The 71,364-nt window shown below is 33.1% G+C and overlaps 8 protein-coding genes and 1 long non-coding RNA gene across 13 annotated transcripts in view; 3 read left to right on the plus strand and 6 right to left on the minus strand.

Moving 5' to 3' along the window:
- Positions 1-5,937: 5,937 nt before the first annotated feature.
- Positions 5,938-8,099, minus strand: LOC112292581 (uncharacterized). 2 transcript variants are annotated; one of them, XM_024541199.3, is made up of 2 exons: positions 7,465-8,099; positions 5,938-7,267 (listed from the first exon to the last, which is right to left on the minus strand). In XM_024541199.3, the coding sequence occupies exon 2, from the start codon at positions 7,262-7,264 to the stop codon at positions 6,518-6,520; it is 747 nt and encodes a 248-aa protein (XP_024396967.1). In that variant the 5' UTR covers positions 7,265-7,267; positions 7,465-8,099; the 3' UTR covers positions 5,938-6,517. The 2 variants fall into 2 exon arrangements, with proteins under 2 accessions (XP_024396967.1, XP_024396968.1); XM_024541200.3 differs by having other exon boundaries at positions 7,469-8,049.
- An 832-nt stretch (positions 8,100-8,931) lies between these two features.
- On the minus strand, positions 8,932-10,702 carry LOC112292583 (uncharacterized). Its single transcript, XM_024541201.3, has 4 exons — positions 10,281-10,702; positions 9,828-9,908; positions 9,552-9,609; positions 8,932-9,312 (listed from the first exon to the last, which is right to left on the minus strand). Exons 1-4 carry the CDS (start codon positions 10,418-10,420, stop codon positions 9,274-9,276), a joined length of 318 nt encoding a protein of 105 aa, XP_024396969.1. The 5' UTR covers positions 10,421-10,702; the 3' UTR covers positions 8,932-9,273.
- Positions 9,387-9,901, plus strand: LOC149987712 (uncharacterized). Its single transcript, XR_016506582.1, has 2 exons — positions 9,387-9,526; positions 9,797-9,901. It is a non-coding gene; the product is annotated as an uncharacterized LOC149987712 (long non-coding RNA).
- A 2,938-nt stretch (positions 10,703-13,640) lies between the features above and the next one.
- Positions 13,641-19,110, minus strand: LOC112292756 (uncharacterized). Its single transcript, XM_024541559.2, has 13 exons — positions 18,919-19,110; positions 17,931-18,048; positions 16,622-16,700; positions 16,172-16,247; positions 15,973-16,053; positions 15,665-15,769; positions 15,416-15,496; positions 15,247-15,311; positions 14,896-14,965; positions 14,656-14,733; positions 14,439-14,536; positions 14,189-14,324; positions 13,641-14,024 (listed from the first exon to the last, which is right to left on the minus strand). The coding sequence occupies exons 1-13, from the start codon at positions 19,009-19,011 to the stop codon at positions 13,878-13,880; spliced, it is 1,227 nt and encodes a 408-aa protein (XP_024397327.1). The 5' UTR covers positions 19,012-19,110; the 3' UTR covers positions 13,641-13,877.
- Positions 19,111-21,648: 2,538 nt separating this feature from the next.
- On the minus strand, positions 21,649-23,077 carry LOC112292928 (DNA repair RAD52-like protein 1, mitochondrial). The gene has a single exon (XM_024541936.3). The coding sequence runs from the start codon at positions 22,857-22,859 to the stop codon at positions 22,266-22,268; it is 594 nt and encodes a 197-aa protein (XP_024397704.1). The 5' UTR covers positions 22,860-23,077; the 3' UTR covers positions 21,649-22,265.
- Positions 23,078-24,906: 1,829 nt separating this feature from the next.
- On the minus strand, positions 24,907-32,260 carry LOC112292927 (uncharacterized). Of its 3 annotated transcripts, none has more exons than XM_024541933.3 (10): positions 32,107-32,260; positions 31,535-31,731; positions 31,101-31,216; positions 30,768-30,981; positions 29,938-30,547; positions 29,400-29,651; positions 29,052-29,249; positions 28,395-28,469; positions 25,670-28,042; positions 24,907-25,458 (listed from the first exon to the last, which is right to left on the minus strand). In XM_024541933.3, the coding sequence occupies exons 2-10, from the start codon at positions 31,705-31,707 to the stop codon at positions 25,105-25,107; spliced, it is 4,365 nt and encodes a 1,454-aa protein (XP_024397701.1). In that variant the 5' UTR covers positions 31,708-31,731; positions 32,107-32,260; the 3' UTR covers positions 24,907-25,104. The 3 variants fall into 3 exon arrangements, with proteins under 3 accessions (XP_024397701.1, XP_024397702.1, XP_024397703.1); XM_024541934.2 differs by having other exon boundaries at positions 32,098-32,237; XM_024541935.2 differs by lacking the exon at positions 32,107-32,260 and adding an exon at positions 31,868-32,008.
- A 13,343-nt stretch (positions 32,261-45,603) lies between these two features.
- LOC112292627 (uncharacterized) lies at positions 45,604-47,719 on the plus strand. Its single transcript, XM_024541291.1, has 4 exons — positions 45,604-45,802; positions 46,009-46,490; positions 46,608-47,225; positions 47,396-47,719. Exons 1-4 carry the CDS (start codon positions 45,604-45,606, stop codon positions 47,717-47,719), a joined length of 1,623 nt encoding a protein of 540 aa, XP_024397059.1.
- A 348-nt stretch (positions 47,720-48,067) lies between these two features.
- Positions 48,068-57,338, minus strand: LOC112292438 (protein ALTERED SEED GERMINATION 2). 2 transcript variants are annotated; one of them, XM_090256275.1, is made up of 20 exons: positions 57,139-57,338; positions 56,436-56,888; positions 55,172-55,264; positions 54,727-54,804; positions 54,466-54,600; positions 53,992-54,090; positions 53,623-53,751; positions 53,194-53,309; positions 52,767-52,884; positions 52,531-52,636; positions 52,152-52,291; positions 51,425-51,595; positions 51,084-51,194; positions 50,681-50,792; positions 50,167-50,525; positions 49,472-49,562; positions 49,171-49,266; positions 48,782-48,852; positions 48,494-48,621; positions 48,068-48,369 (listed from the first exon to the last, which is right to left on the minus strand). In XM_090256275.1, exons 2-20 carry the CDS (start codon positions 56,505-56,507, stop codon positions 48,288-48,290), a joined length of 2,307 nt encoding a protein of 768 aa, XP_090112401.1. In that variant the 5' UTR covers positions 56,508-56,888; positions 57,139-57,338; the 3' UTR covers positions 48,068-48,287. The 2 variants fall into 2 exon arrangements, with proteins under 2 accessions (XP_090112401.1, XP_024396693.1); XM_024540925.3 differs by having other exon boundaries at positions 56,436-57,336.
- A 13,822-nt stretch (positions 57,339-71,160) lies between these two features.
- LOC112292750 (tubulin-folding cofactor A) overlaps positions 71,161-71,364 on the plus strand; it is a 978-nt gene continuing 774 nt past the window's right edge. The window contains exon 1 of the mRNA XM_024541549.3: positions 71,161-71,364. This exon is cut by the window's right edge and continues 51 nt beyond it. Within this exon, the coding sequence (XP_024397317.2) occupies positions 71,263-71,364 (102 nt within the window). The 5' untranslated portion in view covers positions 71,161-71,262.

Consider the following 71,364-nt stretch of genomic DNA (forward strand, 5'->3'; position numbering starts at 1 on the left):
GCAATAAAATCAACATTGACTATTGATTTGATCTTTGTCAAACAAATTCAATCAAATATATCCTTTGATCCTCTTATTCATGATATCAAGAATCTTTCTTCTAAGTCTTATGATGTTTCAAAGTTTGAATTCAAGAAAAACTTACTCTACTTCAAAAGATACTTACATGTATTAGAACAAGAAGCATGTTTACGTGTTCTTCAAGCATGTGACCACTTTCCAACACTAGGATATTTTCGATACGATAAGAATTTAAAGCTTATATTTAAAGATTTTTGGTGGCTACAAATGTGGAAGGCGATAAAAGACTTTGTTCAATCACATGACATTTATTCAAGATCAAAAACTCCTTGTCATTGATCCTATAGACCTCTCCAACCATTACCTATACCCAAAAAATTATGGTCTTTTATTTCTATAGATTTTATTATAGATCTTCTAAGTTCAAGTTCATATGACTTTGTATTTGTGATTGTAGATAGCTTCACCAAAATGGCATATTTTGTATCATGTTCAAAATCTATTTCAAATAAAAAAATATCTAAATTTTTCATTGATAATATCTATTGCTATTATAGATTTTTAAAAGATATTGTATTAGATAGGGGGATTCAATATGTATCAAGATTTTGGAAAATCCTATTTAAGATTCTAAAGGTGGATATAAAGCTTTCTTCCACTTTTCATCCTCAAACTGATGGGTAAACAGCATGGATGAATCAAGTTTTGAAGTAATATTTGAGGTGTACCATCAACTAACATCAAGATAATTGGATAATTTTTTACTATTAATAGAATTTACATACAATAATTTAATATATTCTTCTACTCAATAAATATCTTTTTTTGCCAATTATGATTATTATGTATGACTTGATACTTTTGACTTTTCAAAAGTTGATAATCTTGTAGAGAAAGATTTAGCAAATTATTTTTCAAAGCTACATGTAACAGTAAAGATACAATCAAAGGAAGCTCAAGAACAAAAAAAGACCAACGCCGATGTCTATTGCAAGGAGTAACCATAATTTAATGTGAATGACAAGGTATGATTACTTCATCATAATATCAAGAGTATTTGTTCTTGTGATAAGTTGAACTATCGTAGACTGAGACCTTTTTCTATTTGTGAAAAAATCAATCATGTTGCTTATTGATTACATCTATCGGAGTCTATGAAGATCCACCTTGTATTTTATGTGTTTCTTCTTGAGTCATATAAGACAATGAATATTTTGAGAAGAAGATAAATACCACCTCTTCCTATAAAAGTAAATAATAATTAAGACTTTGAAATGGAAGAAATCTTATATTCAAGGTGGCACCAAAATACATTAAAATATCTTGTTCATTGGCACAAATATGATATTAGTAAATGCACATGGGAGCCAGTAAAGAATCTTACAAATGCAACAAAGAAGGTTGAAGCCTTTCATCGACGACATCCATCAAAACAAAGATGAAGAATTGTAAGATCCATAAAAGATGATGATCGCTACTCGTGGAACTCATTCCTAGAAGGAAAGGTAATATCATGGACATATACATTTATCCAAATAATTACTTATATGATTAGGTAAGACTAGGTAAATATAAATTAATTTCATAAAGTCTTCTAAAGAAGCTTCATAGATGCGATTTTGACTTAAGATGTGTTTGTAGCTTAAAAACTTGCCTAATAAGTTAACCTTGTGTTGGTAGCTTGTGGAACAAATTAACTCCATTTAGTAGCTTATGGAACAAATTAACTCCATGTAGTAGCTTGTGGAACAAGCTAACTATGTGGCGCATACATAAATAACTTGCCTTGCAAGTTAAGACATGTGGCTAGTAAAATCAATACATGTTGGAAGTCTTGTAGAATATCACCATGTAGTTCCTAATTAGAGAGTATATATGGATGCAAGAGTGAAGCATTCTTCACTCTTCTCAATGCCTTTCTATTCGTTAGTCTTGTTTTAAGACTTTCTAATCTTTTTTTATGGAAATAGTAATTCTAGTTTAATATTATATCATCTTTGAGTGACTTTCTGGTTACTTTTAGTAACACAAGAGTGTATTGAGGATTTTCTTTCTTTAAAATTCATGTCCTTAATACTTGTTTAACTTGGTTTGCAATAGAGTCAAAGGATGTATTTGTTGAGAGCCAACTTCTTAAGATTTTCTTATCTAAGATTGAAAAGAAATTTTTGGATTTAGATGTACCAAGAATTATTTTCAACTATGATGATAAGATAACATTGGCACAAGCATTTGCTAAAGTTAAAAATGCAATAAGAAACTTTATCAATATGATACTACTGACATAGTAGCTTCGATGATTGATGTGTCTAAGCCCAAAAATATAGCAATTGCTACAAGTAGCTTCATAGAAAGTCAACCTAAAAAGACTATGCATTGTTTGATGTGTGATGAATCTGATCATACAAAGAATAATCTCGATTGTCCTACAAAAAAATAACATTACACATAGAGAAGTCTAAGCCAAAAGTTGAAATTGCTAAAGTAGGAGATAAATCTATAAAAGAGTAATTAAAAATATATTCATTGTAATAAGCTAAACTACAATGAAGATAATTGCTTCATATTACATCTATACAAACGACCTACTTTGGATAAGAAAAAGACCTTGGAAGCTAAAAATTTTAAGTTGGAGAAGAGATTTAATAATGTGGCTACATTAAGCCAAGTCACTAGATTTCATGTGACTTTTAGAAGTGAAAAAAATTCTTCTTTTCCAAAAAATTATATATTCAATGCATCAAGACAAATAGTGGTTGTAATTACCATACATGCCCAAACAACAGCTAGGAATATGGCACCTACAACAAATGAGGTACTAGAACCTTTATCTAACCATTTTAATAATCATAGACATTTTAATATTCATGTGCAATTGTCTTTATCTTTTCGGCTTAGAAGTGTTAATTTTGTAGCAAAGCCTTCTTCATCAAATTCAATACAAGATGAAGATATTAGAGTTAAAAATATAGTATATATTTTAGTTTATAAAGTATTAAAAATACTTTTTTTTTCTAGTGTTGACTTTTTGGCTTCAAAATTTAAACCAATAGGGATCTTTTAATTTTTTGGTAAAATATTCAATGGCAAAGTGCCTATGCCATTGTTACATGGAGCAGAAGCAATCATAAAGCCTTCAATAGAAGAAGATTTAGCTAACTTACAAGCAAAATTTACAACAAAAATTATTGCCATATTTGATGAAGGTCACTCAAAGGTAATAAACATAAATCCTTCAAGTGAGGTGCCATTGGCTAAAGAAGTAGCATTTTTATCTAATGTAGTAGCTAGACCTACTCAAGAACATCAAAATTTGTACCTATGAGTTATACGGATAGTTAAAAATAATAATCTATTAGTTGTTAGTTGTACTAGTAGCAATATCATTCATGCTTATATTTGCATGTTATATTAGATTCTAGAGCTCAAACAGTTATGATTTGTTAATAGCTTGCTCAAGAATTAGGTTTCACTCCTACAGACTTAGAATCCTATCTTTTCATCATTGTCACTTCAGTAGGAAGCATAGAGCAAGCTACCACCTACATTAGGCAACCTTTGTAATTAATATTTTGTACTAGACTTAGTCTACTTTATTCACTCTTGTCTCTAAAGTGTTTAGTGATTAATGCCACGAACTATGATATTTTAGTAGGTCAACAGGCATTTTATCCATTTGATTTTGGCCTAAGTAATTGGAGTGAAGAAGCATGGATTCGACTAGAATGGTATACTAGAGATGGAAGGAAAGAACTAGAGAAGGCACTTGAGAGTATATTAAGTGTGTATTTGTATTTGGTTTAAATTACATATTTTATGATTGATTTGTAGTACTCAATGTGTTGTGAGTAACAAATTCTTTGTTTACATGATGTTATTCTAAAAGATGCATATTTTTTAGTGGTTGAATAATATGAATATTTTTGTAGAATATTTTAGAGCTAAAAAAATCATGACTATAGTTATAATAGAATTTTTGTATTTTATTATGATATTTTTGTTTATAGCTCAAAATATTTAAAATGCATCCAAAAAAATATGTAATTATTATAAATAATGATTTTAAAGAATAGATCTTTTAAGATTGTAGAAATATTAATCTATAGAGATTAAGATGCAAAAATTATAGCAATTTTAATGTTCTCAAATTATTTTATTTTAGAAAAATTTATCTTATTTTATTTTTTTGGCTTACACAATGATTTTATATTGTTAAATTATTTTTTTGAAGAAAATATCCTTGTAGCTAAAAAAATATTAAATAATATATTTTACATCTTTATACATAAAATATTAATTTAGTTATAAAAATATAGTCTATTTTCTTATATAGAAATATAAATTCCATTGTCTTTTATTTAATTATTAGATAACTATTTACACTATCAATTTTTATATTTTCTTTAAAGTCACACCAATATTTGTGATTTATATATCAAAGTTTTATTGACTTACTAACTCTACTAGCCAAGTGCCATTCTAAATTTTCTTACTATTAACTATTTGAACAATAGAAGAAAAATATATATATATATATATATATATATATATTAATAATAATAATAATAAATCAATACTATAATTAACTAAAATTAATCTTATTATCTATAAAAAATATTGAAATTTTATTAAATAAAACTACCACATTTTTTTTGGTTTTATATTTAATATTTTATATAAATTTATTATGACAAGCTATGTGTTTTTTAAATAAAAAATAAGATAATTTATCACATTTTAATTAATGACAAAATCACTTATACAACCATTGAAAAAATATATTCTAATCTAATTATGTATTGTAGCCTATCCACAAATTTTCTATACATTTAACTAACTAGTATCTTAAATGCTTAATAATAAACCAACTCTAAAAATTGAAAATTAAGCATACAAATCTCAATTTAATGTATAAAATTTATGACTAAATTCAAAAAAAAATCCAACCTTAATTTAGATATCTAAATCTTTTTCAAATCCTATATCCACTAAATATTACAAACTTTTATTTTTAAAATCATAATTATAACTATTAGATCACAATCCCAAATAAATCTTAAATCAAAAACTTCAACTATCTATAGAATTGTAGCTAACAACCTTAATGTCAAACCACAATCACCATAAATCACAAAAAAATTCAAATCATTATAAGAATCTAAATGAAATTGTGTTAATTTTATTACAAATCTTATCTTCAATCTTCCCACCACTATTATTTGTGCAACTTCTGGTGAAGCATCGCCAAGTCCATCATTCTCATTCGACTACTATTTGTATGGACGAGAGTTAGACAGGTCCAGAGCTACTTGTTGGATTTTTCCATAAATAGCAACATCGGCACATTCCAAACAGTTTCGGGATTGCATGCAAGGCTTCCATGTGCAACATGTGATTATTTTTTCTTTGTTTCTTTTGGTACCATTCTGAGAAAGGTGCGGCAACCTGCAATGTGGAATAGTTCACCTGACCTGATTGTAGAAATGAGCCAAAAGATGGGTTGTCCCAGGAGCTAAACAATCCATGACATGAATGCAAACTGTGCCAACTCTGTAATCCAGACTATGATAAGCAGCTACAGCAAGTTCTGAACAGATTAGCAGTCAAGCTTTTGCAATATTAAACCAGTAGTTCGGAGGGAACCACTAGAGATGCAATTCACAGTTTCTATCTACAAGTAGCAGTTTGTCCTAAGTGAAATCTGACGGAGGCACAATGCACTGAAGACAAACACGGCAACGGTTAAAACATGGAGAGTGATAGCAAGAACAGACAGACAGACCAGACCAGACCAGACCTCAGGGATTTAGCAATAGGACACAACATGGAGTGGTTCTAGAGATGAGAAATCAAGTCTGATAATGGCGAATGAAATCAGGATTGCAAAAAGCACAGCAGATGAGTTAGGGTTCAATATTGACAAGAAAATTCAAAAGATTTCTTCACTCCACTGCTGCGAGTACATTTGTCTCCCTTGTTGATTGAGACTTGAGACAGAGTTCCTGAAAGGCCTCTCTCACAGGAGAATCACATCGCGAGTGATAGATGCTTTCATAAAATAGATGTCGAATGCATTTACTAAGAATTTTCTTTGATGAATTTCGTTGGATGGGGAATAGAAGAGTACTACAGCACCCACCTTCCGAGTATAATTATCCCATGGGATGGCTATCAATCAAAGGGTTGCCTAATGCTTAGCTTATTATCATACAATTCCGAAATAAGGATCTGCTTACATCACTTGAGAGAGGGCATCGAGCAGAATGGCTCGACGGCTCCGAAGTGTAAAACACGTCTTCAAGAGCCCCCAGAATGTGTCGAAGTCATCTCAAATCCTACGTCATGAGATGACTCTGCAAATGCTGCAGACCCACATTTGGAAACTCTAACGTGTGTCCCACGGTGAATAGGCTCGGTTACAACGGAGCAGTTAACACACTACCATATCTTAGTATCAATGTACATTTGTCTTAGTATCGATGTCGATGATCTTTGCTCACCCGGCTGCAAAAAAATCCCTCACCTTCTGCACCTTCATTCTCCCATCTGCAGCACCCACGTCCTTATGCCTCTTGCTTGCTAAATGGCCTCTTTCAAAATTCCCCAGACTGTATCCAGGCTTAGGGATTCCATAATGTCTATTGCAGCCTCCACAGTAAACCCTATAACCATTGACATCGTCGTGCACTATGGAGAATTTGCCATGAATGTCTTCTGGATGCCCCGCCTGTATGAGCTTCAGTTTTGAACACAATTTGGTGTAGAGGGACGTCTCTGTGTACAATGGAGCGCTACTGTTGACTCTAATCTCGTCTCTTCCAGGCTTGATTAACACTGGCTGCAAAAACACTGGTGGCTGCCCTTCCGATTTCCTTGACCTAAAGACTCTTAGCAAATCTTCTGGACACGGTCCACTATTGACCTCCAAGTCTGGATTGGAGTCTATGTTGTCTCCCACAGACTCTGCAGGGGAGGCATCCAAGCTCATCTTGCATCTTTTCAAACCTGGCTCCAAATCTAACAGCTCATGATTCTCTAAATCATGGCTTGATCCACCGAGATTGAGCTTCACATGAAAGCTCATGTGACAGCCGCATGCGCCGCAGAGCATGCTGCTCGAATTCTCTCCGTCGAAAAGCTGGCATCCATCGACTCCGGGTCCCAAGTGCGCGTGCAACTTGGTGCACTTGCCCCGGTTTCTTGAGTATATCATGACTCGATCCAAGTTGTACCCAGTGACCATTATCTACAAACATCAACCCAAGTTTCAAATGAAGCCCAAAGAGGTGGAATCACTACGGCTTCAGGATCGGTTTTATGATTCCTTTACCAGGTGGGGTTGGAAGAGTACCTAGCAACTTAATCTTAAAAATGAGATTCAAGAAAAGAAAAATACGCTTAGAAAACTACAACCACGGGTTCATTCCTTCGTAGAAAACAGACCTACAATTTCAAGTGGCTAATGTCACCAGCAGTCGGATGTAGGTCTCTCCCTCAAAGCACCAGAGAAGAACAGGGTCTCAGCCACCTCCTCCATTTACACTCATTCGATCCTTTCTCACACATTAGCTAATAGAAGTCACCAATGGACAGTCACGACAGAACCCCATCAGAAACTTCGAATAAGATCCGCTTCGAGTAGCGACAGTATACAATCCGCCGGCGACGCTTGAGATGACTCTTAAGGTGATGCTTCACATCCAGCCGCAACTTGCGTCGAAATCTAATCTAGAGTAAGCATCACTAGTGGTTCTCCATTCGAATCACCTTGCAATTCTTCTGGAGCCGAATGAAGTTGGGCGAAAGCGCCGCGTTAGATTGCTTCAGAATCGCAAGAGTACATGGAATTTCAGCAGATTGGGCACTTCACAAGATCGATAAGCAGTAGAGATCTCACAAAGTTCTGACGTGTGCACTATAAATCGAAGCATCAGGTGTTCCTGCACAGATTGAAGCATATGTGTCTATTTGAGCAGAAATCGACCACACTGCTGATGCTACAAGGCACAAGAAAGACCGTCCATTTCTTGGAGCCTAGAGGTAATGGAGGAGGAATAAGAAGCATGCCAGCCTTAGAATTTCAGATCCAGAACACCTGTTACACGTATTCTTTCGTCATATCACACAAGGCACCGGCATACTATTTCGAGGTTCGTAGGGCACTTTTTCAAACACCCGCTGTCGTGCCTTGCGTAATTTATTCCATTTATCACACTACATCATCGATGTGTTCTAGGTAATATGGATATTGCACCTCATCTTATCTCTTCGTGCGTAGTTTGTTCTTGCGTCTCCAAAGAGCGATACGATCTTCTCCTTGTGTTACGCATAATGAGATCAGATTATGATTAAACCTTGGTAGCCTGGACAATACTCAAAAAAGAAGAAAAAAAGAAAAAAAGAAAAAATCTCTAGAATTGTGGGCAACTCGTTTGGAAGGAAAATGTGCGGCGATGATGTGGTTTACAAGTGTTTCACTTCATCAAGAATCCATTCATCTCGGAGCACATCCACCCTCCGGACCGAAAGGGCATTCGTCTGCTGCAGAGATTCACCAGGAGGTGAGACCCTGGGTCATAATTCTAGAATTCGATGAGTTGGTGGTTTTCATTACACCTACTCACCTATAGAGACGCTACAACGTAGAGCTTACTCTACATCCGAACAAATTCTAAGATCAAGGGTTCTGCTGCAATCTGGACGCCTACAAAGAAGATAAGTTCCAGAAGTTAAAGAAATTTGTTTCACTCCTGCAATCTCTCTAGCATTAAATTGCCATTCTCGAACAGAAAAAATAAAACAAAGCTTTTCCTGATTTCATAAAAGCCGGACGTGGACGTCGTACCAACTGGAAGAGAAAACATCGATGGTACATGAAAGGAACAGGCTCACAGTCCACTAACTTCACACTCTCGGGAAAACTGGAGTCTCTTAGCTAGCCCAGTTAATATCAAAGGGTGCTGAGAGAATGGCACGTTGCATTTACAAAGAGTCAATTAAAAAACCCTGCCTACTTCAGTTTGCACAATCCAGAAGCTGCTTTGAACAAAGCCAAGAGCACAATGACTCATTGGGGGCCAAGAGGTGGGCTAGTTGAACTTTTTGATAAATTCAAGCTTAATTTCACGACCTGTAAGAAAGCAGGTATCATCAACATAACATATCCATTTGCTAATGCACCAGTCTTTCTGAAGAGAATTCCGAGGAAATCACTCCTCCATGTAATTGCAGGTAACTGCAGAAATGATGACATTACTTCTTCTCTGTAAGTTTCCTTTCCCACCTCCTCTTCTGCAAAAGCGAAAATCATTGTGAATGGTTCGTCAGCACACAAACCTTCTGACACGCTTCGTGACTGCTTTTAGTGCAATTTGACCAACTCGACTTGTATATTTTCAACTCTGCTACCGCTAGCAACTTCCATTATTCGAAAGCGGAAAGAGTTCTACGAGACAAGTCTGCAAGATCATTAAGAGCAACAAGACTAAACCTGACAAATTTTGTGGTAAGTGACAAGTACTGTGACTTACCTTCATGTCAGCCAACATTTGCGGCATCTTTTCCATGAGCTCCACTGTGCGTGCTCGTCTGGGACAGAAGTATTTATTCTTAGACTCCACATTAAAAGATCACTAAAAGAACATTCATAAATCTAAGAAAATCACGTCAAAATCCCAATTAAATCTGACAAGGTTAAGATAACCTAATATCGATCGCGATTTCGAAAACTACAAATCCCGGAGGACTAAATCTGTGATGCACGTGGATTCACAAGTCCATCAAGGAAAAGAGCAATAGGAGCATACTTGAGAGCAGCTTCACGATCAACTTTGTGGCCTTTCATTTTCGTCCGTTCAGGTTTTCGTGGGGCGTCATACGGCCACTCACTGCAACAAAACTCATAAGTGCGGGAGTCAAAGACTTGAGAACCATTCGCGCAGAAATCATTCTACAGCATCATACACTTAATTTTCCTACCCACGGAAAAAAATAAATAAAATAAAATAAAATGAAATAAGTGAGGGGGGCAGCAACAACTCAACCCAGCATTCTTGGTCACTATCAAAGCCTACTGTAACCGAATTCTGATTAGTTTAGACAAAACTAGTGTCCAATTACTCGCGCCATAACCTGTGTTCGCAAATGCCACCAATCGATCGCGAGAAACTAACAGAATTCTCAAATGCCAGCAATTCATGGCGAGAAACTCTTCTGACAATGCACATCGTGAAAGGAAAGAATGCAATCAGCAACCATACCCGCCAGCGAGTAGAGTTTCCTTCCGAATTTTAGCACGGTGCCTGGCGCTGATGGCTAGAGGTGTCCATCTTCCCTTCTCCCAGAACCCGTGCACGCCCTTGGCAAGCTCCCCAGCCCATTTCGCCAACCCGGTCGACATCACTGCAATTCCTCGCTCCTCAAAGACCACAACACAGGCACAGAAGCAAAAAGAGACCTCTCTACCTCTACCTCTCTACCTGTACCGTCTGCGTCCCTCACTCCCTCACTCCATCCCCTTCTTCCTCGATCTAAACCCCAGCGCTGCGCCTGAGCCTGCTCCGTCCTCTGTTGCGCAAAAAACACAAGTTGTGCGACAATCTACAAAGCTGAAACCCTAAAGCCGAGTCAAGGTGCTAATTGTGCAAAATCGTGCAGAGGGAAGGAGGGTAACAACAGCACCGCACTGTGAAAGAAAGTTCATCGCAGGGGCTCCTAAACCCTAAATCAGAGCTTCCCTTCAAGCTTCGCGGCACTCGAGGTTGAGCGGATTGTGCGAGATAGCCCCTGGAGCTCGCACTGGATGGATGGATGAAATATGGATGAATAATTTTCATTCGTTCTCTTTCAGAGATCTCTTCGCCTAATGAGGTCTACGATATTACGTTGAGGATTATGGCTTTTAATTATGGACAACCAACGAGCTTATGGGTTTTCTATTGTTACAAATTTATTCTTGGATTTTTCTTGAAAACCAAGTTCCAACTGTTTTAGTTAATCAACAAAAATTAAAGATATATGCATTATATATATTTATTTACTTACCTATAATGTTACACCATAAAATTGTGATAAATGGTAGGTGATAATTTAGTGTACCTTTATAGATAAATATAGGTATATATATATTTTTTTTTTAAATATAAATTTTTATTTTTCATTTTTGAATCCCTTTTATTATAAAGTTATGAGCATTGTGTTGTATGATTTTATTGTATTGTTGCCTAGTATTCTTTAATTAAACAATTTTTTATTTTAATTCTAGATTCTATATTAAGTTTATTACTGCAAAGAGACATAATAAATAAATTCTACGTAAGTTATTGTATACAAAAATTTGAAGCGAATTGCTTCAATTATCATAATCCATAAATTAAAGTATATAAAACTAATACTATTCATAGTTATATTGCCAATTGTATTGATATTCAATGAGGAACAGATATTCTAAATTAAAATGTATATATTTAAATATTTTATTGTGATTTAGTTGGAGAGTGTATTAATTTATTATTTATTGTAATTGTTACTAAGTCTTTTGTATCAATTGTCTAATTAATAAAACTTTATAATTTAGAATCCTCAAGTGTTGGTTAAATTTTCCATCTAGTTCTATAGTAAGTGTATCTTGTTTGTTAAATATATAAGCAATTTTTTTTATTAAGATAATTATTGACTATAACAGTAAATTTAATTAATACATGCTTACTAAAACAATTCTTGTTTGTAAGAGAATTTATTTGTTTAAAATTAAATCTTTAGAAATTAGAATTTCATGTTTGATTTTATCATAGTATTATAATTTTTTTTCTTTGCTTGATCATTTAAATTTGCAAGAAATATTCAGATCTTATCAAATAGTTTATTCTTTATGTAAAAGTAATATTTTTAAGAAGATATTTTAAGTCACTATTTAGAATTGTAATTACATTAAGAAAAAATGCAATGAATCTTATTGATTTGTGTACCTATATTCAATTTAATACTTTGTTAAAATTAAAATTAAAAATTAAAATACTTTGTAAAGAGTAAAAATTAGAAAAATTAAAGACTAAGTAAGTTTATTGGAGATTTATAATGTAAGTACTAGTTAAAATGTACTTTGTCAAACAAGAGAAGATTAATAAAGAACTCCAACTCAAGTCTAATTTAACTTTTCATTTTTTTTTCAAATATTATATTTGTATTAAATAATATCACATTTTTACTGATATTATAAATTGATCTATTTGTATAAATTGATTGAAAAATACTAAATAGTGACACTTGTTTATATATATACTTTGTAAGACTTTCCACTCTAATACTACTTGTATTATTATTGTATTATAAAAGGCTATTTTTGTACTATCAAAATAAAATCTTCTATTGGGAATTCAAAGATTGTAGTCTTATTTCTAAATTACAAATAATTCTAATATATCTTAAATGTGGTCTTATTGATCTTAATTATTTTTAAAACAAAATTGAAAATAAAACAAATCTTTAGTGATGTAATTTGTGTTATAAAATTTATTGTATTAGGTAGTTATGATTACACACTTAGATTAATATAATTTCTATTCTACAATATTGAAAGAATATATACCTTAGCTACTGCACAAAAAATGTATGATATTATACTCTATATGCAAAAAAGGTAAAACAACATATAGATTTGTATCATTACAAAAATTAGTAAATTTTGATAAAAATTGTAAATATTTTCAATGTTTGTACCAAAAATAGAATAATTATGCAAGTAGAAAATGCTTTAAACAAACATGAACTATTTAAGATAAATATTATGAAAAAATATTACCTAAAAGACTTTGATTGCATATTTGTACAAAAGAAATTAAAAGAAAGACAAAGAATGTGATTAATAATAATATTACAACTTATTGAAGTGTTTTTAATTTTTGAGTAAAACAATAATATAGTTCACACAAAAAGAATCAAAATCTGGCATCAAGCATCTCTAAACACCATACATGACTTTATTCAACTTGTTTATGGCTATCTCAAATCTGAATGACATACAAAATTTATATTTTTAAGAAGACAATGATACCAATATGTATCATGCTTATTTCATATTCTTTAGCAATATTTGTTCTTATATTGTGCACTCACCACATGAAGTGGTAAATTTAAAATTACAAATAATTGTATAATTAAATGAAATACACACCACATTTCTTTAGGTTCATAACATTCACACATTTCAGACATTTAATTGCTTCACATTAAATAGTATTAGATATTCGTTTTCAAAGGCTTCGATCGTACTTCTTACATTTACTCGTATCGGTATTGAAGACATATTCTTTGACACCAAGAAAATAACGAACAAACCACAACAGCTAAAACGCACATTCATATAAGAAATGGGACTTGTTATTTGATTGGTCTAGAAACAGTTCGTGTTTAAATTAAGAGTCAGTTTCCAACAGGCAGAGGCATCTGGTGGATTAACTTAATCAAATACGAATATCCAGGCAAGAAACTGAATACATACCACATTCCAGTTTCTTAAGAAGGATCATGTGTGGTAGTAGGCTAACGTTTAACACCGGCAAAATCTAGTTTCCGTTCATCCCAGGTAAAGCATTACTACAAAAACTTTGGGGCTCCCTCCGTAAGATACAAAATTGAAAACATGTTACTGGAGTGCGGAAGAGTACAATCAGTGCAGCTACGCTGCAAAAAACCATGTTCTCCATCTTGCTCGTACAGGAACATTTCACTTCAATCTTTCAAACCTCGAAAGCCAAGGTCTACTTACAATTCTAAAACCTTATACAAAAGTTACAACATAATCTGAAGCTTTCAACCAAACTTCATGTGGCACCAGCGGGCTAGCTTACTAGACCCTTTTAGACATTGGGCGGGGGCCAGATCTTGGAGAAGTGCTCCTCGACCCGCTCAGTATTGTTGATGTAGCCATCAAGTCCCCGCCGCAGCAGATCCTCAGCTAGTGGGCCTAACGCTTTCGCAAAAGTACCTTGATCCCATTTTTGGATCTGTTTATGGGTTCCAACTGGATCAGCAGGTTTTCCAAAACAGTATCTCTTACAAACCAATTCCTGCTGGCATAAAGAAATATGGAACCGAATATCTAGTGTCCATGAGAATCCACATGCGACAAGTCCGTTACACAACACCAGAAAAAAGACTGTTACTTCACCTCTTGTTCTGAAAACGTTGCATTCTGGGCAGTGGATGGGCTCAAACGTCTTGCAAATGCATATTTGTCTTCAAGATCAGCCTTGGATTCTTTCAGAGACAGGAGCACCTTGACTGGCACTATGAGGTAATCCAGGCTACATAAAACAATTGATTTCATGTGTTAATGAGAATGAAATCTAATGGAGGTAAATGAGAAGAACCTGCAGCAATGTTCAAGTGACACATATGGAAGGGTCATGCATACGTACCCAAGCAGGCTGAAAACATCTTGCTTGTTGCGCACTGCCGCTGCCATGAGTTTGGATTTGTGCCCATATTTATGGATGTAGTTGTAAGATTTTGTAACCTGCGCAAATCCCAAAATGACGATCATTTCAATCTTGCTGGGAATTTCAAAGTAGCTATCATCCCTGCTCTAGTTTCGACCAAATTTGGACAGTATGGAAGGTCTAGAGTTTAGCTTACAAGTGCAATGCCAGGATCAGCTCCACTCGCTAAAGCTGCATCAACGTCTTTGTCACCTGAATTTGTCCGAGCCCAATCCTGTCACGGAAAACCAGTGTTACTTTAAATATGTAGATTAAAATGAAACAAAAATCCCCTTCTGCTGTTTGGGAGCCCTGGACAATACCACAACAGCAGTGATGTTGGAAAATTACTAGCGGAAAGTAATAGGATTTACACGTCCAAAAATCTAAAGCTTACCCGGACCCTGCCAACGAAGATCTGAATTACAGATGCACCTGCTTGGGCTGCAGCGGAGGCTTGAGCAAAGCTGCAAGGAAAATTGAATGGCATCGGTGACCATCCGTGAATAGAAAAGAATTCTGGTCTATAACTTAGAATGCAGCGCACTAAGTTTGTTGAAGCAAGGCTTCCACGGCGGCAGCCATTTTTTCTCTCTTTTTTACTTCTACTTTTACTTCTATTTTTATTTCATTTTTATTTTTTTGAATAAGTCGATATAGTCCTTGTCATTATTACAAACCGCTGCAACAATTCTACTGCCATGTATGAACATAAGCATAAAGCAGAAATATTGAATGAGAGTAACACCTGTAAACTAGGCTGACGTGTGTTTGAATGCCTTCAGTTTCCAGCTGCCTTGTGGCTTCAATACCCTACAAAACTTCCAGTTGTTAGAGCAACCATACATTCTAATACACTGTATTTATAAGAACAGCCACCATTCTCCAACGCATTGAAGCCATTTCGTCTGATGTACCTGCCACGTAGCAGGAATCTTGAAGAGCAGCCTATCCCTGGGAACTTCGACTTCATCGTACATCCGAAGAAGTTCATGTACCTGCATTTAAAATGTTCCAAATTTTAAGAAAACATGAAAAGATGAAAAAAACCCAGCATTCCTTCTCTATCAGAACAGACCACCCGCAAATATCGCATAAAATAACTCATTGGAACTGCATCTATCATGCAATACCTCTTCCCATGTAGCATTAAAACAGAGCCTAACCTCATTGACGATGCCGGGAGTGTCATAAGCCAAACGGGCGTCCACTTCAGTGGACACTCGACCTGGTACTGACTTCACCAATTCCGCTCCAACATTAACAAGAGCCTGGATCACCCACCAGATGATCTGCTAAGGATTGTCGCTACAACGAGAAGTCTTGTACTTATATCCACTTCATCCAACAAGGAAAATGCGCTACATCATGAAACCAAGATCAGGCCAGTTTTCAATGAGGTAGTTCTGGCTGCAAGTTCTGTTTAAAAAAGAAATGCAAAGAAGTGTCACTAGACCAAGAACGAACGAGGCACCTTGTTCAAAAAACATGATAACCGCTCCCCACTATTCTCCACGTAGCACTTGTTATATGCCAAGGCACTATCAATGGCGCCCTGCACAAAAACCAACGTGATCAACTATTTTTATGACTACCACGGTTTATCTTTCTTGAGGTGCAATGGGCTTCTTGACAAGGGGTACCAGGATAGCACAAAGTAATACGAAGCTTACATTGTATGATCCTTTAGGAACACTGGTTATTCCAAGCAGCAACGAGGAGCTGACTGTGGCAGCTGTAGGAGGAAACCTGAGCCCCACCACTCCAATCCAACTCTGTTTAAGAAGCTTTATAAAATCCAGAACCTTTTTAATTGTATTGGAGGAAATAAGATAAGTCTACATGCCCAAAAAACCTTGAACTTCTGTCGGAGCGTCTAAAAGATTTATTTAAAACACTATTCTACGGGAAAATAATCGATACGAAACTGTTGACCTATTCAAATCAAACTAAAACGACCATATAACGCCACGGTTGCAGCACAAGTTACTTTGAAATGTGTACTGGAATATCAACTTGTTTGCATATTACAAAGAAAAATGTTACATCCGACCCGAGGAACTTAAGATACATGTCATCTGCAATAAGACTCGAATCAGAGAGGCACAAAATACTACGCTCACCTTTCAAAGTCGTCAAATATTACTGTATCAGGTACCACTTCGCTGTATTTTCTGATGGCATCTAGCTCGGTACCTTCAGCTGCGGATAAAACAAGGAATTTAGATCAGGTAATGCACATCCAAACCATTCCTTATGCCTAGGAGCACACTTGAAAAGCATCAGCGTCTGTCAGAGACCACACATTGCTAGTTAACGTATCGTTGGGCACATCTGCACTTTACCAAGATTTTCCAATCACGAAACATGCCATATTCATACACTATGTATCAAGTTTTTGGTCCTTACAGGACCTTGATTTTTGCAAATGAGATTTACAGTTCACAATACCGATTAAATGAAAACCCTCCACAACTTCAATTCCATATAAAAATATGCTCCAATTGCAAACATCCAAAACTGGTAACTAAAAGGATCGGTAATGCTAGGACCCCGACATAGGACCAAAGTATGTCAAAAGATCGCAAACAGTCCACAAAGAATCCAAATTAACCTGCTGCAAGAGAACACACATGATATATGTTTCATCCCTCAAAGGAATACCTCGGCATGATTCCAGAATCCGAAGACACACCAAACCAACCAACCAACCAATGATACAACAAACGAACAAAGCACAGTGCCGAATTCTCCTGCAAAGAAGTACTTGCGCTAGTAACAACCTCAACAATATATCGAACGAGCTGCAATCTCAATTCTGACAGAAACAATAAAATGTTTCTCGAAATACTTCTCGACATAGATAGAGTATTTGATAAGGGTTGTTACAGTAGGAAACGCCATCAATCACAGGATTCATAAAGCTCCTCCATAGAAAACATTCTGAGCATCTTTAAACGACTTAATCGTTTAAGTTCGATACAATGTGGCGTTTCAAAGTTCACGCCTTAAATTGAAAATTGAAGATGTCGTAGAGATTTAAGTGTAAAGAATTCTAACGACATGCTTGAAAATGCTGATTGCATTCAAGAACCAGAATACAATTCCTTGCACCCTTAACACCTCCACGCGTTGATAGTGGCAAACCAAATCCCTACGGATCCACTCTTCTAAATGTAGACAAATGGGTAACTAAATGTAGGTTCACATAGCTCAGGAAGCTAACATAAAAAAGCAAATCAGTACAAACACCGGCTGAGAAAAACCAGAAAATTACCAACACTACCATAATCTGACATAAGCACTACTCTAACCTCTAATTTTCAACTTTCATATTGTGGCGGCACAATACACAAAGTTTTAAATAAAGTAAATTAAATGTTTTAATAAAAATCAGGATCATGTTTAGAAGACTACAGGAAATGTACATACCTGTGCTGACGCTAGCTCGCAAACTTAAGCCCTTTGGCTTACTCACTACGTTGCTGCCGAAGGCACCTATACATTGAAATCCGGGAACGTTGAAGCCAATTGAATGACGCACCAGGGACTGCACAAAAATCGACCATCATGAGAGAAGAGAACTTGCATTGCGAGACTGCAATTTCAGACGACACGCTTTCAATCAAATCCTAGACAATTTTTTCTATTGATAACAAAAAATAAAACAAAAAATAGAATAAAACACGAAGACAAAGATTAAAATGATAAAAATAAAAATAAAAATGGCACCACATTGTACTCTTCCTTGCACAAAACAAACCTGAGCAACAATGCGTTTCTATTGTCAATCATCTCAGCCCACATCACTTGCGATTGCGCAAGCCACGATGGATTTCAAAGACTGGCAGTTCATAAATTCCCATGCTGTCAGTTTTTCTTACTATCATAGACATAGATTTGGCCATTTCTCTCAGGTCCTTGCATCAAAAGAATTCCACAAAGGCCATGGACATGTCACGAGAAGCATGCTTGCACAAGAAATACATTTTCGCCGCACTCTTCATCTGTCCCTGTTTCTATACTCCAACGAGAGACATTCCCGAAACTCACATTCTCATAAGACAGAAACGTTCCACTAATTGCCAACTCCAGAGTAATAAGAACAACAGAACTAAATAATCCAAACCGAGTGATCTAAGACCTCTCTTCCTCACCAACACGGTAGCTTAGATTACCACGACAGCAGAAACGAGATCAAACTCGGAAAATCTAACCACATTGGACTCCGCAAACCTACCGACCCTCGTTTTCTACCAACGCATTCCCGAAAGAGTCTCTCGAACTATACAGCGGAAAGAAAAAAACGCATCCACGGAGGCCATTGCCGGAAACAACACCATGAACAGAAATCGAGAAAGGAACCGGCGGTAAGAAAGAGACACAATGAATTGGCAAAAAATGGGGAAGAAATGCGCACTGTGCGGTGCGGTGCGGCCCTGGTTCTCGCGCATACGTGAACGCCGGGGCTCAATGCGGAGCACCCTGACGCCTTCAATGCCGTGCTCGCCATCCCCGCTCCACCACGATCCTCTCAACAACACCCGAACACGGAAGAATTAATGGAATGATCTGCTGCAACGCGATCGAAGTGATCGAAGGGAAATACAAAATAAATATCTTCTTCGATGGGGAGTGAGAGAGTGGGCTTTGTTTGTTCGTTTGTTGAGACGGAGCTGAGCCTCGGATTCGTCGCTGGGGTCCGAGTCATCCCCTTGCCATCTCAGCCTCGTTCATCCGCACCTAATCGCGACATCCTCATGGATGGGTGGATGGATGGATGGGTGGATGGATGGGTTTTATCCACGTCCATGTTTCATCTGCCATGTCACTCTTGTTTTTTTTAATGGGAGCTGGTGGCCCGACTTGGATTGAAACTTTTTGGGGGCCTTTTTCCATGGGTTGCTACTCCATGGATACGTTTTTCTTTTTCTTTTCTTTTTTTGCATCATAATAAATTCATATTTCCGTTATCCTTGTTTTGTTTTCTTTTTGAGATAGAATCATGGAATTGTGTCTCTGTTTTGTACATTTCATCATCGAGATGTTAGTATTTACAAATCCATTCAAATACAAAATATATGTTATTTATTTATTTACTTATTTTTGAATTTTCTTTTAGAATGTATAATTGATGCTTTTCTTGGTAATTTTTTTGTTTGATAGAATAATCATTATATATATATATATATATATATATATATATACATTACAATGCTGCATTCACAGCATAAAAAAAAACCTTAGTTTACTTTTCCATAAGTATGCTCAGTCATTTTTATAGTTTTATTGAATAAGTTCTATTTTGAATTCATTTACATTTGCAAAAATCTCAAGGAATTAAATATTTATTTAAATTTATTTCCCATAAAAATTAAAATATGTAATTTTATGCTTTTAAGACAAAAAAAAAAAAAAAAAAAAAAAAAAAAAAAAAACATAAGCCTTTAACAACAACTTATGAATTTTTACAATTCTTTTAAATTTAAATTTAATTTTTTTCACATCTTATGCTTAAATTTGTTTAAAAGAGTCATTCATGTAATAACTTTAGGAGAATGTTAAATAGACCCATGCTTTTACTAAATAGATCCACCCTTGATGAAGAATATGGTAATCATGATGAATGTGGTTGGTTTTTATTGGTTGCAAATCTAGTAATGGAAAAATGAAACTAAAAATCATTATACTTTTTTATGATAGTTCAAATAGGTGAATTGATTTAGTAAAAACTTGGGTCTATTTTAACATTCTCCTAACTTTAAACCTTTAATATTTAAGTCAAATTTTAATATATTTTTCTTATATATGTAATTAATTAGAAATATCAATTAAACTTACTTTGCAAGATTTGCATTTCAATAGTTAAATTTCTACTTTTGATAAATATTAATTATTAATTATTAAAAATATGTAATTTAAATACAAGTACTAAATTTTTATATAAATATTTAGTACTTTTAAAAAGTTATAAAATATATATATATATATATATATATATATATATATATATAGATTTAATACATAATAGATATAAAAAAAATTGTAATTACAAATGTCTTTTGGAATTTTTCAATCCCTCTAAGTATTTCTACTACTACTTTAAAAGCCCCTAGAATTCTAAAACATCTTCTATAGTATCCCAAAGATTCTAAAGAATCTTTCATATTCTCCTTAAGTTTTTATAATCATCCATTTTTAATCTTCTAAAGCTTTCTAAGAAAAATTCTTAAGACTTTCAAATTATTTTAAGACTCCTTGAGCCTTCCTTAGAAGCTTTCATACAACTATGTTGTTACTATATAAATAAAGAGACAAGATATGAAGTATCCTATTCTTCCAAATAATTGTTTTAAAACTAATTTGATTTGGTATCATGATTCTCTGATATTCCTTAATTTCTTGGATGCTTGTTCTTATGCCTTAGACATCATAATTTTTTTAATGATCTCCTTTCAAATGGTACACTATTTAATAATAAAGACTTAAGACTTACAAGTTTATTCTTAAAACCACTTTTACTTTAAATTGAAGATAGAAAAATTGCTATCAATAAAAAAAATCTAAACTTGTATATCTCTATATATATATATATATATATTAAGTATAATTTATTAATCAAATAAATAAATATAGAATAAACACTTACTTTGAAAATAAAAATAATAATTTCAACTTATCTACAAACAAAGAATAGAAGTTTTCTTCAAACAAACACAAAGTCAACTCTTAGTACTTCAAAGGAAGCAAAATTTCATTAAAAACCCTTTGTTAAAACTTACTGGCATTTTACATCTTAAGAACTTAGAAAAAGCTGTTTTTTTACACTAATCAAGTTGGATATGAATTTACATAAAGATAAAATTTAATTATAGAAGCAAATTCATAACACGTTTCATTCCAATGATGATTTCCTCCTCCAACACAACATTGTTTCTCTTGCCTGGTTGAGGTCAAATGTAGGACATCATTAACTTCAAAGCTTTCAAAATCAATTTAAAAAATATTTCTCACCTAATCTAGAATCACACTATTTCCAATATCCTACTCCCTCTAAACTGATCACTTAGTGATGCACTTTTATCAGACTGGGTAAAATAGAACTGTATGTATGCCACTTCGACAGATCCTACACGGCATTTGAACCTCATTGCGAGTCTAAATTTAGATAATGTTATTGAAGTTTAAATTTTAGTGTACAAAACGCATATCACGAGGCATGATAGAAGGTTTGGTCAGAAAAATAAAAAGTAGAATTGGCAAGAACCTAAACAGCTCAAGATCAGAAACCAGGCAAGTTTGCCAGTGGCACTTATTGCTCAGGACATCGTCTACCACCAGTAGATCGACTCCCGGTCTGCTCATACGTCCTAACTCTAATGACAAACTTACTTATGCCTACCAACGCAATCGGAACACATACGGAAGGGGACTGCGCACGATATTGCCATTCATCGAAATGGTACCCCCGGGCATGAAGATAACTTACCAAATATCCATACATCTTGGATAGCGATGACTGCTACTATGCCACACTAGTTGCTCAAGGACATAAGCACTGAGTTAGCTATGAAAAACAAGAGTATCGAACTCGTTTCCACATACATCCTAATATAGCCATTTGCATTTGTAAGAACTCCTGAACTCATCACACAGACCGCATGACCCTATTCTAAAATCCGCCAGTCAGTTGCCCTCTGCTCCAAACCTCATGCACAAGTACTTCCAGACCCCTTACAATTGTTGTTCATTCTTCAAAAATAATTATCAAAGAACCTCGTCCTCGTGGTAGAGATACAATCCCAGCCCAAACCGAGCGCACGCGCGACGGAAGGCCATACCTTCGGCTTTTTGCACAGGGTCACCAAACGCCGAGTCAGACACGGATGCCGTCCCTGAGGCCTCCCGCCAGCTCTCCCCGTCAATTCCCCGTATCGTCACCCGGTAAACTACAGACACCGTCGTACCATCCGCCGAGAACACGATACTCCGCACCTCTCCGCACCACCCGGGCGCGTAGAAGCTCAGCATCCGGTTCGCATGGTACCACGGAATGTACTTCAGCGCCACTCCCTCGTCACTCCGCGTCTTCAACACCTTGTCCGGCACTCGCTTGTTCATATCGCGCATGATCTCGGCCAGCGGCCTCGTGATCAGGGACTGCTCCTTCGACGCCTCCAACGGGACAGCATAGCTTGCATACGGCACGGCCTTCCCGGCGTCCATGGCTGCCATCCTCACTACCTGCCCATGGCTATGGCTTCTCTTAATCCGATCCCACCCTATTCTGGTGACCGAAACCTCGTGCCGCAAGGGCACGCCGCAAAGGGATGAGCCCGCCACCACCATCGCCAGGGCCATCGCTTACTCCTCCGATCTCTGCTGTGCGCTTCTGTATCAACAGCCAGACCTGCGAGAAAATAAATAATGGATAAAGCCTTGGACTCTCGAAGAATGCTGAGCTCCAAGTTTCACTGCAAAAACTACAGCGAAGGCTAAGGTTAGAGGAGGAGGAGGAGGCTGGGACGGGCTGGGGCCGGTCCCGCGGGCCGGGTTCCATGGGGAGCGGGTCAACATGGAACCTGTGTGAGTCGGCCCAGGTCCCGTTCCGTCCCCGTCAGCGATGATGGGCCTTGGGCATGACCCCCTCCCTCACACGGTTCCAGGACCCCTCACCTAATCTCGTCCCTTTGGATGGATATAATCCATTTATCTTTGTCATCCATCTCCTGCTACGAATGGATGTGGTCATCTTACTTGGATGAATGTTTTTGAAGTGGTAATTGTAAGCATAACAAAAGGATGACTTCATACATCAAAACTTCAGAGGTTTTGGTATATATATATATATATAGATGTTTAGTTTATACTTTTATGTACTTTGCTTGTGAAAACAAAGTTGTAATTATTTGGTTTTTTACAAAAAAAATCTAATATCTTCAATTATTCAAGCATTGTTGGTGTATAGGAATATTTTGATATTATCCATTAAAGAAAAAATTAAAATCTTACATTTATGTTGTGATTTTGGTTTGACGTACATGTACTGGACTGTGACATTGTGACATTAATTCATAGTTTCATGCCATGCAAAAAGCATGTATCAAAAATGAGTTTTCTTATAAATGTTTTATATCTGTTTTACACGTGTATGAATACATATGACTCAAATTTGGCATGTCACCATTCTTTTAATGTTTTCTTTTATTACATGGTTTGTTATAAGCAATCAGATGTGGCATACACCAGTAATTGGGTTCTTGATTTGTTAATTTTAGAATCATTTGAACATAGAATTACTGTTTGTATGCTCATGATATGCATGAATCACTTCAAAATCAAAACAAACTTTTAGGAGTTAAAATGATTTTTCAAAAACATTGATTTTGCACATCAATGTCTAAAAATAAGTATTAATTACATGATTAATATGTGCATGTGAGTATGATCAATTTTGTACACATTTCCTATGGTTAAATGTGTTTTTTTTTTTTTTTTTTTTTTTTTTTTCTTTCTTTCTTTCTTTCTTTCTTTCTTTCAAACTAACAATGTTTTAAAGTAATGTTTTACAAGCTAGACCATTTGAATTCTTTTTTGTTAGTCATAGTGGGAGTCCATTTGTTGTTTTCTAGTCTTGTACAAAATTTAACCCAATTATTCAAATTTAAATTATTATAAAAACAAAGCCTACACAAAATGTAGAAGTTTTTTACAAACATTACTGAATAATTCATTGTAGTCAACATGTTCAAATAATACGAACCCAAATTTAAACACACAAACCACAACTTATAAAGTTTGCCAATCATTGGTGAACTTGGAATGAACTTAAAATCTTTCTATAGGAAAAATGGTTGTTTTGGATTTGTGCAAGGGTGGTTTAGGATAAAGTTTAGGTTGGTACAAGAGCATGACACAATTTAAGGTATTTCAACAAAAAGCAATGCACTAAAAGATTTAAGTTTATTATTTTATAGAAAAGATGATGAATAAATATTGAGAACTACGTTATTTAGTTTAAACTGTTATTTTTGTAATAACATCAAACTGGTCGTTTTCGTTACCTTGTTCACGTTTTCGCTATCAGTGTCTTATAACATTACGCTATAATCAAGCCTTCTTAAGCCATATTATTCACAATACACCTCCACACACCTTTCAAAAACATACCTTATTTTTAACGTTTTTTTAATAATCCAATTCAACAAGAAGTTGGAGCCAATTTTCAAGGCCCTCTTATTCCCTTACCTTGTTGCTGTTTTATATTCATCATTTCTAATAATTACTTACGTGAAATATAGATTCTTATCACCATTGTATGACAGAAGTAACATTTCCATGAATTTCCATGAATATAACAGGACCATCTCTGTGTAATTTTGATTAGGATGGAATCCTATGCAACAAGAACGAAAAAAGACCACGACCCACATGGAGTTTCTGTTCATTACACAATTCTCAATTCAGGATGTAGTTGAAAAGAAAGATTAGCCAGTTGTAATACCCAAACTGAATAAACGACGTCTAAAACTTGAAGTTCCAAACAATCAGTCAACAGACGAGATTTACTTGAATAGATGCTCTGCTCCTAGAAATTGTGAAGGACTCATGAATACCACATGTCATACAGAACGTTGATATCATCGTACCCTGTGAGCTTCAAAACAGCCCTGTACATTCTTTTCAGGGTTTCCACGTCACTGACCTTGGGTGTGCTGCCAGAGATCTCATTACGTCCACCATTGTCACTCTTACGAGACCTGGTTTGCGCGCTTCCGCTTGGTTTGGAAGCAGACAATGCTGCACCAAGGATCGTCTTCAGAAGTCTCTGTAGCTGAGACGTGAAAACAGCTGACACATCTGATGAGACACGAGGCGTTGTATCTTCTCCATCTTCCCTGACTCTGAACTTTACAGCTCGACAACCTTCCAAAAGATGCAGCAGAGCTTGCTCCATCATCTACAGAGCCAATACAGGAACGAGATCAGTCAAGCAATACGCTTTTATTGGATGCATAAAAGGTTAAGTGGTTTCTCTGCACTTGAAGAAAGATTGAAAAGCTGCAGACACTCTTTGGTGGTTGAAATAGTCTTGATTGAGAGCTCTACTAATTAGGAATGACAAGCATGAAAATCTTCGAACACAAATGCACCCGTATCGATGTACTTACTGCATTTGGTTGAGATGATGGTGCCATAGCTAAGCACATAGATGACCGTTCCATTAGTATCTGGAGAAACATATCTGGATGAGAAGCGGCTCGATAATACTCCAGTGCTCTCTGCCAGTAACGATCAGCCATAGATGCCAACCGTTTCGCTCCATGCAACTTGGTGTCTCGTTTCTCAGTATTGAGCTCCTCAGCTTGCATAGCCAGTGCAAACAAGCAACTGTCTCTTTGTTGACAGGCCAGTTGAAACTGAGCATAAGCAGCTTCCTGTGCCCGAAGCGAACCCAGGGATTCATACAACACCAAAGCTTTGGATATAGCTTCTTTAGCTGAGATACCTGTTTTTCTGTCAGAAGGTAACACTTGGTCACCAACCGTCTTCTGCCCTTTTGTTTTCCGATGAGCTTTCAAGAACTTGTCCTCTCGTGCAAGAAGCATTCCCAGCTTCAGATACGTGTGAGCAAGTTGAGTGAAGACCTCATTGTATAATCCCCGCATTGTGCGCTCAACTCCGTCTCCTAACGCCATGAGTTCTCTCCTTCCTTCACCATAAAATTCTAATGCTTCTTGATATAGAAACCGTGCTTCGGCAACTGTATTGACAAAGGCCTGATAAAAATGAGGCAGCTGACACTCTTCCCAATTAGACAGCTGGGAGGCAAACACCTCTGCAGCTGCTCTTCGCCCGTGCGCGAGATTACAATAGACTAAGACAATGTTGGGCAGATCTTTAACTGCACGAAATGCAACAATAGCGGTTTCGAAGGCGGCCTCGGCAGATTTTACGTTGCCTTGGGCTAGCCTCCTACGACCAAGCTCATTGCACACCCAGCCCTTCTTTCTGAGTGCACCTTCATACTCTCGCAAATGTATAGAGTCCGCAAAAGCACCAACGGCACAGGAATAACATTCTGAAGCACAAGACAGATTCTTCTCCCAGTCGTTCAAAAGCGGCTTTTTGAAGTACATGAAGATGTCTAAATGAGTTGAATCTTCGCCAACTGTGCCATTCAGCCCAGGCTCCACGACGTTTGCACCAGATGTTATACTGGTTTCCTTCGAGTATGCTTCTGAACTGAGGGTACCCTTTTCCCGACCAAGAATGTCTGTAGGTGTGGGAGGGCTTTTATTGTTCTTTTTTCCATGCTTTCGTGCATACTTCCCTGCACTTTTTTCGGAAGAAAAACTATTACTACTGCTGGCAGAGATTCCACTACTTGCTCGGTCACTCTGGCAGCTACAGCTCGTTAAACTGCAAATTTCACAGCTTACTTGAAACCGTCCCACCTTCTTCTTTAGTCTTTTCACCTCCTTCATAACCTCCTGAGCCATTTTCAGCTCTTCGCCTTGTGAAGCATCAAGATGCGTTGGAACATCGGACTCACCCATAGAGCGCTGAATCTCGGCAAAAACATCACCAACAAGAACCCAAACTTGCCCCCAAAACAACCCTTTATCCTTGAGCACCTCTGACGGCGTACAATTCGCCCCATTAGATCCACCAGTAGTGTTTATCGTCTTTTCTGGTCGGGGAGTCGAACCACGCACCAGACATGCTAACTCAGCAGCTTTGAGGGCTCGACTGAATTGGCCATCTTCTTTGTACGCTTGCCCAAGAGTAAGATATGATTCACCTAAGAGAAGAAGAAGTTGCCATAGCTTTTCATCCATTCCAAACCCAACTTCAATATCTCGGAAATCACAAATTGCTACACATTCAGGTTCTCCACAAACACATTCTGTAAAACGGTTTGGATATCTGTTAGGCCTGAGACCAACACGCTCTGCAGACGCTCTATTCTCTCCAACATCTTGGAGTTGCCGTTGCCATCTTAAGGACTTGATGGCCTGCGAAAGATGGTGAACTGCTGCTAATCGTGCAGACACTGGGTCTGCAAGTGCCTGAATTATCTGTGGAACAGGATCTGATACAGTCAACCCTCCTTCTGTTTCTCCTTGTCCATCAGGGGCACCTTCATGACGGTCATGAGAGAAGGAAGAAGTTCCGACAGTTGATGGGCTTGCCAGAACAAGATCAGTGGGTGTTGGATCATCAAAACTCTCCGCATTCTCATCAGCTGAGTTAGCTAAATTCTCAGGAGAGGTTTCCTGACAATCTTGGACACAGGGAATAATATTTGAACTATCTTCAATGTTCAACTTATGGTCAATGATTTCTGGAGCAGGCTCCTCCAGCAATCCGGGGGTGGTATCCGTAGGCGGAAGCTCTAAGACAGGTTGTTCAGCATCATCTTTCACGGCTGTATCATCGTCATTGCCCTCAATTAAAAGAGGCTGCAGCATCACTCCGAGTTGCTTGTAGCATGCTAGAATAAGCCTAGCAGCATGCTCATGAGCAGATGCCCGAATAACCTGCATGGACACAAATCCATCGTGAATGTCACGAGTCATCAATAACCATCAACACATCGAGTTAGAAAAAAGTATTTAAATAAAAAAATAAATCAAAGTGTAACTAACCAATCAGCAATATGAAAATAATTCATAAGAGAAGTGATTTCTTCTCGTCTAATCACTTTCTAGTACAGTAAATGACACTTAAGTTTTGTAGAACATTTCAAAACTTCCCACCCAACAAATTGTTAGGGATGTGTGAAGACACACACAATATAATATGATAATAGTTTATGTGATAAGAAAATGCAAAGCCTAAAAGTTTGTGTTAGTCTGAAAAATCGTTTAAAATGTAGAGGTGGACACTAACCAAGTGTTCTTGCTCGTCCATATACTCCAGACATTTTCCAAAGATTTTCGCACACTTCATTCTGTCAGCTGGGTCCTGCATGATATGGGTTTTCTTAAACATGAGTAAGATTTCTTTGTCCAAAGATAGAATGCACAACAACCCTGGTACTGAATATCATGGCTCAAAGCAGATGAAAATTACTAAGACAGTATTATTAAGAAGGAAAAACATAATGCACCAGCGATAAAACGACAGCAGGAACACCAGTAAAGCCTCAAACTGACTGAAACATTAGTATGAAAAACTGCAATTCTGGCCAAGATACATAAACATTCGAAGGAGTGGATGAGTATATTCACACTCAAAAAAAAAATGGAGACAAGGTTCGCCACAATTCAAAGTAAGCTAACTTTCTATTCTCAGACATTCATAAGGGGGAGAGGGACTACACTGCAGCTTGTGTACCAAGGAAGACTGTGGTTTTGCACCAAAACATCTCACAACAGCCTACAACTGACACACATGTGCTATAGTCCTGGTCCTCCAGCTATACATGACACCTAGAAGCAATTTAGATCCACTGCATTTATTCCCAACTCTGTGTGGAGGCTTCAGCGTGACGAGGCAAAGCATAAAAAAGATATAAGCACCATGAAAATTAGCTAGAATGAATACCTGAGATCGTGACAAACGGTTGGCAAGTCGGTACAATAGCATTGCCAGTGGCAAAGAATAGTGACCATTGCCTCGATTCCTTGAAGGAGGTAGCATACCACGTTTCTGGTCCTGTGTATCACCACATGTATTTCGAGCTTTGGAAATCACAGAAAGATCAAATAACTGCATAAGATCCTCTCCAGCGTTCTTGAAAAGCTGTCATGATAATGTAAGCCAGCACAGTTGTGAGCACTATGCAGGACTCAATTCAACAGTAATCAACGAAATACTCCACATAAACAAAAATATGCATAAATTTCTATACATTTCTCGTGAAAAAGAGTTGAAAGATTCAAGCATACATACCCAATAGGTTCCAGGGTCTTGTTTACAGTTTTCTTGTAAGAACCTAAGCACTGATGATGCATTCTGCTGAACAACATGAGGACTGAAAAAGGCTGTCCCATCCTCTGAAAGACCTTTCAAAAGAAATATATCATCTGTTTTCAGCAGTTCGTAACCTTGAACAACTCCATTGCGATGATAACACACTGCCAGTTCTGGAATACTCGCCATCACATTATCCAGCCAGGCATCTAACCACATCAACGGAGTAACCTGCACAAACAACCAACGTCCTCGTAACTACCTAATAGTTGAAGAGAGGATAGCGTAGATTGCAGCAATAATGAAGACAGTCGAGTAACAACTCCACACCCAAAAACTGAAGGGCGTGTGGCAACATAGCGACGACAGTGTAGTGAGGCCACCAACCCTTTGCTACATTGAGCGACAATGTCAAATGAACCAACTGCAAAACATCAACTGACACCACGACAAGATCAGGTGCATTGATTCGCACCTGATGGTGAATTCAAAGGAGGCTAGTGATGAATTGTCCTACCTGACGACCAATCTCCATCAGATGTAGGCTGACAGCTACATGTTTCTCATTGCTAAACAGAAGTAAATCACTTCCTAAAAGCATCCGCAGGTTCTGGAACTGCCAGAAAAGAACCCTGAGAAAATTCTCAGTTGCCGTTTGCCTTGGCGGGTTATCCGGGTCCTTAGCCATGAAGTTAGAGTTCTGTTGTTGCTCACGAATGAAATTACCCTTCTGAAAATCCAAGCCTCCTTCACAACCATTGCGTCGACTGATCACCCTCTGTTTTCCCTTTTTACTACCCCGAGATGGTCCAGATCGTACATCATCTTCACTGTAACAGCTTGCACTTTCTGAGCAAGAATCGTCAACTACCTGCCATGGAACACGCCAAGATTTTAAGGGTCCAAATCCTGGTGGAACGGTTCCTGGTGGCTGTCTTGCTGGTGATCGTCTCCTCGTACTTGGAGGAATACTCCCTTCACTATGGCAAGTTTTGGGAGAATCTGGAACCTCAGAAGCATCGTCGTGAACGGAATGCTGCACAAACTTTGAGAACAAGTTCCTATCCATTGCCTTGGCCTGGTTTTTCTTTCCCCTTACAATCTTGTCGCCTTCCTCAATATCTGGCCTGTGCGGCACATTGTAATGCTCACAATAAATAAAGATTCTTCATGTAGGCCTGAAGGTTCACACTACATTGAGTCACCTAATGCTCTACCTCGGATCAGAATATACACGACGTACAATCATGCTCGAAGCTGGCTGTAAGATTCTCTGATACCACTATCCCGTGTAAGCAGATCCTCTTCGAACTTCGCAGCAATTTGAAGGAACAAGAGGAGCCTTACCCAGAGTTTAATATAAGTGTGTGCCCAATCCGATGGACAGCAACTGATACGCGACTCTTGCAATAAGGGGTTTTAAAAATCTGCTTCAGAATGTCCACCGGAGCTACCACGTCAATTTCATCTCCATATCCAGCGAGAGCACTCACCGCTAAGCTTTCACATTTCCTTGCCAGTGGTTGCATCAAATAATCCCCTTCCCAAGGATTGCACAGTCCTGCATATCCTTGCAAAGCAGGGTGTACGTTAGAAACATGAGAAGCAAAATATCTGAGAAAAAACGTCATATGCTAAAAGAATTAGGTCAAGTCAATTGGTAATGGTTGCACAACTGACCATTTGCATCATGTGATGCGGTAACTTGCAACAACTCGTCGGACGGCATTCTATGAGAAGGTGCAGTATTGAGATCAGTATCGGTGGGCAACAAGCGATAGCGAGGTGCTCCTGTCCTGAATTCTTATCAAGCATGATTTAAGTTAGCAGGCGACAAAGGTTCCGGAGCTCAATTCGATTGGACCTTTCAATCCACAATAACTGGTTGTTTCTTTCTTACAAACATCCTTCGATGTACCTTGAAATCGAGAATTGATAAATACCTTGATTAAGATTGCAACAAGTAACAGAACCAATGAGGGTATCTTGTTAAACCCTGTAAATGTGATAAGGTATAAACACTATCTAAATAGACGATCACGAATAACCTATCTTTCACAAGATCATTATCAATGAATTTGAGAGCACGTAAAAATGCATGACGATCAGCGCACCTCTGGCTCAAAAGATTGATGGCCGGGACCAAAGCAGCCTCAGTAGGTGAGAACGGGGTTGAAGAAGGGTTTACAGTTGGCACAGGCAAGCTGCCGCAAATAAACCCCAGAGGCACAGCTGCCTGCGCACTCTGCACCTGCAGCTGCCCGACACACCCATCACGACGCATCATCCTGGCCGCGGAGGCTTCCAAAAACTGCAACAGAAGTGGAAAAGAACTGTTAAAAAAATGTTTGAAAAAATGCTAATTTAAAACATACACACACACACACACACAAGCGCAAATGAGCGAGAAAGAGGGGCAGAATTTCTCAGTGAAAATCAAAACTGACCTCGAATGAGTTCCAACACAGCAAAAATCTAAAGATTCAGATCCACAAACCTACTGCACTCACTAATCCAAAACTCCAAGCTAGCAACCCGCGATCCACAGGAAACGAGTTCACTCAGGATCGGTTAGCCAAGTAACGAACAATCCACTCTCCTCACATCAAACAATCACGCGCCAGCAACAAAAATGCACAGCAACCAACCAACCAACCAACCCTGCGAGTAGAACAACCTCACGCACCCTTCACAACATCTACAAGGCAAACTTGGTGGTTGTGCGGCAATCCACAAGGGAATAATAACCAATTCAAGGCTCAATCAAGAGCGCCGTGGCCTTGACGTCTAAATGCGTAATCATTTCTAGGGCTAAACCACAATTTGTATAGCAATTCTGCGCAAGCAAAAGTGTTCAGTAAACGGTCTTTCTCGAAGGTCCCGGTAGTTCCCGGCATCGTGATGCCGTCCGTCTGTTTACGGGGAACCGAGAACGTGATTCTGTTCCCTTGAGGCGTGGCAGCTGCGTGAGCATGCTTTGCAAAGCATGGAGCATACAAGTGAATTACAGGTTTTCTTTTTCTTTTTCTTTCTTTCTTCGACATGATATTCTCTTCGAATAACTAAATTTCTTAGCCTTGTGTATGCATAACCACTTTGATTGATTTTAAAAAAATTTATGAAGAAGTTCTGATTAGTATATTACTGATTTCGAGTAGAAAATTGAAATATTTATTTTAAGATTTTAATAAAAAGAATTGATTAAGAATACACGTTTTATATTTGATAATAGCTAATACATTATATTCATGGATGTCATTGATTTTAGGTATAAAAAAAAAAAAAAAAACCAAAAAACCAAAAAACCAAAAAACCAAAAAAACAAAAAAAACAAAAAAACAAAAAAATATAAAAAACATCGCATCTTGTAATTTTATATTGTAAGTAAAGTAAGAAGTGCTTTATAATTTAATAATTTATTTTTTTAGTAAATTTTTTATTGGATCCATTCATTTAATTTTCATGCCATTGTTTAACACAATGAGTAAAGTTGCATAAATAAAAAAATATTATAATCATTGTAGAGGTGGAAAAAAAATAGATACACATCTATTATGTAAAATAGCTTAGGTAGAAGACAAAGAGACAAAGAAACCTTCTAATTGGCTAAACATGGGAATGAGGAAACACAGATAAACAAGTGAATGGATGGATAGCAGTATCAAAGATTGCAATGTTTAAAGACACAAGTTTTCGTGTCAAATAGTATGGATTTTTTCTAGCATATATATATATATATATATATATACATATTTATAAATTATAAGTAAGATAAAAATTTAAATCTAATTGAAATATTTTAGTAATTAAAAAATAATATTTTATAAATAATAATATTTTTTATTCAAATACTCATAAAGTAAACTTTATAAAATAATTTTTAAGAATAGGAATTTAAACAAACTTATTAACATATGATATAGTTATGTATTTAATATATTTAGAAAGAAAAAAGAATAAAAATGATATAAGAGTATAATTTGATAAAATAATAAAAAAAATTATGATGGCTATTGTTAAATATAAAAAAAAAATAAAAAAATAAAAAACTAAAAAACTAGAAAATAAAAAGTTTTAAACCAAGATTAGAATATAAGGAAGGTATATAAAAGACTGAAGAAGGTTATATTCTTACATCTATATATATATATATATATATATATATATATTGGATAATGATAATGTCATATAAAAGCTTATCAATAATATACCATTACAATCTTTGCTCATGCTACCACCAATTGCCTTAAACTAGCATTATATACTATAAGTTTATAACAACTTGTGATGGCATGTGATATATAGTAAGTTATAAATGTAATAGATAGCTATATTTACTAGTATATTTACTTAAATACATAAAACTAGATAGAAGTAAATAAAGATATATTAAATTATTGATAATCTTATTGAAAAGCTTCACATAAGCTTTGTAGACTTTACATTTGTTTATAAGTGATTGGTAGGTTGAGAACTTAAAACTAGATAGAAGTAAATAAAAATATATTAAATTATTGATAATCTTATTGAAAAGCTTCACATAAGCTTTGTAGACTTTACATTTGTTTATAAGTGATTGGTAGGTTGAGAACTTAGCCAACAAGTTTGCTACATGTTGTACATTTATCTACTTGTATTACAACTTGGACATATATCATATGACATATAAGACATTATCATGTAGTCTTTTTATAAATATTATATATGAAAGTAAGATTCATGCCTTCTTCACTTTTTTCAATACTTTACTTTTATTTTTTTTTAGTTTAAGACTTCTTGGACTTTTTGCAATTGGCAAAAGCCATTCTAGTTTCAATTCTATGCATGTATCTTTTAGTTGTTTACTTTTTCTCTTTTGGTGATGTAAGAATGTATTATTATTTTTAGAATTATAATGTGATTTATGTCTTTGGCAATAGTGGCAATAGTGGCAATAGTAGAAACTACAATAGCATTAGAAATATCCTAGTTTTATTTTGTCTATAACAAGTTTTTGCAATCAAAATATCAAAACTTCTAAAACATTTAAATTATAATTGTTTCTTTTATAGGACTTTAAGTAGTTGCAAGAAGTACAAAGCTAGAAGTGAACAATAACAAACTAATACATAAATCCCTATAAAGAATATGTAAGGCTATAATATTCAAAGATCAATTTATAATATAAACTATTTAAAACATTTACTACAATTTACTACAAGATTAAAAAATCTATGTTGAGACAAAATTTATAAAAATTTAAATTCAAAAATATATATATATATATATATATATATATAATATTAAGGTTAATAAAAAATTATTCAAAAATAAATTCAAAAATAAATCATACTATAGATTTGTATTCCAAAAGCAACACAAAGAACTTTAGATTCTTTTAAATAGTTTTTATATAGCAATACTATAAGTTATTTTATAATTTAAAAATATAATAAATTTGATGATAATAATTTTATTTTTGGCTTATTTTATGATCATGACATTTAATTGATATGACCAATGTAAACTTATTATCCAAATTATATGAAAATAAGTCATTTTTTTTTAAAAAAAAAAAAAAACTTTATAAGCATCTACAAGTATAGTAGAGATAAATAAAATAAAAGTATCAAGTTAAGATGAAAATATTAGAAGAAAATAAAATTAGAAGTAGAAACTATAATGAATGTAATTTAGAAATAACTAATTTATGGTAATTTTAAAAAATATATTTTATTTTTTCTAAAAATCGTAGTTTGTATTTTTAAAAAATGATATTGCAATACATGGCATCAAGTATCAAGCTATGTTGATTAGTATTATAGTAAAAAAAATTATGTTAAATATTTTATTTTTTATTTTAGGATTTTTCATCTAGTTTACTACTTTTCATTTGGCAAATGATTTTATCCACTTAAGATTTGATGATATTGTAGAAAAATCCTTCTTAACTTGACATTCTTGTTAAGTAAAGATTTGTGAGTATTTAAGAAAGGTTGTTATTTTTTTTACTTTTCTTCAAAATTGGTGAATTAGCCATTCAATAAAGTTTGATAATTTCCACAAACATTTGCACTCTTTAATTTTATTGTGGTAGAATGAGAGACATTTGATTAATATTATAATTACTTATTTTTACTTGATAAAAAAATATATTTGATTCATTAAATAAGGCAATCTTGAGATAGATTACATCAATTTTAATATATTAGATTTACTTTTATACTTGCTTTGAGTCCAAACTATAGCATGTAATACAAGCTTATATGGATTTGTGAAAAATTGAGAATATTAGAAGAATTTGTCAATAGGATTAAAAGCTGTAATTGAAAACAAAGGTACCGGAGCAAGATATAAGTGCACTTCTAAAATGCTGCAATTATAGTTTCATCTGTAATGCCACAATTTTATTTATATTACACAATTTTATTTAAAGTTTGTGGTTTCATCCACAATTAAGTATCAACCTTTAAACATCAATTATGAAGTTCTTTTATATCCAAATTAAATCAAATTTATACCTATTTATTGTAAAAATTTTCAAAAAATTCATTGATTTGATTTACTTTATTTGTAAGTATTTATTTAGAATTCTTATATTAGTATTAGGAGACTATGATATTATTAGGAACCTTATGTGTGCTACTTGATTTGTTATTTTTTGCCTTTATTTAATCTATTTAGTGGCACTTAATTTATAAAGATATCACTCTTGTAGAATTTTTTGCTAATATTGACACCAATTTAGTAGCCTTGTTAGATGTTAGTTTAAAATTCAAGCAATGTATTCACTCAAATAATAAATTTGTACTTATCTAAGCTGCTTGACATTATTTACAAAGATTATTGGATTTGTACTCTAAACAACTACAAATATTTTTTATTCACAATTACTTTGGAAAATTATTTCAAGTTATTATTTTCATCAATAATAAAGATTTTATAGAGATTTGGTCCCATCAACTTGATTATTGTGAAATGTCCTTGCTAAGGTTATTCATGTATTGGTGTTAGTTACAAGTGAGATGCTTCTAACTTTGATATCTTTGTAGACTTAATGAGGCTCATCCTATAGTTGTATCATTGGTCCTTACCACAACATTGTTTAAAGTCTAATGGCCCACCTATTGCAAGATATATAATATTTTAGACAATCATCAAATATCTGTAATTGTTATTAAAGATAAAGAATTGATGTTGGCCTCGGTGAAGAAGTTAAAAGCACCATGAATTATATTACTTATACTGATGATCTATCTTTTGATCTTATCCATGAAAAACTTGTCTATTATTTAATATCATTATATTTCAACATCATGATATATCTATATTTATAGTGGAGCCTACTAACCTTGGTTGTAAGAATTTTTCATTTAAAACTATATTCATTTGAAATGTGAAGTTCCTATAATATTTGACATCAAGACAAGACATACAATTTTCAATGCAAAAGATGTGTTGCCTAATGGTATCTTATTGCTGAAAGACATGGATGGATAAGGTTATTGAAAGCATTCAAAAAATTGTATTTTTTTATCATTTTTTTATTAGTAGATTCATTCATCTTTAGTTGGTACTTGTACTAGATAATCTTCTATGTTTTATTTGTATTAAAAAGATATGAGGATCTACTGTATTGTTATATGACCATTGCCAATGCAAATGACATATGGCTCATCAAACACAACTTTTTTCAATTCTATCTTTTTAAGACTGGAATTGCTATTGTTATAGATGGCTTTTTAGCCATATTTTACTCTTAAAGATGAGGTAAAGCATTCTTGTGGATTTGCCACATGGTAATGGTGAATTTGCCATTTATTTTGCAAGCATTAGTTATGGTTTCAATATTCAAGAATCATGTGGAATGTTGTAATATTGTACATGAGATTTGTAACTATAAATACTCTAATATAGATTTTAGAGAACAAGACAATAAGAACCCCTTGCAAACAAAAAAACTTATGTTTACATTCTTCACACAAATCTTTGATTTTTTAAGTTCATTATTATTTTATCAATTAACATTATTGCTATAAAATGTTCTTAGGGTGTTGATAAAGTAACAAAAGAATTTGTAAATTTAAAAACTAACTCGATTGCTAATAAATATTTTTAGATAAGTTTAAATGGCCAAAAAAAGATAAGTTTTATAGTGATTATAAAATCCAATTTTATTTATTGAAGGTTAAATAATATAGATGATTTTTTAAAAAAAATAATAAAAAGAAGAAAAAAAAAGTAAATAAAAAATTAAATCTTGGATAGTTAACTTCATATATTTTATAATATACAATTCTTTCAATGTCAGGCTTTTATAGCTATTAATTTTGCATTATACAAGTTATATATATATATATATATATATATATATATCAAAGTTAAAATTACAAAGTATTAGTTTGAATTGATATTTTATATTATTTTCTTAAGCTTGTAAGCATTTAATTTATGATTAAAGATCTAAGATATGGGGTCTATCTAAGGTATATAGTTTGTTAAGATTTTGATTTCAAATTAACTTAAAGTTTATTGAGATTAAAATTTTCTTAGAATTAAAATCATAGTAAGTTTTTTTAGAATTAGTATTTTCTAGAGAATGGAATTATTATACATTTTATAAATATAAAAATTAAATGAAATAAATTTTATGCTAAATTTTAAATTTGATTAGATTTAAAAAATTTTAGTATTAAGACTTGTTTAAGGTTTGAACTAAAATCGATTAAAAAAGGTATTCAGTAGAAGATCATATAAAAATTAAAGATTGTTACATATGTTAAAGACATTTTTCTTGAATTTTGAGGATTAAAAGAAATTATAAATTTATATTATATTTACAATAAAGTAAAGTAATAGTGATACTGATATTGTACAAAATTAACATGAATGCTATTCAAAAAATATATTTTTCATTATATATAAGATCCATTTCATATTTAAAAAACTACTTGTAATACAGATATAATTGAGAGCTAAGAATTAAAAGTTATATATATATATATATATATATATATATATATATATATAAGTTAAAATAATAGAATGTCTTATTATCTTACAAGATGTAAAAATCAGGTTAAATCAATACCATAGAATAAAATTTAAAATAACCATTGAGAGTTTTACAAAGAATTAAAAAAAATTCAAATGTAGACACTGTAAATGTCAACAACAAGGCAATTGTGAAGAATTCCAGGGTTGAGAAACAAGATTGAATAGTTGTAGAAAAATATAAGAAGATTATCAAGTAAGTTTTATTTTTAAAGAAGATATTATGAATGATCATTATTAAAAAAAATTGCAAGAACTGAGTGAGAGGTAAAATAAAAGATATAACTAGAATATTAGTGATTTTTTTAAAAAAAATAAAAAAATTAAATTAAATGTAAGTATTTATGTATATAAAAAGAAAAAATTAGAATACTAAGTGTAAATTTTTAATGAAATTTTTATTTATAATGAATATATTATTATATATTTATTAAAAATAAGATATATAAATTATTTCTTGGATTATTTAATTAACAAGGCATAGTAATAAGATATTTAAATTAGTTATTTCTTATTGATAATTTAAATATTGAAATTAAATACAAGAAATAAGTATAAAAATTCAGATTAATTAATTCTTTATTCAATACCTAATTATTTTTATACAATTAGAAAAAAAAATTATTCCAATGTATACTAATGTGGTTAATTTCAATTTAACAATAGGATAAGATAATAAGAATTCCTAAGCATCTTTATAAAAAATTAATAATAGGTAAAATATTATAAGATATTAATAAACCAGTTAAGTCCTTGATAGGCGGTAATATCAATAGAGGCCCATTGCCTTAAATCTAGAAATTTATAATAATAATTGACATAAGGCTAGAATGATATAGCATGCTACAATTAGTTGTTGAGTTAAAGATATGATATATAAAATCTATTAGTTACATTAAGAGACTCATTGTAGGTAAACCACAAATTCAAACAATTGTTTGCACAGTCACATTTAAGTGGGAAGTTACTACCTTTAGAAAAGAGAGAAGTGTCATAGTTAAAATAAAAGAGGGAATAAATTGTAGCACAATAAAGGAACTCTTCAATACCATGGTTCTTAAGTATTGCAAGAGTAAGCAAAGAGCGGAGCATTGGATTCATCTCAAATTCAAAGAAATGAGTGTAGGTTGGCTAAATAATCTAAGAAAGAGATTCCAAATTTGAATAAAGAGCTTTAAAGTGAAATGGGGGACAAAGCAATAGCATGCATTGCAAGAAAATTATAAATTGGGATTTCTAATTTTAATGGTAAGAATCACCTAAAAATCTACTTCCTTATTTAAACATTTATATAATCGATTCCTTCAATTGAAGATATGAAGTTAAGTATACAAAGCTATCTATAGACCTTATTATTCTTAGATGTAATTATTTGTTAGAATTTTTGTTGTGGTTCAAAGATAAACTAATGGATTGTTAGTTAATTAAAGAGATTATATCTTTTAAAATAAATGGCACAAACCAAGATTGTTGAAATGATTAGAATCTCTTTTTAATTATTGAAGCATATCAAGTGCCAAATGAAGGCAAATGATTTCTTTTGCAAGAAGAAGTTTTGGCTTTAAAGATGTAAGTTGTTTTTAATCTTAAGACATAAAATTTGTATAAAAAATATCAAGTAAATAATATCAAAAATCTCTAAGTTTGAAGGTTCTTTGAATTCTTATTACAAATCTTTTACTTAAAATATTTTTTAATAATTGATGAGATCCAAACCATTGTAATGGCAATAGCCACAATAAGGATTTGCATTGTAAGCTAGGCCAAAGTCTTATTTGATGTAATTGAAAGGTCGGTAGCATTTACAAAAAAAAATTAATTCTCATCGATTTTGTTGTTTCTATACCATATGTGTAAGATAAGCAAATTTCTAATTTTTTAGGAAAAAAAAGAGTAACAATGCCTTAAAATATCTTGGCTACTTTAGAATTTCAAGTCAAAAGAAGAAGAAAATAGATAAAAAGAAAAATCATCCAACAAGTGCAAAATCATAGAACAAAAAAGTAGCCATGTATTGGCACTTAAATTGCGTTTAAAAAAGACAAAAAAAGATCTTATTTTGTCTTTACACTCAACAAAGAAGTTGGATAGGATATCTTAGATCTTAAAGAAGATTTCTAAACTCTTTTGTAGCTAATAAAGTAGAGTAGAAACCATCAAAAAGAAATATGATTACTTGATTGCTTCTCTAATAGGAGTTTAGAAGATTTATTAACTACTCTTGTTTCTCACAAAAATCCTTATTTAAGATAAGATAGTAAGTAAATTAGATGATAAGATAGCAAAATCAACGAATGAATTGCACATAGTAAGTACTTTGGCCAATATATACACTACTTATCTTAAAATGCTTAGCATACTGTAGGAGGTTGATTTAAGATTTTTAGCTAAGACATAGTTGTAGGACTATTTTATATAGAGCCAAGAAGATTGATCATATCCAAGATGGTTGAAGCTTATGTTTGATTTTTTAACTAGATCATGATAATGAAGGATGAGATGCACACCATTAACAAAGATATCATGAAGGATCTTTCAACATTGAGTGTAATAAAGGGCGGAGTTGGATCTTACATTAAAATCTCTACTCAATACATTGTTTTATTAGAAGAAAAAAATAGTAATTTGCTGATTGAACCTATGAAGAAAGAAAAGAAGTTTATTAGCAATAGCAAAGTGGATATTACTCTTGCTAAATTAATCATTTATATTTGCAATAATATTAAAATATAAATTATATGTTGCACCTCAAAATATCCATAAACTTATAATAATTTTTTTCCTAAGATGTTAAATTTTCAAAATTTAAGCTTCTATATTTTTAATTTGTATGAAAATATAATATACTAAATTACATGTTATTTAATTTGTAACATATTTCTAGCTTCAAACCACATGCATCAATTTCAAATTATTTTTTAGGTCTCATCAAGATATCAATATGCAAGTTGGTTCTACACTCAAGCAACAATTAATCCATATATTTTTGATTCACCAAATGATGCTCTCTATTCACAAGATAAAAGAAATTTGAACTCGGAGAATTCTAAAGCACCTATTATATGTTATTCTATATTTTAGTTTATATTTCATTTATAATATAGCTTGTTCAATCACTTAAATTTAGTATAGATTTTAAAATATCATTAAACAAAGTTTGAATAGAATACAAATATTAAACTAAAGTAAGAAGATAGAAGGACTTTTATGCAATTAAGCATAAGTATTATGGATTAATAATATAAATCCTTGTTGAAGCCTAAAGAATAAAATAATATTATTTAAATAGTGACATACATGCACCTATTTTTAATTGAATATCAATGCTTGATTGAATATTTGACATTTCAATTCATCTATTTTCATGATGTAACATTTTTATTTGACTAATTAACATTTTACAATGAAAATTTTATACTATTATGTTTACTTGCTTAAGAAGTTATTTTTTTGGATGCAACATGAGTTCTTACTTTAAAAAATCATATTTTATTCATCTTGGCAAAGAAATTATATTTTTTTTATCAAATCAAAGTTATTTTTTTGTAGTTGCTTTTGTATCAAAATTTATTCTACTAATATTTTGTAGGTAGAAGTATGAAAAAAAAGCTTAAACTAATAGGAATAGATTCTTTATATTATATATACAACAAAATAACATCACTCAAGTAATATTCATATCAACATATTTATGTTATTAAAAATAAAAAAATAAATATAATAGTAATTAGTTTACTTTAGTTCATTTTGAATTAGATACAAAATATATCTAAAGCTATAGGATTGTATAGATACAAAAATATGTCCACCATTAGTTTTCATATTTGTAAAAACATACAAGTAAGACCTTGGATAATGTCTTGGCGAAGATGATATAAGTAAAATTCTCTTAGTTGTGCTTATATTTCTCTTGTATTGGTAAAATTTGTCATGTAATAGCAAAGAAAGAGATAGCCTAGAACCAAGCTCCAAATCTTTATTTTGAACAAAGACTTTGAAGGGATACTAGTGAAAAGATCTAAATAATTATTTATAAAAATTTAAAAATTTAAGCTTATAAAATAATTCAATAAATAAATATATATATATATATATATATATATATTCGAAGATGCATACTGGCATCTAGTACAAAACAACTTCCAATCACAATCAATCAACACATAGTTACCTAGTAATTTTAGGTTTTTTTTTATATTATTTTTTTCCAAAAATATAGATATTTGACTCATGGATTTAATTTTTTATTTTCAGAATTATTATACTCAATATATTTAATTTTTTTAATTATAAAAAATAAATTCTATTATTAATTATATATACAATATTACATAAAAATTAGATATTTATTATTTATAGTAGAATTTTATAATTATTCAACATCCATAGTAAGATTTGAACTTGGCATAACTTCCACCCAATATAAGACCATAGATTTTCAATCCTTGCATAATTGCAAAAATCTTATTTGTATAAAAAATAGAAATGTAGAAAATTTTATTTTAACACATCCATCCAATATGACATAATACAGAATTTTAAGAATATTTTATGCCCTATATATCATTACCATTCTCCAATGAATGAATTCTTGATTTTATTTTAAAATTAGAATAAAAGTACTTCAACTTTGATGACTTCTTCTACAAATTCATTGCTTCCAATAGTATAGATTGAATTTTATTTGTAAAAACCTCAATTGCAATTTTCATGACATATTCTAACTAATCTATGTGCTAATTATTACAAAGTTGAATTTAATACAATTTTGAATATATATTTTTTAAAATTATTGTATATGTTACAAAAGCCCACATATCAAGCCCTTGAACTATAAAAAAAAAGTTATTATAAAATGTTGTTAGATCTTTGAATTTATTTTAGAATATTTTTATTTAATATTATTAGAAGGTTCTAAAATATTCATATAGAATATTTTAAAAGTTATAAAACTATTTCAAAGAAAATTTTAGATAATTTTAAAATATATTCTAGATTTGTATTTGTTATTTTAACATATTTTATAATATATTTTATATTTTATCAAAATATATCATAGAATATATAGATATAGATATATATATATATATATATATATATATATATATATATATATATATATATATATAAAGTTAAGGTTGTGACTCAACTATAATTTTTCAAAGTTATTCACCAAACCTCTAAGTACATATTTTTTTTTCTTTCTTAATACATTTGAGTATATTTCTTCCCTTATTTCTTTATTTTAAAATCTAGTTTGTAGTTCTTAAATCCTAAGTTTTTAGTCTTCAATTTGGAATACTCAATCTATTCTCTTTTTCCAATCTTCTAGTAGATTTGCTTCTTGTTGTCAAGTTTTACTATTCTTTATTTTTTTAGTTCTTTATTTTTTAATATTATTTTGAGTTCTTAAATTCTAGATTTTTAGTCTTTAAATTTTTATATTCGATCTATTTTCTTATTTCTAATCCTTTAATGCATTCTTTTGTTATTATCTATTTTTATTATTCTTTATCTCTTTATTTGTGTTTTTAGTCTTAGTTATAATAGTGCTTATACAATGAACCTTAGAATTTTCAAACCTGACTAATAAATTTGCATATTTCAATTGTCAAGATTAATTCTATGTTATCATTGATTATAAATACTTAAAATCCATATCCACCTATTCTGCAATAGGTTGAATTTGGAATGCAAAGAATTCTTGTTTAGTTACTTGTACATTAAGTAAAAACAATTCTACATCATAATATGCACTTTAATAATTCTAAATCTACCACACTCTAATTTACTAAAATTCACTTTTTATATTAGTAGGATTTAAAATTTTGAAAGAATTTAAAACGTTATTATCTTCAAACCTATTTTTGAAAGCAATGATAATTATTCTAATATATATTTTTTGAAATGACACAATATATAACCTAATTTATCAAGTTTTATTTGAATTCCTTAAAAGTTAGATTTATACTATCTTCTTTGGCAACATACAAATTTGAGTAATTATATTTTTACAATTGATCTTATAAAACTAATATCAACAAATTTGTATTGAAATATTTTGAATAACATTGCTAAAGAATGAAGATATTAACTAAAAAAATATAAAAAATAAACAAGTTTAAAATTACTTAACTTTGAATAGATGCTTTGTGTTACTCCATCATCCTTTACCGCTATCACATGTCAAAACTACTTTAATATATTTTCTAACTATCACACAAAGCAAGGTTGTTGCTTACTGCATAAAAAAAACCATCAGATTTTGTTAGGCCTTTCATTTTTCATTTTTTGCATCATTAAGTTCCTCATGTAAAAATCCAAATCATATTTTCGTTTGGATGACTTCCTAAAATGAAAAGCAATTATATTTAATATATTATCAATTACGGATGAAATTTCACAACATTTATTTGATTTCGCAGCTTCTAAAGCTGCCAAATTAATTCTATGAGCAACACACTGGATACTAGTTTGAGAAGGATCAGTATTTTTCTTTTAAGTATCATGAAACCAAAACAGCGACGGATTCCTTGTTGGACATGAATGAAGAAATGATGGAATGACATTCTATTCAAATGCTTTACTAACTAGCAACTATGCCTGCTGCGTCGACTCGTTGACAACTTCACCCTAAATTCCGAGTTTGTAACGAGATTCGAGGAATTTGGTTGAGTTGATAACAATGAAAGGTGAAAATGCTCAAAACGAGCCCATTCGCACGTTGACTTCTGACAGACTGCACGTTAAACTAAACTGAGAGAACTCCGTACACACGGGCACGATTCCTAATTTGGAATCCAGTGTACTACATTGAGCTTCCAGAAACCATGTAAGAAATGATCGGTCAAATCTCTTAATAGATATCATAATAGGCACTGGCCATGATGGTCTTCTGAGATTGCCGATGGTACGTAGTTGATCACGGTGTCCGTAGGGTCAAGAGCATGAACAAGTCCCGGAGAGGGATTTGAGGCAAAAATCAATGAGAGGGTGAAAGTTGTGCCTTTCGAAGAAGAGAAGTTGGGGATGGTGGGGCAATGAGTCCTCCGGACTTTGCATCCGCCAGATTGATAGGTTGTCGAGTGATTGAATCCGTTCTGGTCCGTTTTCTATTCCACTGGTATTGTTCAGTACCTTCTAGACTGCCATGGAAAACATAGAGCAGTATCAGTACGAACCGCTCCCTCAACCGAACTCGATACGGTTCATGAGGCTTCATTCTGGTGTCGGGCCGGCAGAGTTCTCTTGCAGTCTTGTAGTTGCGGATATTTCAAATCCCCCGGAATATATCGCGCTTTCATATGTGTGGGGCCATCCATCGCACACCGTGCCCATACTTTGTGACGGTAAGACTGTACAAGTGCGATTGAATCTCCGGGACGCGCTCCAGAGGTTCCGAGAGGTGTCGACCCGTTTCTACCTCTGGGTTGATGCTTTGTGCATTGACCAGAAAAATATTCCGGAGCGGAACCAGCAGGTGAAAGTGATGGCTGATATATACAAGCGGCTATTGTCAAAGTATGGCTGGGACTCGATGAAAACGGTGACGCAGATTTTGTATTCAGCGATATAAAAGCGCTATTTGTGGGCCTGCAAGCTATCCACTACTTGGGTGGAACAATTAGGCACTTCGATGAAACGACCGGGGACCTCCATTGGGTTGGTAATGGGAGATGCTTTGTATCAGCTCTTCCTCCTGCGCTTGTCCACCCACATCAAGAAGAACTGGCCCGTCTAAAGCGGTTCTTTTGTCGACCATATTTCTCCCGCACATGGGTTCTGCAAAAGGTCGGGCTGGCTTCGTGTGCCGTCGTGCGGTGGAGTGATCTCGACATAGAATGGCATCCCATCGACATAATCACCATGTTCCTGATGCGGCATTGCAGAGCACTCTTGGAACGGCTTGACCTTTCGACGGAGGTGAACAAAGTATACCATCTGCATACCGCCTACTCGCCCTTCGTACCCCAGGCCACGTTACTCCATATTCTAGATAAGGCAAGGCGTCTTGAGGCGACGGATTCGCGAGATAAGGTCTTTGCGCTACTCTCACATCCTACCTCCGAACTAATAGCCAGGTGCACATGTAGGGACAGATAAGTTGTCTAGTTTTGCACCATATCGAGAGTTGGCTATCCATTTCCTGCCCAGAATAACCGATCAATATCTGGTGCAGAATACAACCTCACGCTCAGCAAATCAACTCAGGGAACCGCTCTCGAAGCAGACTATAGTAAACATGTTGAAGACGTCTACCGCCTCCTTACCCTCGACCACATCAGGCGCACCTTGTCTCTCGAAATTCTGAACGCCGTCCAACACAACCCCACATTCACCTCTGTCACCAATTTCTCATGCCCTACTTGGGTCCCGCGCAGAGACCAATTTCACGATATGCCGATCTTAGGTCTCTACATCTCTAAACACATCGCCTCGGCCAACAGAGATGTCATCTTCAACTCAAGCCCCTCGTTCCCCTTCACACTAACCGTCCGCGGCACCCTGCTCGACACCATTTCCTGCCACACCAAAGTCCTGTGCACCAGAGACTCCGACCTCCCACTCACTACTACCACCACCCCGCTGACGCCTGACTCCGAACCCGTCCAACGCCTTGGGACATCCTGCCCCATCGCCAGGGTCTGGGTCTCCACTGGGACCACCACTGCGGACCCGAACAGCTATCCCCAGCTCGGCTGGCCTCGCATGGGCAGCAGTCTGTTTGCAGCCTATCGCACCACGTGGGTAGCAGACAACAATTTTACCTACGTTGGTAACTTTCAACTCGAGGCTGATTTCCAGGCTTACTGGGATAGGCTGTTTTGGGGGTCCCGGAGAGCGAGGATGACCTGAAATGACCAGCAGCAGAGGCCCGACGACGAGGACGTCGATAAGAATACAGACGATGACCAGTCTGAGGGGATGAGGAGGACTTGCAGGGCGAGAATGGCAGTTGGCATCGCTACCGCGACTCTGCAACGTACGTGTGCGACAAGCGCAAGTTCTTCATCACGTCGATGAGGTTTTTCGGCATTGGGCCAGGCGCGCTGATGACTGGAGATGACGTGGCGGTGTTGTTGGGGGCGGACGTGCCGTTTGCATTGTGGAGGGTTCTGGGCGCCGAACATGGAGAAGAGGAAGGCGAAGCGCAGGATGGGGAGGGGCAAAAGTATGCGTTGGCGGGGGAGTGCTGCGTGCGTGGGCTGATGCAGGGGCAGGCGATAAGGGCGGGCTTGAAACAGAAGGATATCGTTCTAATTTGATTAAATTACGGTGCGTATAAATAATTAATAAATATTTAGGCAGAGCACGAAAGCTCACGAATCACCAAAAGCGAAAGCACAGCAAATCGATACCACGTATATAACCGCTTAGTATCAACTTCCACAAATGCGAGTTCAAACCACTACGTGGATTCTTGCAGCAGCTAATTCTTGAGTAGATTCAACCCGAAACACTCAAATTGGCCGCATCCATGTAATTTGATCTCTCTTACAGCCTGACCACATGCTGTAACTTCAAACAGCTGTATGACCTTCAAGGCTTCGAGAAAGAGTTGCAATAATAAGCAAATTTTTCCAGGAAAAATGACTCAAATCTACAACTGAAGGAAAGTTGAAGCTTTAAACCATTTATACAATATCTTGAGAGATATATTACAGGGTTTCAAAACAAAGCAGAGTGGCTCGTATTTACACTTGCTCGTACCGTCATAATGCTCCAACTAAGCTAGAATCAACTAGCCCACTAAAATCACCACCGACTGAGAGAATTCGCAATTGGGGTCAGGCGAGGATCTTCAGCAAGAGCAGATATCTGTCATGGTCGCCATCAACTCTGCGTGCATTGGAAAGGGTGACCAGCACCCACTGCTCCCTCCTGCACTCTGAACCGTTGAAGAAACTCCACTGGCCTGAAACGATCCACCTTGAACGTCAATATGAATACGCAGTGTAATACTGGTCAACATCTTTGAGAAGTAACAGATGCACTCGAGAAGATTCAAAACTAAGTGCAACTTCTACACTGGTACTTACAATCCAATTTCTCGATGCCTTGTCATCTGACTTTGATTATCATTCATAACTTGCAGAGAATCTGCCGTATCAGGACCGTGTTCTCCTCCGGCCACCACTGATGGGACCCTTGCACATGGAGTCCAAAGCTGGCATAGCGGAACACGACCACAGTTACAAATTGCTCGATGTTCAAAGGAAAGGTTCAAGGTTACAGACCGTTTCAATGAAAGGTGAGGTATCAAAAACAATGTCCGCACTGAAAAAGAAAAGAACTGATTCAACTGGCATAACGTGAATGCTTGCTACCTTGATTGTGTTGTCAATGCCGCTGGTGGCGATAGCACAATCGAATGGATGGCTCTGAACACAATTAACAACTGCAAAAATTCCAACAAAATAGGATGATTTTAGGATACACATAGTTGCAGATGCTCAACTCTCGCAAACCAACCAAAGGACCCGCTCACATGCACATCGCTAAACTGCGACATGGCCGATGTGGGGAACTAGCAGTGTACGAAGAAAGCCAATCCTAACAGAACTGATCTGAGCAGGAATAGAACTCAAAGATGGTATTATTAGTACTCAAGAATTAGATTTTACTAAAAAAATCCACAGGAAAGCATGGTGTACACAATGCTATTCCGTTCTAACAATTGAATTGCAATCGCAGCAAAGAGTTACATATGTCGAACCATTCTCATCGCCATTCAGCATTTTGATCAACCTCCCAGTCTCCTTCGACCATATGAACCAGCGTCCATCATCACTACCACTCGCCACAAATTCCCCTGCCATTTGAAAACCGAGTTTCGCCAACAACCAACCAAAACAAATAAATAAACAAATCAATAAGGTAAAGTGGGGCGGGGAGCGGATGGATTAGGGGTCCTCAAGAATGACCTAAGTGTTGGCGAATGGATTGAAGTATATCAGGACAAGTCCAAATTCAAACACTCTTTGATTACTTCCACACTTTATTAAGAGGTGTAAAACCTTTTTCGCCAAGAAAGCTCGCTTGCTTGATATCTGTGCCAGTATTACAATGCCCCACATAACGCTGTTGCATGTCCACTGCAACTTCAACCTATATATAGCAAGGAATTTGGTAGATCAATTTCAAAACCGGCTAAATAACATTGCAAAATTTCAGGCTTGCGATTGAAAGCACTGGAAACGTACGCTTCATATTTTACACAAATATCACCTTTCACAAGATCGATGTGGAAAGGAGACCCAGTAACGCAGAAAGTGAAAGAAGCTAATAACTTGGGTACAATTATTAGACCAAGCTAAACTAATGGTACTTCTGTAAGGACACGCTTAAATAAGCGGGAGTTCAGATAGATGTTCATCGACAGCAAGAGGTTAATGCCTTAATATTAGTAAAGGGCAAATAATAAGGCTGTCTTGATCATATATATTAACACCCAAGCACCCTGAGACTACTTTGCTCAAATAAATAGAAAAAATGAGCCGGCAGTCAAGAAATGACTTCAACATAAGCACATTGGAATTTGAACGAAACTAACACGAGCAGCTCAAATTTAGGTACTCCAACGGTATTCACGTTGTATAGAGCGATGACAGTACATCGGAGAAAGAAGTTCATAGCTTCTTCAAATAGGTCAGCACAAGGACGTGATCCAATTTCAAAGGAAATTCCTTTCAGATCCAAAAATATAACGAACCTGGGGGTAAGAGTTGCCAGTCAAACAAGGCAGAGTTTTCATCTGAGAAGTTCCCTTTCTTGCAGTCTCCCCTTGATGCTGTAGTCTCAAGTTTAAACTTGATATAGGTGGCACCTCTTCACGAAACCTTACCTCTTCTTCAGCAGCGACTAACATCTCAATCTCCATCTCCATTTCCATCTCTTCCACATCATCGTCGAAAAAGTCAGAATCATCTCTGTCGATGGCGTGTGCATCAGTCGAACCATCAGAAGTACCTGACTCTGTCCGAAGCAGAAAATCGCTGATTGATCGAATTCTGGAAACTTTCTGTTCCAATCTAGAGTCGGAATCGCTACCTCTATTCATACTTGCCTCCTCTGTGACATATCAAATGAATAATTGGTCTCAATCTCCAACATTGAAGAAATACGTAGTGACAAGTAGCTAATGTATTATGATTCAAAACTCTCAAGGGAAAATCTGTGACAAACGATACAAATCCTGAAAATGAAAGTGAGTGGGAACAGATCACCTGCATTGATCTTGGCACGAAGCTGCGCAACATGTTCAAATAGCCTGTTATCAGATGAATCCAGTTGGTATGACCTCATAGCAAAATCCAGGGCTTCTTTATATCTTCCAAGCTGCCAAGTTTCAGGGAACAAAACACACATTAATTTAGACTACATAGAGTATTTGGCTACCGTTTGTTTGCCAACATATCTCGGTGAAGAAAAGTCAATCTTTACATTCGAAGGAAAAAAAAAGGTGGCCTAATCCAGAAGATGACTCTAGTGGCTTACCATCCACCTATATCAAATGCAAATAAAGCGTTTTATGTTTATAGTCATCATCATCTGGACGTCATTGTTAGATACAGACAATCAGTAAATGTGAATACTATTTTAGAACTAAGAGATAACAAGAAATGGAACCTGTGAAAGTGCCTCTGCCATATAGTGGTGAGCCCTGCTGGAAGTAGCAAGAATGTGACGAGCATCATTCAAATCTCTAATTGCCATATGAACATCATTTTTCCACTGACGCTGCGAAACCACAGAGCATAAAATTAACTATAGAGTGCCGATTACTCAAGTGCAGACTAAGGACACACAAATGCTGCAATTATCCTACAAAGTTGGTTTTGGAGAGGAAAGCCTAGTATTTGAGATTGAGATAAGAGAAAGACGAGATACTGAGGAGATACACTATTTCTGGCACAAAATGAATTTTTCAACTGCAATCATGGAGTGCAAGATGAAGTATCAGCACATACCTTTAGGAACGCAGCAGCTCGTATGCAAAGGGCATCATGACGAAGATTGTCACCCACCACCTGGCCTCCCCCATGTAATACTTCTCCAGTTGCCTCAATTACATATATGTAATTACTTCCTTCTTCCAAAACATTTTTGGCTTCCTCCACTAGCTCTTGGCACTCTTTCAACTGCAAAAACAAATTCTATGAAGGATTCTAACAATGTCGCTGCATGCTATGGGTCGAACCCCTCAGATCTTCAACTCACCAACATTGGTATGAATGAGAAGTGATGTCGAAAAGCTAAATCAGAAAAAGCTGGTCATAAGACGAAAGGTAGTACATCCCAAAAGTTGACTTACAAGTCAACACACATCGCCGCCACCCTGACTCTCACCGACACAAACTTCAAAGACCATAGGACTGTAAGCTAGAAAATCATGGCTCCAAATATGATCAACAAATCACTAGTAAACAACATGAACACAAAAGCGGATGTCATGGTTAACACTTCGATGGGAACTTTTCCCCGAAGAGCTAACATGACAGCCATTAATAATGAATTGGAAGACAGGTTTGCAGTTCATTTGATGACATCAAAGATAAGACAACATCTACTTGAATGCTACAATGCCTCTTCCACTTCAAAGATGTCAAAAGTAAATGAGCCAGCTAAAATTTCATCAAAATAAATTCCAGTGGATTTTATCTTCGAAGAAGCAGAAGAACCAACACGTAAACTTACCCAAGTAGCGTTGCGCCGGTACCCACGCCCCAATTTGACCAAATGGGGTGAATGAACAGTACTAGGGTTGACGTCGATTAGATTGAGCGATGTTCTCTTGGGTACATCACTCGCCACATAGACATCAGGATTTTCACGGCCTGCACTAGAGAGACAAAAATGAGTATGACCCAGTTCACCGAATAGTGACTTCTCCACATTCAACCAAAATAAGAAATAATTGCACATAGATTAGTTGTAGCTGTAGCTGTAGCTGTTATGGTACAACATTTATTGAAAGGAGCCGTCCAAAAATTCATGACATATAGAACTTACTACACAAACATTGGCTTCTCTTTGTTTTGAAAAATTCAAAAGAAGTTTGCTAAAAGAGACTTACCGTTATTAGCGTCGAATAAATAAACATGCTCACCACTATAGCTTAGCAGCACCTCCTGACCATTTGGACTAAACGTCACATGTGTCAAATGAAGTCCTGATCGACTCTGGAAAAGAAACAAAAATTTAAAGATTAAAAATTATAAGCCATCAATGACACACCATTTTAAACACATAGTTTTCAAAATTGTAGGATATATATAAAATCGTGTGGACTTGAGGGTAATGGAAATATACGTGCTCTGACAAGTGAGCTGGGCAAAAGTAGCTGACGCAAGAAGGGGGTTTGCCCAGCTGCCTAGGTGAAGAAGGGGGAGGAAGCATGCGGCGGTCGTACAACCGAGCAAATGCATCGCTGCAAGTTTAAAAATATAAACGTCAGTTTAAAATCAGGTGCTGCTAGTATCAGGTAAAGAGAGGATGATAGTTCCACGGGACTTGAACTTAAAGAAAAATTTCGATACAAGGCAAAAATAAAATGAAACGATTATCAAGTTATACACAATTTTATGATGTCCACACGTCCGCCCCGGAAGATTGAATACTGTCATCAGTAATGAGATCATAAAAACCGTTGTCGACGAAAATGCTATTCATCAAATGATACTGTACCAATGATAACTTTGAGGTCAACTCTTCGCTGCATTTTCGACAATAATTTTACCTGCCTCCAATCATCAACAGATGAGGCCGAGTGGGATTAATAGCACAAGTTTTCAGGTGCAGGCAATTCCTAGGAGGATCTGAGAGCGATTTCTTGTGACCACTGCGTAGGTCCAACTGATCACCAAAGCAAAGAACACCGTGTTACTGCAGGCGTCAAAAAATCAGATATTCGACCAATACAACCTCGTACAACTACTAAGACAAGCTAGGATATGATGGGTTATCAGCAAAGACGGCTAGTTTTTAGGCAAAATTCATCATCTAAAAGTGTTACAAAAACTGAAGTAAATCCAATCGAGACTCGTGATATATGAAAAATTGCAGAGACCTACCTCCCTCACTAGGGGATTACAACATGTGAAACCAAGAAGCAGTACAAATTACAGCAAAACCAAATATCCAGAGCCATACATAGAGAGACACTCACGAGAATGTTTCGACAATCTTCATCCCCAGAGCCTGGAGGAGGACAGAGAACTCCCTCTCTGAAATCATGCTGCCTAAGTGTACCGTCTTCGCTTGCGCTCCACACAACGTGTGGATTTCCATCTTCAACCTGGACAATGGTATAACATTCTCATTACCTCCCAAGTGATGAGTAAATATTAATGATTACATCCGATACTCCTGTCCTGGAAAGTAAGCACTTTATCCCAATGATGCCCATGAACAAAAACCAGAACAAAAAGTATTTCACGGCCTGTTTAGCATAGAATAGGATATTATGCGAAAAGAAGTGAACACAATCAACATCCTCAGAACTCTCAAACAATGAATCCACCAAAAACTTTCTTACCGCCAACTTCTTCACCCGTCTTGTATGGCATCGAAATAGACCCATCTTGTGTGGCAAAGAAACAGATGCCGACGACATGCTAACCCGGTGCACTCTGACCTAACAACACAAAAACATAAAACCTGATAATACGTCCACAGCACTGACAAACTAAACAAAGGAAATCGGAGGAATATATTGCAAAAGCATCAAACAAATGTAGTCCAACGTCGAACCTTTGTCTAACCATAACGGGCTCAATTCTGAAGAAAGTCTGGTAAGAACTAAACTACGAATCCATAACTTCGTGCGCTTCTTAAGAAGCGATCTGATTATACCGAAGGAAAGTCATTGACTCAAAAGCCTCTGCTTCAATTTTTCAGCTTTTAAACAAACGCTTTGGTTGAAATGAGTAATCTAATGCCTTCATTCCATAACCATCATATTGGAGACCCCAAGACCATGATCTACCAAGTAGAGCTAACTGTGTTGTACCTCAGCATCACCTGCCCCAGAAACTACAACATCGTCACCAGTTTCGGGCATGAATTTTGTACAAAATATGTTGGCGGAGTGACCCGTGTCAATGCTGTGAATGAGCTTTCGACTTCCGTAATCCCAAATGTTCACCTGTCAAAGTAAAAATCACTAAGTCACTTTCCACAATAAAGTGCACCAGCCATGTATCGGAAGTACTGTGGTTGCATAATAAATCCAGACATTAAACATGTAATTTCTTTGGATATATAAGCAAACCTTGGTGTCGTCTGATCCAGAGATGAGAAGAGAACCACTTGCGTTCCACGCAATAGTATTCACACAACCAATATGACCCTGTATCGCAACACCATTATGCGACTAAGGCCAAGGTTTGAACAGAAAGGTTCACTTGAGTTTAACAGTTTAGAATAAAAACCAGTTCTAAGCTTTATGCCCAATCCATTTATATATTTTATTGCTTTAAAATGAATAATAGAGCATGATAAAACACTTAACCCTTAGAATCATACCTATCATAGGCACATAAGAAAGTAAAAGTATGGCCCTCGGGTTGCAGCTATGACGACCAGTAAAGGTTTGCTGAAGGAAAGAACGCATCCGTGAACAATTTGGCGGCTACATGATACTTTACAGAGACAAATCGCACTTAAATTCTATGTTAACAAACTCATGAACTGCTAGGATTGTTGCTTCAACCCACCTCCATCACCTTCTCAAGATCCAATCGCTGCACCAGGGAGGAGTGCATTTGCAGTGCACGCATAGAGTACTGCGGCAAAACTGGATACGGAACCTGTTCCCAAAAATATACCAAACAATCGTTGTGACTGGCGAGGCTCCAAAACCAGGGTGTAACGAGGCTAAAGGACAGCCATCAATCAGATATAAAAACGCTTAAACAAGAGTCAAGCATCGTCCAGTGCAGCCGTTCAAATAGAACAGCGTCTGATAAACTTTCAAGCGATGACACCTACAAGTTCGATAGTTTGCACGCCGATTAACCTTTTCAATCAACTTTATTCCCAAGCGATTTTTTACATGTAGAGGATCGACACAGGTCCAAAGCTTAAAAACGAGCACAATATTGCAGTCAATGAACCAAATAGATATATTGATGAGCAAAAAAGTTTCAAAAAATCTGAATGAGAAAATTAGGTGTAATTACAGTTAAGTCTAACACGCCCTGCCAATCCAAGTCACAAAGTAAAACAATGCCAGTCAAAATCGTGGCCGCTCCAAAAGAATGAAGAATGACAATAACAATGACAAAGACAACTTCAGGTGCCATGCATTCGGCAGACAGACAGGCGTTCAACAGACATCAATACTATTGACCTCTTATCCTCAAAACGAACCGTAAAAGCCAGCAATCGATTTCTCGTACATAAAAGGAGCAATATCGAAACACTAGAAGCATTGAAAGGTCAGCTCACTAACTGCAACTTTGAATGTCGAAACACTAGAAGCATTGAAAGGTCAGCTCACTAACTGCAACTTTGAATATCGAAACACTAGAAGCATTGAAAGGTCAGCTCACTAACTGCAACTTTGAATATCGAAACACTAGAAGCATTGAAAGGTCAGCTCACTAACTGCAACTTTGAGAAAGATATCATTTCATGCTTCTGCAACCCGGTATAAGGATGCGAAGTCTGCTCCGAAAAATTAGCCAGTAGATCGAACACTACATCTTTTGAAGCCAGAAAGCTACATCCAAGGTATCGGCCAACCATCAGCTTATGAGCAGGCGAGTACAAGATGATTGAAAACCGCATGATGAAAAAGGAAATGTAGACGCCTTACCATCACAACACAATCGACCTTGACTACATTCCGCTCACACCGTTCAACTCTCAGTTCCCGTCTCACCTCGTCACGTTCGTTTCATTTTCATTACTCATCGTTCATGCATTGGATTATGTACACTGACGAAATTGAATAACAAGGAGGTGTTCTCAAATAACCTGCGAGTAATTAAGAGATCGGCCAATGATATGGCCGAACATGTTGCCATCAGGACTGAAAAACTGCCTCATGCTGCGTCCCTGCACCAAACTCAAGAACGATGTGCGCTTGCTACACGTCAACAGTCACCAACGGCCGATTCACCATCTTCAATCGACCATTGGCACGCGGAACACACCTGCCGTCTCCGCAGCACAACCACTACTTCGTCGCACAGCCCCTTGCAACACCGACTCCTCCCTCATCCTTTCCCCGTCCTCCTCATGTATCCATCCTAATCTACCAAAATCCAATTTATCCACAAAACATCGTCCATCATGTGGCACATCTCCCGCACAACCTACTCTTCCCACACACCCTGCTCCCTTAGGGTTGGATCGCCCTCTCCTCCGCGTCCCTCCACCAACCACCACGCAATCCAATAGAAAGCTAAGATCCCTCTTTCCCAATTCCTGCTCATTGAACCAACACCGTGACATGAATTCCTGCAGTCGTCGATTCCATCACATCCACCTCCACCGCCACTCCAAGTAAACTCACCCCCTCGCCTCCTCCACTGCTATCCCCCTTTCCTTAATCCCTCCCATCCTACCAAAACCAAGTCACGCGACGAGGATGACGAACGAAGAACAGAGGAACAAAACCAAACCAGAACCCGAAAACCGAAAAATCAAATAAAAATAAAATAACCAAAAAGAAAACCTCCGCCTGCGCTGCCCCTTCCCACTGCACCCCGGCGCCCGGAATCGCACACAATTAATGCTCCGACGCTCTGGGCCTCCGTGTGAGCTATCTTCACCGAGTGCCAACAACAACAACACCACCACCACCAAACATACATACATACATACATACAACAAACAGCAACAGCAGCAGCAACAAAATTCATTGTGGCTTTGCCTCGTCTATCCCCACACTCCCATCTGCCTCGTCCATACTACAGCGCCGATACTGCCCCCCTCCCCGCCGTCGATGCCTGCCTCCTGTTCTGCCCCCGATGCCGCCATGTGTCGCGCTCTGAGAGCAGCCTTCCCTCACATAGAAACAAGCTTCGAGGGTGGAAAGAAACAAACAATGCAGAAAGAAAAGAAAGCAAGAAAGAAAAAGGAATATAGGAAAAGAGGGAAGTAGGGAAAGAGGGAAAGAGGGGGGGGGGGGGGGGGGGACTCTTCTTTTTTCCTTCTTGGGGAATTGGACATGTAACACGCGTGGACACTATTCTCACTCTCTCTTTGCTTCATTGTGTGTTTTATTTTGGACAACTCACATGCTCACTTCCTTGTTTGAAAATGGGCAGTGTTCATCTTTTCTTACTATGTTTTGTGTTGACTTCGTTGCAAACACATTTTGATGAATTGAGTTGTCAACTTTTGTGAAATATACAAGAAATATGTTTTATGTTGTGACGTAATGTATAGTATTCGAATGTTATAACTTGATAACGTTTTTGGATTTGTACTTTTAATAACGGAATCTGAGTTGTAATTACTAGATAAGCATTTTATTAAAACGACTTTGTTGTGATCGACTATGTGGTATTTCAGAATGTCCCTATCTTTTATACAAAAGCATCAACAATAGTGAAATTTTATTCACACATTTTTCCTCTATATCTTTATTCAGTAAGTATTAATAAAGATCATTGCATTTCTGTGTTCATTCCATCACTGAACAACAAATGGTACAATAACTAATATGAAAGAACCAAAAAAATCCATAGTTTTATAAAATTAATTTTAATACCAGAATTTTTACTGAATGCTCTGCTGCAAAATAAAAAAGTGAAAATAAAATAAATAGAATAAGCAGAAAATTTATGCTACATCAAATTAAATAAAAATAAATAATAATTAACATGACTAATATTATTTAGGAAATGGATTGACAAGAATAAAAACCACATCACTTTTGCATCAATTTTTCTATGTATTGGGATGATACTATTGTAATATTTTAAAAAATAAAAACTATAAATAGTAATTAATTTTCATTATGCACTTTTCAACTTTGGATGTGCTTTCACTCAGCACATGTTATAACTTGCTAACTTTGTAAGAACACAGTTATTTTTTGTGAATTTTTTTTTTGTCAGTTGATGTTTTGCTTTTTTTGATTTTTTTAATTTTTAATTTTTTTTATAAGAAATTCTTAAAAACACTTGGTGGTGAAAATTGATTCAAATTCAGGTCCAGTCAATGCAAGCATTATCAAGCTTTGTTCATTATTTTTCCTTGACTTGTACCCTAACATATATGTAGAGAGAGAATTACGAATTTTGATGTATTAAATGTTTAAGTTAACCTTACTTGACATTTGAATCAATTTTTCTTCAGTATTGTATTGCGATTTTTATTTTAAAATTTTATTAAAGATGGTAGTAAGTAAATACGTATTAAACATTTATGCTCGTTACAAAAAAATATTAACGATAAAAAATTATTATAAAAAAATTAATTTATATATATATATATATATATATATATATATATATATATTTATAAACAAGCACACTTATATATGTAATTTTTTTCGTAAAGATCATTTTGTTAAATCTATTTACTGTACAATTATATCAGCAATTTCCAATGCTAAAACAAATCTTACAAACTTTTACATGCTATAAATCCAGCATGTATGATACATGTTCAAAAATAAATATAAATAAATGTAACTAGGATAGTAAAATTCTAATTATTTTACAAAATAGTACAAAAATACTAATTTTCATTGCCCAAGCTAGGACGACCAAGCCAAGTTGAAGCATTAAAAGAATTTTCATAGTAATTAAGGTTTAAAAAAATAGTTATTATATTCCACAACTTAGTTATATTCAACAATATTAACATCTTATTCCTTACCTGCTACAGAGAGTTATGAATTATTTGTACAATAATAGGCCATTGCAATGTCAAATATTACTGTCACTCAACCTTAGCAATTATTATGTTTCACCAATCTAACACATGCCACTAAGGCAACTGATATTTGAATTTTCATAGTTGTCTTTTCAATATGGTATTATTTATTATAATATTATCACTATTTAATATTAAGATGTATCATACTCAAAGTTAATACAAAAGAAATATTTATATAACTGTATTATTCTCAATTTTTACTAATTTCACAACTTTTTAACTTGTCATATAATAGATATAAAAATATTTAATTTAATTTAATTAATATTGGTAATAATGTCTTCATTTTAAAATAAAAATAAAAAACTATTATATAAAAGATATACCATTAATTATGTATATAATTTTAGCTATATATACATAAATATTTGGAATTTAAAAAAAATAGTAATAACATCAGATTTATATTCAATATTTTTTTAAATAGAAAAGAGATTACATTATGTATTTGTTTTTCTTTAGCAATTTTTTTTTTCAAAAAGAAATTACACCAAATTTGCCTAAAAAATTGTGGTTTGTTTCAAAGTAGTAAATAATAATAGTAATGATATCTAAATAAAAAATTATGAATTATCTAATTTTTATATTTAATTGATTATTTAAAAGACTAAAAAATGATTTTTTAAAATATATCTTGATTACTATAAATGAATTGCATACTGCAAGATAGTTTCATTTTTTTATTTTTATTAAAGAGTGTCTTTTAAACTAAAAATTAAAAAGAAAAATAATAAAAAATAATATTATTGTAGTAATAGTTTTAATGAATTATAATAACTATTATAAGTAGAATTATGTATATATATATATATATATATAATATTTTATTTTTTCTTATTATGGTATAAAATCTTATTTATAATCATTAATTATTTAATTTTTGGAAAAAATATTATAATATTATTTTGATTTTACATATATTAAATTTGGCATTAATAAGTAAAAAATTATTCATGTGATAATTCAAGAGTGGATTCGGTTCTAAGCAATATAATTAGTTAATGAAATATATTTAATTTTTAGATTATAAGGACATCAATAATAATATTGACATATTATTATCAAATATAAATATGGATTGGAACCTATGCAAATTGATATGATATGTTTTAAACCTCTCACTAAGCAAGAAAAAATATTTCTATCAATATATATTTGTAATATTATGTATATTTTAAAATTTTATTAAAATAAATATATACTTGATATTATATTAATTTCTTATAGTTATTACATATATACTTAGATATTTGATTTATTAAAAAATAATATCATGTAAGGAAATTTGATATATAATATGAAGAAACAACAATATAAGAATCACATCTATTATATAAGATAACTTGGATATAACACAAAGAAATAAAAATGCCTTTTGATTAGCCATAAAGAAGATAACGTAAAGAATTCAAGGAATGCAATGAGCATGGAAACCAAAGAATATAAAAACAAAGAAACATAGAAATAAGAGAATGTATCATAGACATACATAATTATCTAGATAAGAAGTGTTAGATATATATTATATGAATGTAGATTTAATAATATCTTGTTGTCAAGCTTCATAGATACAAATTTGTCTTTATATGAGTTTGTAGTTGATTGATAGATTAGAAACTTGGCCAACAAATTAACCATGTGTTGTACATACTAGTAACTTGTGGTACAAGTTGATCATGTGGTTTATATATATATAAATTCCTATTTGTAAGTTATATATGTATTAGATGTATTATAGAACATTGTCATGTAGCTCTTAGTTAGATAATATATATGGAAGCAAGAGTGAAGCCTTTTTTTATTCTTGTCAATATTTTTTTTATTTCTAGTCTTGTCTTAAAGATCTCTAGTTTTTTTTCTTTGTCAATAGCTATTTTAATTTAATATTATACTATCTTTGAATAATTTTTTAATCTTTTTTAATAGAACTAGAATATATTGATCATTTTATTTTTTGAAATTCATGTCTTTGACAGTTTTAATAAGAATGTTAATTCCTTATTCTTGTTTTGTTTTTGAAGTAAGTGGATTATATCTTTTCTTTTCTTGTACTTTGAAGATTGCGGCCTATCTACCTTTAAATTAATATTTTCTATTTTTTGATATTGATTCTTTCTATTAAAAAATAAAACTATTTTTTTTGTAGAAATTTTCATTTAATATTAAAGGTTATGGTTTAATTTCTTTTAATTTGAATTATAAATTAATTAAACTCATTTTTTAAATATATGAAAGAAAAAATTATAGATACTACATTCAAAAAAAGTGAGAATAGACTTAAAATTATTATAAATCTTCACAAGCTTGTCATCAATTTTAGGATAGAAATCACATATATTACTATCATTAATCATGAATGTACTATTTCTACATCTATAAAAGAAGTTAATAATAAAATTCAAAGTCTACACCAAAAAGTTGTACAATTAAGAGAAACAAGTAAATAAAGTTCACAATTGAATTCAAAAATTTATACTATTATAAGTATAAAAAAGACAATAATAAGTAAACTAGAGAAGTTTAATGAAACAAAAGTTTAAAGATTATTACAACAATTTAAGCTCTATTTAAAATTGTATCCTTTCTAACAATAGGATAAATTTATTCAAGTTAGATTTATAGGTGCACTTTTATTTGAGAATGATCTCTCTTAATTTTACACCTTTGATGGAAAAATATTTAAAACTCTTCTATAATCTAAATTTATTTTTAAAAGTGTTTATAATCATGTTAAGAGAAAGTAATAAAAAAAGAATAGTAAAAATAAAATTCTAATTTTTACAACAAAGATCATGTTTAAAAATTATATATACTACTAAATTCCAAAACCTTATTTGCAATATGGATTGGAATGACAAAGCCCTTATCAATTGATTTTGATATGAATTAAAAGATAATATCGAAGTTTTATTATTGACAATGCTAAGAGTAGATTTATTGAAACAACTTATTGCTTAAGCTATTGCATGTAATAATTATTTTTTTGAAAGATGTTAAGAATGAAAGTTTGATTTGAGAAAAATAAGTCAAGTCATTATAGCAATTCCTAAGTTTTCAAAAACTTACTTATTAAGATTGAAACCTATATAAATTAATACAATATATTTTAAATATCTCAGTAAGCAAAAAATATTTGATGTTGTCAAGAAAGTTTGTGCTAATATTATAGAGAGCCTAAGCACACTACTTAATATTATCTTAAGAAACAATACAATTACAAAGAGAAGAACATGATAGCTATAAATGTCAAGGTGTTAAAAAAATATTCCTTCAATTAAAATAGGACCTATAACATTGGAATCTTGTGCAATACCTACTAGAATTTCTATTTTGATTTCAAATATTTTACCTTATTTTAAAATATATGTTTGTTTAGGATCAAAAAATTTCAAAATCTTTGGTTTGTTAGATTTATGAGCTTCAATTTTTTTTTATATACAATGACTTTATTAAAAATCAAAGGATACATTAAATGAATAAAATTAAATTATTATATATAAAAATCATAGATAATTATTTTTTGTCTTCTATAATTATTATTCATAATTTTTTATATATATATAGCAACTAACAAATGTAAAAGCTTAGTAATATTTAATGTGATTGGGTCCCCCCTCAAGGTAATTATTTTAAATTATAGTGGCTTTAAAAGTATAACTTTTAAATAAATTATATTTCTTATATTTATGATTTTTTTAATAATTTAATTCAAAACTTTTTTGGCTAAGTAGAAATTTGTAAATCCAATACAATCAAATTCTTATTTATAAATACAAGAATTTTTATATATGCTATGAAAGAAAGATTATCTTTGGCTTCAGTCAAAAAATACATTAAAAAGAATTTGCATAAAAGTTTTAGAAGTCATTCAAAATTTTGAATAAAAGCTCGTATTTAAATTGTAAAGAAAAAAATCACTCCAAATGTATGTAGATTATTAAATACTAAATAAGATCACCAATAAGAATATGTATATCTTATTTTTGATATAAGGACTTCTTAAGCAATTTAATCAAATAAAGATTTATACTAAAATAGATCTACAAAAGTGCATACAATTTGGCATGCATCAAAGAAAGGAATAAATAGAAGACTATATTTCAAACTAGGTATAGGCATTTTAGAAGCCATTCAAAGTAATGTCATGCCTTTTAGACTCAAAAATATATGAGTCATTTTTTAATATCTTATAAATGATGTATTTCAAGAATTTTTAGATGAAGTTTTTGTCTCTTATTTAAAAAATATTTTAATCAATTCTAAAAACAAAAAATAATATAAATTTCATATTTATTGAATATTATAAAAGTTAAACAAGACAAGACTCTATGCTAAGATAGAAAAGTATGTATTTCATATAACTCATGTTAATTTCTTAGGATGTACCATTTCAAATGATAGCCTTATGATACATCCTAAAAAAATTCAGACTATTATAGATTGGTAGTTTTTAAAATTGTAAGAAATATGCAATATTTTTTGAAATTTTTTAATTAATATTGTATCTTCATCAAGAATTTTTTTGAAGTTACAACTATACTCATATATTTGACATGTAAAGACAAATTCAAGTGGAATAAAGAGATTGAAGCAATATTTGAAATTTTAAAAATAACTTTTACTTATGCATTAATCTTCTATTGTGCCAACTTTTTAAATAATTTTTTTTATGAAAAGAAATACATTGGATTTTGCTCTAGATGCAATATTATTGCAAATGGGAACATATGACAAACTTCACCGAGTAGCTTTTTATTTGAAAAACATTTCAGCAATCAAGATCAACTTTGATATCTGCAACAAAGTTCTTTTTGTAATTGCAGATTTATTTCAAAAATGACACCATTATTTAAGAGACACTTCTAGTATATTCATATATATATATATATATATATATATATATAAGTCACAAGAACCTCAAATATTTCATCTCAACATGTATTTTAAATTATTTCCAAGCTTGTTGGAGCATGTTTTTGTTAAGATTTGAATTTAAGCTTATGAATTGACTAGAAAATCAATAAAATTTATTAGACGCTCTTTCTAGATGTTTTTATTTTGCATCAAAAGACATATAACTTTTAATCAACAAAAAATATTTTTTTTGATACCAAAGCAATCTTATCTTTAAGCAATGAAATCAATATTAATTATTCATTCAATTTTTTATAAGGAAATTTAATTGAATATGTCTTTAGTTCTTCTTTTTAATGATATTAAGAATTATCTTTCTACAACTCATGATATTTCTTAGTTTGAATTCAAAAATAATCTATTCTAATTTGATAGATACTTGTATATTTTTAAAGATGAAACACAAATACATTATTTTTAACGTTGTCACAATTTTTCAACTATATATTTTTCATACATAAAGACCTTGAAGCCTATATCCAAAGATTCTTAGTAGCTTCAACTAGGAAAAGCTGCAAAAAACCTTGTACAATCATATAATGTTTGTTGAAGACCAAAAACTCCTTATTATCAATCTTATAGACTATTTCAGCTTTTACATATATTCAAACATTTATGATATTTGTTTTCTATATATTTTACTAAAAATATTTTTAATCTTAAGTTCTTATGATTTTATATTTGTGATAGTTTAAAAAATTAATTTTTTTTCTTAAAAATATTTATTGCTATTAAAGACTGTTAAAAAATATTATATTAAATAAAAAGACTTTATTTGTATGAATATTTTGGAAAATTCTTTTTAAGTCATTAAGATGGAGATTTGTGAATTATTAAATTGACTTACTAGTTGTTTTAGAATAAAAAGATGCATTAAGAGTGCCAAATTATAATTATTATGTGATAGTTAGTTTAGAAGATTTTAGATGAAAGAAAATTAGTATTCATGTAAGAAATTGGAAATTATAGTAATCTAAATGATATGTAAGTCCTAAAGGCTTAACATTAAATTTCTTTTCATGGAAAAAAGATTACATTGGAACTAATTTTTAGTTCTTAGTTATTTTATTTATTTCTATTAAATTATTTTTCTTCTTTTTTCTTCTTTCTTCTATTGGATAGATTCAAACTTGTATTTTCAAAGAAAAATATTAATTTTTAGCATTTTCTTAACTTCTTAGAATAACTAGAATCTCCAAAGACTAATAGAATCATAATTTCTTGAAGTGTATGATCTTTCAAAAAAAATTAAGTTTAATTTGGTGGAAAACTTCTACAAGTTCTTTGAAAAAATTATAACACCACATGCTGACTAACTTCAAGCACTCAAATAATCAATTAGTTTTAGATCATAATTCTTTAAAATTATATAAGTATTAAATTTTGGCATGGATTTGGGCAAGAAAGGAAGTGATCTTAAAATAAAAATATATTCTAAATGTAATTCCGGCATTAATCTTACTAAAAACATATTTATTGGATAGTTATAAGGGGTTTTGGGACTAAAATTGAGTTTAGATTTAGGAGGACCATGTAAACCATAGGTCTTGATAAAATTCATGGAATCTCAATGGTGGAGATGTGGCTGCCATTCTTAGGGCTTTAAATACTTATATAAAAGGATTGAGTTGCCAAGCCCTTTCCCTTTCTCTTTCTTTTGTTGATAGATGAAGCATGCCAATTTTTTCCTAAGTTTTGAAAGTAGCTTAGTTGTTTTTATTTTTATTTTTATTTTCTATTTTTAGTTTTACAATAATTCTTTGAAATTTTAAATAAAATTAGTAATTATTTTTATGGTTTTCTAGACATAAAAACCTTAGAATTTGAAATTTTTATAAAGAAGAAAAATCTAACTTCGTAATAGGTGGTATTCTTCCTTCATAATTTGGTAGTTCTATTTTCAAAGGCTCTTTTTCATTTCTCCCAAGCTATAAAGTAATAAGAATTATTTTATTAGAGAGTTAATAAAGTGTAGTTTTAAAAAAGCTATGAATCAATTATATTAGAGCCGAGGCATGGTAGGAGTATTGATTCTTGTGAAGAAGATATATTGTCTCCAAATTCAAGCAGCCAAATAAAGACATGACTTTGGTGGAAAAAATCAACAGAATTGTCATAACTCGAGGACTCAAATTTTGAAAAAAGTGCCATTTGGATTTAGAATTTTAATAAGTTTAGATTTACTAAAGAGAAATCAAAAACCAAGTTGTAACACTCAGTTTGGTAGAAAGAGGTCTATTATCTTGCTGAATTAAAGAATTAACTTTGAGGGGCAATATGAAAGTTGTACAATTGAATTTTAAGGCAAAATCTTCTTTCTAATAAAATTACTTGGATTCGATTTGAAACTTGTAATTAGTCATGGTATGTTAAATTATAAAGGTGGATGCAGTAATAGGTTTAGAAGTGCCATCCACCTTTGGTTCTTACTTGGATGATATTTTAAGTCCATCAGTTAATTATTATAGATGAATCATGTGGATGTAAATTGATGATGAAATTAAATCCTATTGAATGAAAAATTATGTGGATAAAGCTAAATCAAATTAGATGAATTTTGATAAATAAAAATTTGTCTGAAGTGGATGAATTCTTATTTGTAAATAAAAATCATTTTTAGATGAATAATCATTTTTGGATGAAGTTTTAAATTTGAATGATAATTAATACTAAAAAAGAATTAAAATTAAAGTTATATAAAAATTCTCTTTAAATGTATAGACTTTTGAATTATTTAAGTAGTTATATTATGGTGTTGTGAATATGAGAATATATCATTTGATTAATTAAAAAGTATAACGATTTTTAAGTAAGAAGTAAGAAGATTTTTTAGCTAATTAATTCATAAGTAAGTAATAGTTGTGAGCTAGAGAAAACTTCCGACTAGAAGATTTTATCTAATTCATGATTTAAGAATTATTGGAAGTATGAGACATTAATCAATATTAATAGGATTTTTGTTAAAAAACTTAGATAATTAAAATTATTGTGAATTGGATTAGACTTCCAACTAGTAGAAGTTTATTTTAATTCACAACATAAAACTATCTTTGACTTTTTATTCTCAAAATGATGGAGAAAGAAAACAAGTGAATCTAATTTTAGAGTAATAATTGAGATATATCATCAACTACTATTAAGATGATTGAAGAATTCTTATGCCATTAAAAAAAATTGATTATAATAAAATGGTAGGTTTTTATTACTCAACAAATACATTTCTTTGCTAATTATGATTATCATCCATAACTTTTTATCTTTGATTTTTTAAAAAATAATAATCATGCAAAAAAAATTTACAAATTGTTTATTAGAGCTATATGCAATGTTATAGACATAATTAAAAAAATCTCAAAAATGACAACAATCAACTTAGATGTTTATTCAAAGAATGATTTCAATTCCATGTTGGTGACAAGGTATGGTTTTTTTATCAAAATATCAAGATTATTCATTCTTGTGATAAGTTGAATTGTTGTAAACTTGGGCCATTTTTTATTTGTTAATAAATTAATCTAATTATATATCAAATACACCTATTGAAGTCTAGAAAGATCCATCTTGTGTTCCACATATCTTTTATTAAGCTATACAAGATTATATATATATATATATATATATATATATATATATATTGAAAAGAAGACAAATACAACCTTCTCTTATGGAAATATACAATTATTAAAAGTTTAATATTGAAGAAGTCTTAAAAATATTTTATATATTGGTGTGGATATGATATTAGTGAATGCACATAAGTGCCAACAATAAATCTTGCAAATGCATGAAGAACAATTGATGTTTTTCATTAACAACATCCATCAAAACCAAAATGAAGCATAAGGATGCAATCACTCCTTCTTGTAAGACTTGTATCTAGAAGTAGGAAAAATGTCACAAATATATATAATTACATAAATAAAAAGTATTAAATAAAAGATAAATGAATATAGATTTGATAATATCTTGTTGACAAGCTTATTAGAACCTTCATAGATATGGATTTGATTTTATATGTGTTTATAGTTTATTATTAGGATAGAAGCTTAACCAACAAATTAGCTATGTGTTGTATATATTGGAGACTTGTGATACAATTTGATTATGTGGCGCATGTGTATAAAACATGCCTTGCAAGTTAAATATGTATCTAGGAAGTTAGATACATACTAAGGATCCTATAAAATATTGCTATATTGCTCTAAATTGGATAGTATATATGGAGGCAAGAATGAAGCCTACTTCAATCTTATCAATGCCTTTACTGTCTTTAGTCTTGTTTCAAGAGTCTTTAATTTTTTTGTCATTAGCAATAATCATTTTAATTTAATATTATACCATCTTTAAATGATTGTCAACTCTTTTTTAGTAATATGAAAGTGTATTGACCTTTTAGTTCATTATAACTAACAAGATATGAATCACAATGAACCAAAAGGTCAATCAAGTTGTTGATTAAATTCACACTTTCAGCTCATTGTGATGTATACCTTTTTAGTGATATGAGAGTGTATTGACCTTTTGATTTGACAGAATGAGAGAATGAAAGAACAAAGAAACAAAAAAATGAATGAATATAGGAATGAAAGAACTTCAAAACATGAAAACCAAAGAAATAAAGAGAATAGATAAATGAAGCAATAGATGGATGTGCCAAAGATTGTTGTGTCCAACAACATGGATTTGTATTAGTATAATAACAAAATAATAATATCAAAATATATGGATGTTAATTAAAAATAAGAAAATAAAAATTTAAATAATAATTAATAAAATTGAAGATGTATAAAATCTTTTGTGAATATATATATATATATATATGTTTGTATTTTTTTGTAAAGGTTCAAATCTTAAATTGAATTTTTTAGTAACTTGTTATTTAAGCCATAATTTATTTGATAATCAAGTTATTAAATTTTTAATTTTAGAAATTTAATTAAAAAATAATTATTTAAAAGATATATTTATTATATATACATATATATAGAAATATTTTAAATAAAATATTCATATAATTAAAAAATAATATTTTTTATGTCTTAAAAATCTATATTTGATATGTTGTTTCACACTTCTTTGATGAATTTCATAAAAAGTAAAGAATTACTTTTAATTCTAAAAATATTATATATATATATATATATATATATATACATATCTAAAATCTTATTAAATTTAGTATCCTATTATGACTTCTAATATAATGTATAGATTTTGAGAGCAAATAATAGTAGTTATTATTAAATAATTAATATATAAAATTTTCATTTGTACTTGTATGTCTATAAGAATGTTAAAACAAAATGTAATGACTATCTACAAATATTGGTTTTTGTCAAGTGATTTTTTTTTTAAAAAAAAACAAACAAAAAATACAAAAAGAACACAACAAGTTAAAAAGTTAAATTATAGTTCTATTACAATTTAAGCTTTTATTTACTGAATTAGAAATTATATTTTTAAACTTTTAATTTAATGAAATAATTTTAAGCATGTACACCTTTTAAATAATTAGCTCTATTGTACATAAACACTTTTTTTTTTTAATAAACTAAGATTCAAAAAGATTTGAAATTCCCTAGTATAAATGGTATTTTTTAAAAAATAATAACATAGAAAATAATATTAGTAATATCAAATTCTTATGTCTTGGTTATATTAGTAATAAATGGTGGTATTAACTTGTTTGATGGATATGCATGTGTTGCACTTCTTTTTATGAGATACCTTTAAAATTATAAATATACATAAGACCTTATCATTACATGTATATTTTTTAAATTCTTGATTAAAATTATTAAAAATAAAAATTATAAAAGATATATTTTTTACATTAATTTTTGTGTATGGTGAAAATTGATTTGAAATTCTTGCAAAAAATTATGAATCAGATTTTGATGTTAGTAAGTTATATATCGTGAAAAATAATTTGGGTGGTTGTATACAAAGAAGAGTGTCTTACAACTCAATCAATTTTTTTGAAAAATGTGTATTTTTTTTGTTGCCACCTTTATACCAAAATAATATTAAAATTATTGCACGAAGTCAAAACATGATATGCAATGCAATCAAGTTGTTGATTAAATTCACACTTTCAGCTGATACAACATGTGCAATATTTTTAAGATATTAAAATTCATAAAATTTGATGGTAATATTTACATGCAGTTTTATGTTAACCACAATTTGCAAAACTTAATAAAATTATATATATATATATATATATACACATATATAATATAAAAATTTATTGAAATTATATATACAGAAATTAATATATTACATTCTATTTTAGTATGTATTATGATACAACATAATATTATATTAATAAAAAAATCAATATTAAGTTCACCTGTTATCTATCAAAAGCTACAGTAAATAAGCTTTAGCATTAAAAAATGAAATAAAATTTCAAAATATAACTTTATAGTTTAATTACATAGTATAATTGTATAACATAATTTTAAAACATGATCTTATATTAGATTTTCACTCATCTCTTCATAAAATAATATCTTGTTAAGATACATTAATGCTCAAATTTTTTAGTTACACCCATCCAACGGATGAGTGAAAGTCTGATATAAGTTCATCTCGCGGCATCTTGCGGCATCCGGCGTCTCCCACAAAACGGTGATGATTATTCAATTCGAGGTAGAGATTCCGTTACATGGGTGCCGGGTATTTGTTAGCATTGAATATCCCGGCACCCATGGAACGGAATCTCGACCTCGAATTGAATAATCATCACCGTTTTGTGGGAGACGCCGGATGCCGCAAGATGCCGCAAGATGCCGCAAGATGCCGGCGGGAGTCTTGAGCATCACAGACGGGGAGTGCCGGGACGCGCCTTCGCACCCACACAACGCAAAGATATTGTGATTGCGCGAGGGAATGTTGTCGAGGAGTCATCTTGCAACAGTGAGTGATTGCTCAAGGCGAAGGTCGAGTGAGTGACGGAACGAGGAGCAGGGGGAAGAATTTGCGTCCAGTCATGGCGACTCTGAAGGATTTGAAGCTCAAGACCGGTGTGTGCAAGCGCACTCTCAAGGAGCTGCATTCCTACGAGGTGGAGGAGAAGCGTGAGGCTGCCAAG

This window comes from Physcomitrium patens, chromosome 15 (genome assembly GCF_059467195.1).
Source record: "Physcomitrium patens ecotype Gransden chromosome 15, ASM5946719v1, whole genome shotgun sequence".
NCBI lineage: Eukaryota > Viridiplantae > Streptophyta > Bryopsida > Funariales > Funariaceae > Physcomitrium > Physcomitrium patens.

Excerpts from the sequence above, each read along its gene's own strand:
- LOC112292581 (XM_024541199.3), bottom strand. The coding sequence starts at position 7,264 with ATGGTCACTGGGTACAACTTGGATCGAGTCATGATATACTCAAGAAAC.
- LOC112292583 (XM_024541201.3), bottom strand. The coding sequence starts at position 10,420 with ATGTCGACCGGGTTGGCGAAATGGGCTGGGGAGCTTGCCAAGGGCGTG. Across the intron at positions 9,909-10,280 it reads GAAACTCTACTCGCTGGCGG|TGAGTGGCCGTATGACGCCC; the intron begins GTATGGTTGCTG and ends GTTTTGTTGCAG. Across the intron at positions 9,610-9,827 it reads GATCGTGAAGCTGCTCTCAA|ACGAGCACGCACAGTGGAGC; the intron begins GTATGCTCCTAT and ends CTTCTGTCCCAG.
- LOC112292756 (XM_024541559.2), bottom strand. The coding sequence starts at position 19,011 with ATGGCGAGCACGGCATTGAAGGCGTCAGGGTGCTCCGCATTGAGCCCC. Across the intron at positions 15,770-15,972 it reads TATCATGTTTTTTGAACAAG|GCTCTTGTTAATGTTGGAGC; the intron begins GTGCCTCGTTCG and ends TGGGTGATCCAG. Across the intron at positions 14,734-14,895 it reads TCTTCGTTGGCAGGGTCCGG|GATTGGGCTCGGACAAATTC; the intron begins GTAAGCTTTAGA and ends TTTCCGTGACAG.
- LOC112292928 (XM_024541936.3), bottom strand. The coding sequence starts at position 22,859 with ATGGCCCTGGCGATGGTGGTGGCGGGCTCATCCCTTTGCGGCGTGCCC.
- LOC112292927 (XM_024541933.3), bottom strand. The coding sequence starts at position 31,707 with ATGATGCGTCGTGATGGGTGTGTCGGGCAGCTGCAGGTGCAGAGTGCG. Across the intron at positions 28,470-29,051 it reads ACCGTTTGTCACGATCTCAG|GACCCAGCTGACAGAATGAA; the intron begins GTATTCATTCTA and ends CATATCATGCAG. Across the intron at positions 28,043-28,394 it reads TGGACGAGCAAGAACACTTG|GTTATTCGGGCATCTGCTCA; the intron begins GTTAGTGTCCAC and ends GTGTCCATGCAG.
- LOC112292627 (XM_024541291.1), top strand. The coding sequence starts at position 45,604 with ATGGAAAACATAGAGCAGTATCAGTACGAACCGCTCCCTCAACCGAAC. Across the intron at positions 46,491-46,607 it reads CGACGGATTCGCGAGATAAG|AATAACCGATCAATATCTGG; the intron begins GTCTTTGCGCTA and ends TTTCCTGCCCAG. Across the intron at positions 47,226-47,395 it reads CAGACAACAATTTTACCTAC|GGCGAGAATGGCAGTTGGCA; the intron begins GTTGGTAACTTT and ends GAGGACTTGCAG.
- LOC112292438 (XM_090256275.1), bottom strand. The coding sequence starts at position 56,507 with ATGAGGCAGTTTTTCAGTCCTGATGGCAACATGTTCGGCCATATCATT. Across the intron at positions 52,292-52,530 it reads TTTATTCGACGCTAATAACG|GCCGTGAAAATCCTGATGTC; the intron begins GTAAGTCTCTTT and ends TCTCTAGTGCAG. Across the intron at positions 51,195-51,424 it reads GAGCTGCTGCGTTCCTAAAG|CGTCAGTGGAAAAATGATGT; the intron begins GTATGTGCTGAT and ends GTGGTTTCGCAG.